At 45.7% G+C, this 72089-nt stretch overlaps 2 protein-coding genes across 2 annotated transcripts in view; one reads left to right on the top strand and one right to left on the bottom strand.

The window, feature by feature from the left end:
• Positions 1-15716: 15716 nt before the first annotated feature.
• On the top strand, positions 15717-44480 carry LOC120909341 (collagen alpha-1(I) chain-like). The gene is made up of 6 exons (XM_040321097.1): positions 15717-15822; positions 23220-23421; positions 31089-31187; positions 40176-40265; positions 40934-41008; positions 44103-44480. The coding sequence occupies exons 2-6, from the start codon at positions 23238-23240 to the stop codon at positions 44129-44131; spliced, it is 477 nt and encodes a 158-aa protein (XP_040177031.1). The 5' UTR covers positions 15717-15822; positions 23220-23237; the 3' UTR covers positions 44132-44480.
• A 22069-nt stretch (positions 44481-66549) lies between these two features.
• The window catches only part of LOC120910729 (gastrula zinc finger protein XlCGF26.1-like), an 11418-nt gene continuing 5878 nt past the window's right edge, over positions 66550-72089 (bottom strand). The window contains exons 3-6 of the mRNA XM_040322468.1: positions 71468-71565; positions 69465-69576; positions 69065-69160; positions 66550-68098 (exon numbers count right to left, since the gene is read on the bottom strand). Of these exons, the coding sequence (XP_040178402.1) occupies positions 66612-68098; positions 69065-69160; positions 69465-69576; positions 71468-71565 (1793 nt within the window). The 3' untranslated portion in view covers positions 66550-66611. The remainder of the gene's footprint in view (positions 68099-69064; positions 69161-69464; positions 69577-71467; positions 71566-72089) is intronic.

Consider the following 72089-nt stretch of genomic DNA (forward strand, 5'->3'; position numbering starts at 1 on the left):
GCATTTGCTGCAGATTTGTCGGCTGCACATCCATGATGCCAATCTCCCATTCCACCACATCACAAAGATGTTCTATTGGATGAGATCTGGTGACTGTGGAGGCCATTGGAATACAGTGACCTCATTGTCCATGTTCAAAAAAACATTGGTGAGATGATTTAAACTGTGTGACATGGTGCATTATCCTGCTGGAAGGAGCCATCAGAAGATGGGGACACTGTAGTCATAAAGGGATGGACATGGTCAGCAACTATATTCAGGTAGCCGTGGCGTTTAAATGATGTTCAATTGGTACTAAGGTGCCCAAAGTGTGGCAAGAAAATATCCCCCACACTATTATACCACCAGCCTGAACCGTTGATACAAGGCAGGATGGATCCATGCCTTCAAATTCTGACCCTACCATCTGAATGTCGCAGCTGAAAATGGAGACTCATCAGACCATGCAACGTTTTTCCCATCTTCTACTGTCCCATTTTGGTGAGCCTGTGCGAATATTGTAGCCTCAGCTTCCTGTTCTTAGCTGACAGGAGTGGCACCTGGTGTGGTCTTCTGCTGCTGTAGCCCATTTGCCTCCAGGTTTGATGTGTTGTGCGTTCAGAGATGGTATTCTTCATACCTTGGTTGTACCAAGTGGTTATTTGAGTTACTGTTGCCTTCATCTGAAACCAGTCTGCCCATTCTCCTCTGACCCGTGACATCAACAAGGCATTTTTCTCCACACAACTGCCGCTTACTGGACATTTTCTCTTTTTTGGACCATTCTTTGTAAATCCTAGAGGTGGTTATGCATGAAAATCCCAGGAGATCAGCAGTTTTTGAAATACTCGGACCATGCCCGTCAGGCACCAACAACCATGCCATGTTTAAAGTCACGTAAATCCCCTTTCTTTCCCATTCTGATGCTCAGTTTGAACCATGTGTAGATGGCCTGATCATACTTAGCTCTGCGACATCAGTCCTACATCAATCCTACATTGGTCTGACATCCATCTGACTTTCATGAACAGGATACTACTTTGATCCGACTTTGTGATAGTCTGACTTGTCATTTGACCAATCAAAACAATCCCAGTGTGAGATAAATTCATTTTACTGCTGTTGTAATCACAATGTCGGATGTCAAAAGTCGGATGGTAAGGACAGGGATCCTACTTTGGTCCGACTTTAATGATATTCAATGGAGTGAAGTAGGATCAAAGTCGGACCAAAGTAGTACAGGGAGCATTTTCAAAGTCGGACTGACTTGTGTCGGGCCAGTTAAGACAGCTCCCATAGGGAAACATTGATTTTCAGACATGAGCTCTCAGGTCAGGTTCACACTGGTACAACAAACTCTCCGACATTAGGAGCTAATGTCACATGACATATGAAAATCAATGTTTCCCTATGGGAGCCGTCTTAACTTTGAGGCCGGGTTCACACTATACTACATGACAGCAGTACGACTTTCTCATCCTACTTTGCTCTGCGACATCAGTCCTACATTGGTCCTACATTGGTCCTACATCCATCCAACTTTCATGAACAGGATACTACTTTGATCCAACTTTGTGATAGTCTGACTTGTTCTTTGACCAATCAAAACATTCCCAGTGTGAGATAAAGTCCTTTTACTGCTGCTGTAATCACATGTTGGATGTCAAAAGTCGGATGGTAAGGACAAGGCTCCTACTTTGATCCGACTTCAATGATATTCAATAGGCTGAAGTAGGATCAAAGTCGGACCAAAGTAGTACAGGGAGCATTTTCAAAGTCGGACTGACTTGTGTCCGACCAGTTAAGATGGCTCTCATAGAGAAACATTGATTTCCACACGTCATGCGACATGAGCTCCCAATGTCAGAGCGTTTGTCGGACCAGTGTGAACCCAGCCTGAAAATGCTCCCTGTACTACTTTGGTCCGACTTTGATCCTACTTCAGCCCATTGAATATCACCGAAGTCGGATCAAAGTAGGATCCTTGTCCTAACCATCCGACTTGTGGCATCCGACATTGTGATTACAGCAGCAGCAAAAGGAATTTATCTCACTCTGGGATTGTTTTGATTTGTCAAAGAACAAGTCAGAGCATCACAATGTCGGATCAAAGTAGTATCCTGTTCATGAAAGTCGAATGGATGTCGGACCAATGTAGGACTGATGTCGCAGAGCAAAGTAGGATGAAAGTTGTATGACTGACTGTTGTGTCATACCAGTGTGAACCCGGCCTCAATGACAGAGCGTTTGTCGGACAAGTGTGAACCCGGCCTGACTGTCGTGTAGTATCAGTGTGAACCCAGCCTGAGTCTGTAATTGCTGCACTTGGTGGCATTGGATATAAGAATGGGAATGCAAGGTCAGAATATGGGTAAATGGGTTATCCCGGCCAATGGACAGGGGTTTTCTTGAATCCCTTGGCCTGCTGGAAGAACCTATATATTTGGGTGGAGTTAGGTGATCAGTGTTTTGTGCCACCTGGATGGCTGTCTGAGTGGACGTGTGTTGTATTGCCCCATGCTGTAAGGGCTTACCTTGAGTGGAGTCCATTTTGCAGGTTTGTATGCTCACCCTTACAAATACACACAGCCCACAGTAATAAGGTAAGACACTACCTGGGCTGTGAGTCTGTGCACGGGGGCTTGATAGGGATTTGCCAAGGATAGCCGAAGTATAGCCGTGGTCCAGGATTCCAGAGAGAGTCAGGTAACTACTGACGGAAAGTTCAGGGTTGCAGACAGGAACCAAAGACAAGTCCGGGGCACAAGCCGTGGGTCAAGGGCTGGAGAAGGCAGGGAAAGTCCGAAAGTACAGGCCGGGGTCAAAGGGCAGGAGACAGCAGCATTCCAGGGTACGTAAGCCAAAAGGGTCAGAAGCCGGGGTCAGTCTTGTAGCTGAAGACAACCACAGGAACACAGGAACCTTTGGCACAGACAGGACATTCACAGCACAATGAACTGACAAATCCCTCAGAGTGAGGCAGTGCTTTATACCCTGGTTGATTGGGTAACCTGCCTCAGCTGGACCAGGATAGGCAGGTGCAGATTACAGGGAGATCCAAAGACAGGCAATCAGCACATAGCTCAGAACCAGGCTTTGATGGACAGAAAGCAGAATATCAACTTGAGAAGTGGCTCAGAGGCAAAGACCTGAAGCAGCAATGGAGAAGTGCTGGGTTCAATCCCACCCAGAGCCACTTGGGGCGTGACCACGCCTCGCTGTCTGTTTGGCACGGTAGCGATCGTGACACATGCTGCTAGGCCAGAGTTTGGGCCTATCCCGGGCACATCTGTCTGCTAGACTGTCTGAGGGCCTATCCAGAAGCAAGAGGGCAGTGCAGGGTTGGGATTGCGGCTTGCAGTCCAACCAGAAGTGACATTTTGCCGGCCGGAGAACCTGTCATGGCCGGAGGTAGAGGGGAAGCTGTCGCCACTAATGATCCACCTTTTTACCAAGGCCCACAGTGAGTAGCTGAAGCAAGTACCTGAACAGTATTCTCACCAACCGGGGACGGTGAAGAATCAGGAAACTTCAGTGGGTATCAAGCCAGGAACCCAGCCAGCAGAGGTGATGCTTGCAGATCAGCCTTGTGTGTCAAGCCAGGGACCGAGCAGGCCAGCGGGGTAATGCTTGAGAAGTATCTTGAGTGCCAAGCAAGGGACCCAGCAGGGAAGTGGGGGTGACGCTTGAGGAAGATACTACAGTGAAGATTGGAGGACCTCAAGGGATTCAGTGACAGGGAATCATCTAGTCTAGTGAGAGAGAGACTGGGAGCTCAGGGGGTTAAAGAACTACAAGAAGTGATTGTAGTAGAAGTGAAGGAACTCTTATGCCGCGTACACACGATCATGTTTCGGGTTGTAAAAAACAACGTTTTTCAGGCTCTTGAAAAAACAACGTTTTTTAAATTGGTCATTAAAACGGCCTTGCCTATACACGATCGTGAAAAAAAAATGCTCTAGCAAAGCGCGGTGACATACAACACGTACAACACGTACAACGGCACTATAAAGGGGAAGTTCCATTCGGATGACGCCACCCTTTGGGCTGCTTTAGCTGATTTTGTGTTAGTAAAAGACGATTCGCGCTTTTCTGTCTGTTACAGCATGATGAATGTGTTTACTCCATTACGAACGGTAGTTTTACCTGAACGAGTGCTGACGTCTCATAACATGCTTCTTAGCATGCGCTGGTTTTTCACGTCATTAAAGCCCACACACAACCATTTTTTACAACCCGAAAAACGACAACGTTAAAAACGTTGTTAAAAAATAGAGCATGTTCGAATTTCGCTCAAGCTTGGCTTGCATACACACAGTCACACATAAGTTCTCTGAGCTTTTGACCATCAAGAACGCGGTGACGTACAACACTACGACAAGCCGAGAAAATTAAGTACAATGCTTCCGAGCATACGTCAAATTGTTTCCGAATTTTGCACGTCGGAATTGCTACACACGATCGGAATTTCCAATTGGAATTTTTTCCGCCTGAAAATTTGAGAACCAGCTCTCAAACTTTTGTTGGCGGAGATTCCGACAGGAAAAGTCCGATGGGGCCTACAAACGGTCGGAATTTCTGATCAAAAGCTCACATCGGACTTTTCTTGTCGGAAATTACGGCCGGTTGTACGGGGCATTACTTCAGAGTCCTCATCAGAGCTCACCCTTACACAAAAGTTCCCCCTACATCAGGGTTCTTATGAAAGTCTTCCCTTACATTAGGGTCCCCATCCAAATCCCCTTTTGCAGCAGAGTCTCCTTAAGTGCCCTTTTACATCAGGGTCCCCATCAGTCCCTCATTACATCAGAAACAAGACCATAGGCAGCCACTGCCGACCTTAACCCTCAATCTGTGCACACTGAGGTTATATCACTGACCCCAGCTGTGGCCCAGATAAAATCTTGTAGCGGGCCCAGTGTAGAACACAAGCCGTAGTTTGGAGACCTCTGGCTTAGAGCACTTTTGGTAAACTTACCTGATATACAGTAGAAGGCCTTATGTGCTGTCCCTGACATCACCGAATGACCATACATAACCTTCAGTGTATGCAAAGCTCCCAACTGTCCCTGATTAAGAGGGACTGTCCCTCATTCGGAATAAAGGGCCCTTATTCCTCCTCATTTGCCCCTCATTTTGGTCTGATCTATATAATTGTATATAAATGCACTACTTTATCTATCAAAAAGTATTTTACAATGCTAAAACTTTCATCCAATTTCGAAATTGCTGCATTTGTAAATTCCAGAAGCAATAGTAGTGGTAAAAAAGCACTTGTGGGTTTAACTAATCATTTTTTTGTACAATTCTCCTTTACCCATTAGCCCACCTGGCTTTTTCGGGCACTTTTTGTTTAAATCGGTACTTTATGCTAGAATATTACTTAGAATATTACACAATTTTCAGCAGAGGCCCTAGGAAATAAAACGGTGATTGTGAAATTTTTTATGTCATGCGGTATTTGCACAGCAGTTTTGCAAATGCAATTTCTTGGGGAAAAAAATACACGTTAAAGAATGGAAAAAAAAAAACACAATAGTTACCCCAATTTTTTGATTAATGTGAAAGTTGATGTTACGCTGAGTAACTAGATACCTAACATGGTATGCTTTAAAATGGTGTACGCTACTGGAGCTGCGGTGGCTCAATGCGATTGGCACTGCGCTGACAAGCCATTCACCTCTGCAGCTAGGGGTTCGGATCCCGGTCTCGGCTACATGTGAATTGAGTTTGGTGGTCTCAGCCCGGCTCCCGGTGGGTGTGCTATGCGAGGTAAGCCTGCGCTTAGTACGCCCACCCCCCTCCTACAAAAACCACCACACTTACATGCACTCGAAATTGGGTTAACATGCACGCACTTTGACCACGCGGTCTCTAAAAAGAGAGGCGAATGACTAACGGGGCTGGTTGAGCGGGCTAGATCCTCTCACTCCCTTTGAAGCCACGTTGGGCTTCAAAGCAGAGCAGGTAGGGCGGGCTATGTGGGAGGACCCCCTCACACACCCACCATTGCCACCCGGGGCATGGAGAAAGGTGTCAGATTGCCTCTGGGGGAGGCCTGCCTACTCCCAACTCCTGCAGTCCGGCTCCTCTCTCGAGTACACGCACAAAATACACTTTAAAAAAAAAAAGTACGCTAGTGAATGGTGACAAATTACGCTACTTAAAAATCTCAGTAGGTGATGCTTAAACACCTTTACAGGTTACCTGTTTAGAGTTACAGAGGAGGTCCAGCACTAGAATTATTGCTCGTGCTCTAACGTTCATGGAGATAACTTTGTGCTTTGAATAGCTTTTACATTTGCATGCGTGATTAGTGTATGCGTTCATTTCTGCGAGCTAGCATTGAGGGATGGGGTGCTTTAAAAAAAAAAAAAATGTATTATTTATTTTACTTTTATTTTTACACAGTCACATTATTTGTATCACTTTTATTCCTATTACAACGAATGTAAACATCCCTTGTGATAGAAATTAGGATGACAGGTCCTCTTTATGGAGAGATCTGGGGTCAAAAAGACCTTAAATCTCTTTCTTAACTTTAAAAGCAAAAGATCAAAGAAAACATTTCTTCAGTGTTGTCACTGAAAAGATATAATAAAATATCTACAAAAATGTGATGGGTGTACTCACTTTTGCGAGATACTGTATATACACCAGGGCTCAAGTCCTGCGGGAACGCGTGGGAACGGAGTTCCTGCACTTTTTTCACAGCAGGAACGCAGTTCCCTTTGCAAGACTAGAGCAGCAGAGCCGCCCGAGCCAATCCTTCACTAAGCGGCGATGCCCAGCTCGAGTCACTGTCAGGGGCAAGCGAACCTTAGTAATCCTTTATGTTACTGGCCGCTTCCTGTATATGGATTCATCGGGTAGTGTGCGGGTATTCCGCCACTTCCTCGATGCCGCAATGTCTCCTGGGAGCTTTTGTCATTGTTCCCAGGAGACATTGCGGAGGTCTGCCGCGAGTTATCGCAGGATTTAGAAAGAACTTGATTTAAAAAAAAATATGCGGTTTAGTAATTATGCATATAAGCGTATCATTTTTTTTTTTTTTTGGTGGGGGAGTGGATCTTGGGTGGGAGTTCCCACACTTTTTTCCCCAGGACTTGACCCCTGATATACACAGTGGGCCATATTCTCAAAAAATCTCTGCCTGCTTCGCTTAGGGCACTTACACTCCGCTGTCCCAACTTACTGGAGCAGGTGTTGTATTCCCCAACCACTTGCTCCATAAGTTGGGACAGCGGAGTGTAAGTGTCCCGGCGTAGCCTGGCGGATCTCCAAGGGGGCGTCTTCCATTCAAATGAAGCGCGCCCCCGATGCGAAAGAACTGGGCATGCGCCGGGCTGCAAAAAGCCCAGTGCGCATGCTCCAGTTCTCGGCGGAAAACGTTAATGACGCCGACGTGTGCGTCATTGACGTAAAGTCGTATTCAAGAACGACTTACGTAAACGACGTACCCGATGAAAAAACACGACGGGGACCCGACACCATCCGTAACATGGCCTACGCGAGACTTGCGGAAACTTACCCCTCATATAGCAGGGGTAAGTTTCCGCTTACGCAAACGACGTTAGCGACGGTTACGCGACGCGAACTCGTTCGGGAATCGGCGTAGAAGGATCATTTGCATATGCAAATGACTCCTTCACGTAAATGCCATCTAGCGGCGGCCGGCGTCATTGCATTTAAGATCCGCCAGTGTGGGCCTAATGATGGCGGAGATGGCGGAGTAGAAGCAAGTTGACTCCAGAGCTCCTCTAAGCCCCCGCTTACCTCCGGATTTCAGTGAACATTTGAGTGATGCCCTATGGCCGGAAAAGGTGTACCTTACCCGCTTGGTTGGAGGGTGTAGTGGCGTGGTGGCTCCAGGGGTCCTAGCCTAAGAGGTGGACCGGGGATGAAGCAGGAGGAGAGACCCTCCAGACCCTCCAGAGTGCGCGTGCAGGCTGACATCCAGCAGTTCTTTCCCCAGACACGGGCGGCGGTGAATCGGATTCGCTCAGCTGAGTCACGTGGGAGTAAGGAAGCGTGCGCACCGCCAGCGTCCTCGCCCACCCGCAGAGAGACGGCAGACCAAAGTGAGTCCCCCCCGGCCGGTGGTGCTACGGATAACGGAGCAGAAAGAGCAAAAGGGAGAGACTCCAGTGGCGTGTGTTTGGGGGAGAGGAGACAGCCTGAGATGGAGGCACAGCAGGGTCTGCAAGAGGGAGAACTGAGGTCTCTGAAAGAGGTGCTACAGACCTTACCAACGCGAGCTGATATACTGGCGCTCCCCACTCGCGCAGAGATGGAGGCGTTGGTGACACGAATGGAGGAGTCCCACCGGAGAGAGATGGAGTCGGTCCACGGGGAGATACAACATCTGACAGATAAGTTAACACATGTTGTTACTGAGGGGGGAATGTTGGAAAAGCGAGTAGCTAAATTAGAACAAATACAGAATACACATTCCCTTCAAGTCGATCTACTCCAGTTAAAGATAGAAGAGATGGAGGACAGAAGCAGACGTAAAAATTTGAGGTTCAGGGGGGTCCCCGAGACAGTGGGGTCTGAGTCGTTGCAGCAGTGCATAGTAGCAATATGTCAACAATTGGTGGGCCAGGGCCTCTCTCAACCCCTGGAATTTGAACGGCTACATAGAGCACTGGGCCCCCCCTCACTGAACCCCAATAAGCCAAGAGACGTGATTGGTTGCTTCTTGAACTTTTCACATAAAGAACTTGTGAGCCGGAAAGCTTGGGACGCAGGAGGGGTGGTGTATGAAGGGACTAGGATACAAATACTGCCAGACCTCTCCCGTGCTACTTTACAAAGGAGAGCCATGCTGCGTTTGGTTTTAGATAAGGTTAAACAAGCAGGTGGAACTTATCGTTGGGGGTACCCCATAGCAGTCATTATTAAAAAGAACGCACAGTCATTTCATTTACAACAGCCTATGGAGTTACCTGAGTTGTTTAGGTTTATGGAGATGGAGGAGATGGAGGTCCCAAACTGGCTACAACATCTGCCAAACCGAGCCTATAATAAAACAAACTTCACTGGGCCTAAGAGTCCAGAGAGAATAGAAAGGGACCAGAGAAGAGCCGTGCCTACACAGGATATTCATAGGACATAAGGTCCCTACACTATATAATGCGATGGACTTGTGACCACTAGAGGAAAGATGGACTATTACTGTTTTATTTTGATGGACTAAAGTCAGAGGAATGATGGGTTAAAACTTTGTCATGTTATCCCTTTGCCTTTTGGGGTCCAAACCCTTTTTTTTTTTTTTTTTTTTGTCTAAGCTGATAGGTCATAAGTTCAAGGTCTTCCTCACGGTATCCTGGTGGCACCCGAGCCATAGAGCCATACAGGGAGGGGTGGGTTTTTTCCACTCCCATTGGACCACTGGCCCCCCGCGTGTCCCCCCCTCCCCTTTTTCTTTCTTTTTTTTCTTTTTTAGGGGTTTTTTTGTTTTCCCGTAGGTTAGCCTCTTTCTTGGGGGTTTTGTGGGGGTTTGGGCCTCTGCGGGGCCCCCCCACATGGCCCCCAGTAGTTCCACTGGTCTGTGGATGTCTGTGGACGGGGACAGCTTGAAGGAGCCCATGGGTGAGACCGATGGGCTCCGGGGCTGGTTCTAGGCCACAGCGGGTAGCTCCCCCCCCCCCCCGTGCCTCCCTCGGAGGGGGAATTAGTGACACTATCACATAGGAAACACTGTTTTTCTTTTTTTTTTTTCTCTTTTTTTTTTTTTTTTTTTCTAGCTTTAGCTTTTGCGGATTAATGCTATGTTATAAGGCTTCACTTTTTTTTAGATGTGCTTATTGGGGAGCTCAGACCATACTAGGAGCTGAGTCTTCATTTATTAATAAGTCTCCCCCAAGGTATTTTTTTTTTTTTTTTGGGAGACCTTAAAGATGGGTGGTTTTTCTTTTTTTTTTATAAGGTGATGATGTCCCTAGAGGATATACAATATTAAGAGTGATATGGAAGGAATATCACAAGTCTGTTACTACCAGAGTTTATGTGATACTCTGTTTTCTTTTTTTTATTATAATTGTATTATATTTGCACTATAATTATCCTGGTCCCCTCGAACGAGGAGACGAGAATACAACACAGTAGACCCTAGAGGTCAAACACGTATAACATAAGTAATATTTAAGTTAATCACGAAGTGGGTGTGTAAACACTGAGAAGGAGGAGAGGAGGGACGGGAACCTTCTGAAATAGTTTGGGAACACTGTATAGTGCTCTGAATAATGATCTGTAGATGAGAGGGGGGTGGGCAAGTGGGCAGGATGTGGGAGGTCTTCACCGCTACCGAGGGGGGTGTACCCCCCCCACTTCCCCATACCCCCTTCTCCCCCGGTGGATCTGGGGGGGGGGATGGGGGGCGGGGGGTGGGGGGGAAGAGGTGGCGAGAAGCGGAATATTGGGAGCTCAAGGAGGAGAGGAGAGTTGACCTGGGGAGGGGAGGGGGGGCGGGGGGGACGGGAAGGTTTAGGATGGGGGCTCTGGGGGCTCTGGGGGCCCGGGAAAGGAGGGAGGGTAATGGGGCAGGAAGGAAATTGGGACGTTTCTATAGGGTATCAGTAAAACGGAGGGGCGGGGACGGAGTAGCTGGGAGTATAAAGTTTCACACGTCTGTATATATTATTTTGGGGATTTGTTCTCTTTTTTTTTCTCTTTATATTCACACTACTGTTAAGTGGGAACAATTAGATAAATAGATACAGTACTCTGCCTAATTGGTCCAATCCCCGGAATAGGAAATATCCACTGACCAATTGGGGGTGGGGGTCATAAGTGGGTTCTTTCTCTAGGTGAGACATAAGGGGGGGAGGTGGGAGGGAAGGGGAAGGGGGAAGTAGAGGGGGGTGAGTAGGTGTGGGATCCAGCCTAGAATACAAGGTTTTTTTTTTGTTTTTGTTTTTTTTTTTTTTTTGTGACCATTTCTCTCTCTGACCTTTACCTACCCCGCGCCACTAGAGCATTGAATTTTCTTGTCCACTGGGTGCCCAGATGGAGGGAATAAAAATTACATCTTTAAATGTCAGGGGACTTAACACCCCTGAGAAACGTAGGATGTTAGTGCGGGACATGAGGTCTATAGGAACAGACATCGGTTATATACAGGAGACGCACTTTAGAGCAGGTGGGCTCCCTATGCTACAAAATAAGTACTACCCATATGTGTATCATGCGGAAAACCAAGAAGCAAAATCTAAAGGGGTTTCCATCCTGATATCAAATAGGATCCCATGGATACTAGAAAAAATATATCAAGATCCAAAAGGGAGATATCTTTTTCTAAAGGGGTCAATAAGAGGGATTAAGGTGACTTTAGCTACAGTGTATTTACCAAACGTACAACAGGATGTATTCCTGAGGAAAACCCTGAGGGCCCTGATGGCAGTCTCGGAAGGTAAATTAATACTGGGAGGTGATTTTAATATCCCACTAAATCCAAAGATTGATTGCTCCCGGGGGACTTCATCTGTTGCAGATGGAATCAGACGGGGTGTGCTGGGTGGATTCTATGAGGCTCAATTAGTAGATGTATGGAGAACGCTACATGGAGAGGAGAGGGACTACACTTTCTACTCCAACCCACATCAGTTGTACTCTAGGATTGACCTGTTCATGGTTCCCCAGTATCTGATTCCATCTGTAACAGAGGTCTCCATAGGAAATATAACGTGGTCCGACCACGCGCCGGTGAGTTTATGTATCTCGTTGGCAGGGACGGAGCTGGCCCAGGAAAGAAGGTGGCGTCTCAACGAGAGCCTACTACAGAATGAAGAAGTGAGAGAGGAAGTTGCCCGGGATATTACAGATTACTTCCAACTGAATGATATCCCTGGGAGCAATCCTGGGATGGTCTGGCAAGCCCACAAGGCAGTAATCAGAGGGACACTGATGAGACTTGGAGCAAAAATAAAAAAGAAACGTGACCAACAGGTAAAGAATTTATTAGCAGAAATTCAAACACTAGAACTCCAGCATAAAAAGACAATGACCCCTGAAATAGGTAGAGAATTGAGCCATTTGCGGAGGCAGATCACAGAATTACTACGATACAAGGCAAAGGCAATTATACAAAGGGGCAAAAAAACAAACTATGAATTCGGGGACAAGTGTAGCAAACTGTTAGCGGGGAAGCTGAAAGAAAAGAGCCAAGCAACGTATATCCCACAAATTAAGGGACAGGAGGGGCAATTAAAGCGGAAACCTAAGGAGATAGCAGAGGAATTTGGTAGATACTATTCCAACTTGTACAATCTGGCTCAGACATCGGTGACCCAAACAGAGATAGATGAGTATCTTTTAACAGCGGATCTAGTTAGATTGCCTCCTATCGCCCAGGCCAGCCTAGATATTCCCATCTCAGTAGAGGAACTAGAGTCAACACTAAAAACTATGAAAGATGGGAAAGCTCCGGGGCCGGATGGGTATACGATTAGATATTACAAGGAGTTTTTACCATATCTGAGTAAGCAAATGACAAGGGTTTACAATGATATGGGCCATTCTGCCGCTTTTCCGCCGGAGGCTTTATTAGCTCATATTACAGTGATCCCTAAGGAGGGGAAGGACCCGGCGGAGTGCGGCAGTTACAGGCCGATCTCGTTATTAAACTCTGACCTGAAATTGTTCACAAAGATATTAGCTAGTAGGTTGAAAGTGTGGCTTCCGGATTTGATAGATAGGGACCAGGTAGGATTTATCCCTACGAGAGAGGCAAGAGATGGTACAATAAGGGCCCTGAATCTGGTTCAGAGGGCATCTGAGGGGGGCATCCCTGCCGTGTTCCTAAATACTGATGCCGAGAAGGCTTTTGACAGAGTTAGTTGGAGGTTTCTGTTCTCGGTGCTGCGTCACGTGGGCCTAGGAGAAAATATGTTGGGATGGATTAGAAGTGTGTACACTGACCCACGTGCCTCGGTGAGAGTAAATGGGATATACTCTAAAATATTTACAACTTCGAATGGAACACGGCAGGGATGCCCCCTGTCACCATTACTCTTTGTCCTGTCCTTGGAACCTCTCTTAAACAGAATCCGGCAAAATCCAGACATTCAGGGCATTCAGATAGGGGAGGGGAGTCATAAGGTAATAGCGTTTGCGGATGACCTGCTGTTTTCCATTGCAAATCCACATGTTTCTCTACCCATTTTGGTTAGAGAGATTGTAAGATTCGGAGAACTATCTAATTTAAAAGTAAATCAGACTAAATCTGAAGCATTAATTGTAGCAGTACCAACACAGATGCGGAATATAATACAACAAAACTTCAGATTTAAATGGAAAACGGCGCTAAAATTTTTAGGTACTCTAATTCCAGCAAACATAAAAGAAACGTTTAAAATAAATTTCCCACCCCTCCTTAACTCAGTCAGAAAGCTTATGGAGAAATGGAAGCATGGAATATACTCATGGTTTGGCAGAAACAATATAGTGAAAATGAGTATACTACCAAAAATAACGTATTTGTTTCAGACTCTACCGATTAAAATACCCTTGACCTTTCTCCGGCAACTGGACACGACTTTAATGAGTTTTGTCTGGAACGGGAAAAGGCCAAGGATAAAAAAAGAGGTGTTGAAACTTCCAAAGAGCTGGGGAGGGATGGCAATACCGGATATAGCCAAATATTATCAAGCAGCCCACCTGACGAGGTTGATAGATTGGTGTAGAAATAGACAATATAAAAGGTGGGTTGAGGTAGAACAGCAGAACTCCCCAGTGGCACTAGGTAGGGCACCCTGGTGTTATAAATCACTACCAAGTAAGTTAAAGAAACACCCCTTAATAGGAGCGACCCTGTCCGTCACTGCTAAAATATGCAAAAACTCTAAAGTTTCATCTAAATACTCACCCCTATACCCGGTACTGGGGAACCCAAGATTTACACCGGGGATGACCGGGGCAATATATAATAACTTGAAAGGGAGGGGTAAAATCCAGGTATCACATTTCTTGAAAACAGATAGGTGGCCATCAATCGCCGATCTGATGAGGGTAGGGGGAGAGTATGAGTTAAGTTTCTGGCAAGCGCTCCAAACTAGACATTTCCTAAGCACTTTGGGACACCCTTCTAATTTCCAGCGGCAACTGACAAAATTTGAAAAATATTGCGATGAGGAAGAACCAATACAGCGAGTGGGATCTAAAATGTATAAAATATTAAATGCTCCCCGGGAAGATTTTGTCCTTCCAGGAATCACTAAATGGGAAAGAGACTTGGGGATAACCTTCTCACAGACCCAACGGAAACAAATAGTATCTCTGGCTTTATATTCATCTGTATCAACACGGATACAGGAATGTAACTATAAATTACTGTCGCAGTGGTACTACACTCCAGTAAAGTTGCATAAACTTTCTAATGAGAACTCAGAGAATTGCTGGAGATGTGGGCTGGAACAGGGGACTCTGCGACATTTATTTTGGGACTGCGTAAAGGTGAAGGATTACTGGAAGGAGGTGCGCAGAATAGGACAAAAACTTACGAAATTTCAGATTCCAGATGACCCAGCCTTCTTTCTCCTCCATAGCTCACAGATTCCAGTAGGGGAATACCAAAAGTCGGTGTTACGACACCTGATAAATACAGCAAAAATGGGAATAAGTCTCCAGTGGAGAGACAGTAGATCTCCCTCCGTAGCAAGATGGCTCAATAGGGTCAGGGAAATTGGAGCTATGGAGGACTTAATGCTTTCATCTAGGAATAGAAGGGAACAGTACGTAGAAACATGGGCAAGTTGGAATAAGTTTATGCATACAGAAGAGGGGAAGAGACTATTAGAAGAGGGATGAGAGGCGAGGGAGCCCAAGTGATCAGAAGCTAGTTGATGGTAAGGAAGATTGGATGCTGGCGAGGATATGTGCGGTGGGAGGTGGGGAAAGAGAGAGGAATCTGGAATCTGGGTCTTTTATTTTTTCTTTGTGTTTTTTTTTTTTTTTTTTTTCTTTTTCTTTTTTTTTTTTGTCGTTTTTTTTGTTTTTGTGTTCGGGGCTGTGTTGGAGTTGTGTATTTTGGGGGATCCCCACATAAGGGGTTAGACAAGTAAGGTGATACCGATAACAAGGAAACAGATGGGAGAAGGAGCTTGACGTACATACATTTTGAATTAGGGGAGCAGACAAAGTAGGGTAAATTGACAATGAATGTATTTAAGAATAGGGAGGAAAATGAATTGGCTATAATTATGCCTTTGGGCTTGGGTTTGTTTGTTTGTTTTCTGAAGAGACATTATGTTTAGAATAATGTAATGTATGGCTGTAATCAATTGTATGATAATCTCCTGTGACCTTGTTATAAAAGAAAAAAGGAAAATAAAAAGAATAAATATGAAAAAAAAAAAAAGATCCGCCAGTGTAAGTGACTTACAGATGGCGGATCTTAAGTGTATCTATGCAAAAATGATTCTGAGAATCAGGAGCATAGATACACTGGCCTAAAAAGGGAGTTACGATGGAGTATCTGACTTACTCCATCGTAACTTCTCTGAGAATATGGCCCAGTATATTTGTCAGTGACAGTGTAGCCAAGCCATGCTTGTGACATCATAGAACTAATATAGCCACGTGGCCATATTAGGTTGTGACCGAACCCATAAAGATTTGACCATCTTAAAAAAAAATTGTTGCATTCTCGGAAAATGAAGACGGAATTTTAATTATTAGAGCTTATCTCCTTGTAAATATTTTTATTTGTACATATTTGCTAACCATTGTTTGTTTAATTTAGATTATGCAAGTAAGCAGATAGATTATTAGTATATATAGAGGCACATTGGAGTCTTTTCATTACACCTGATTCAGATAACTCCATTGTAATTGCGTGAGACGGTAAGTAAAATCATCCTATCGTATACTATTTGAATTATATATATATGAGTCAATACCTGCTACATAGAATAATTTCAGCAGTCACAACTGTTAAACATCACAGTAGGTTCACTACTGTCAATTCTTAAAAATGAAATCCTTCTTAGCACTTTTTTTAACCGTTGTTACATCTTAGTGCTGATGAGTTCCAAAAACTTCTTTGTAGCCACTTTCTGTCTACATGTAGCATGGCTGATAGGCATGTCTCAGGACTGTTTTTTTATGGTGACAACAGTGGAACATGCTTCATTGGAGGCCCAAGTGACAGTTGGAAGGCAGAGTATTGTCACACTAGCCATTGTTTCTTCTTTTTAAGAGCAATCTACTGGCGGGAATGGTACCAGCTAATTGGAGAAAGGCCAATGTAGCACCAATATTTAAAATAGGGCCAAGATATATCCTGGGGAACTACAGACCAGTTAGCCTAACATCAATAGTTTGCAAGCTGTTGGAGGGGATGACAAGGGATTTTATACAAGATTTTAGTAATAAAAACTGAATTATTAGCAGTAATCAGAATGGATTAATAAAGAATCGTTCTTGCCAAACCAATCTATTAACCTTCAATGAGGAGGTTAGCTGCCATTTAGATAAAGGAAGGGCTGTAGACGTGGTGTATCTGGATCATGCAAAGGCAGTTGATACAGTTCCCCAAAAATGTTTACTGTACAAAATAAGGTATGTCGGCATTGAAAACTGGCTACAGGGGTGAGTCCAGAGGGTGGTGGTAAATGGGGAGTACTCAGAATGGTCAGGGGTGGGTAGTGGGGTCCCATAGGGTTCTGTCCTGGGACCAATCCTATTTACCGTATTTATCGGCGTATACCGCACACTTTTTTCCCCTTAAAATAAGGGGAAAATCATGGGTGCGCGATATACGCCGATACCCGCTTCCCGCGCTCAGTTTGAATGCCTGCGCCGACATATACCGAGCGAAGTACACTCGGGTACATTCGGCCAGGCACGGTTTCGCTCGTATTCAAGCTCTGTGACGTTTATGCGTGAGAAGCCGAGCGTGGCCGAATATACCCGAGTGTACTGCGCTCAGTATATGTCGGCGGAGGCGTTCAAACTGAGTGCGGGAAGCGGGGATTCGACACGGAGACAGCGCGGGAGAAGCCGGGAGGACACCACTGAGGCCGCAGATGGACGCCGGACCGGACGAGGCCGCCGATGGACGCCGGGCAAGACACCAAAACTGTAAGTAGTAAAAAAAATGTTTTACAGGATTTCGGGTCTACATTAGGGGTGCGCGCTATACGCCGGAGCGCGCAATACCTGATAAAAACGGTAATTTATTCATAAACAACCTAGAGGATGGGATAAACAGCTCAATTTCAGTGTTTGCAAAGGATACTAAGATAAGCAGGGCAATAACTTCTACGCAGGATGTGGAAACCTTGCAAGAAGATCCAAACAAATGAATAGGGTGGGCAACTACATGGCAAATGAGGTTTAGTGTTGAAAATTTTAAAATAATGCTTTTGGGCACCAATAATATGAATGCAATCTACTCACTAGGGGGAGAAGGATGGAAAGGGACCTAGGGGTCCTAGTAGATGACAGGCTCAGCAATGGCATGCAATGCCAAGCTGCTGCAAACAAAGGCAATAGAATATTGGCATGCATTAAAACGGGGATTCATTCCAGAGATAGATTGGTAATTCTAGCACTATACAATACTCTGGTTCGCCCGCAGCTGGAGTATGCCGTCCATTTCTGGGCACCAGTCCCCAGGAGAGATGTGCTGGAACTGGAGAGGGCCCAAAGAAGGGCAACAAAGCTAATAAAGGGACTGGAGGATCTCAGTCATGAGGAAAGACTGCAACTTATTCTCTCTGGAGAAGAGATGCTTGAGAGGGGATATGATTTCAATGTACAAATACCGTACTGGTGACCCCGCAATAGGGATAGACAAAATAGGTTATCGGTAGGTGTCTCTGTCAGGTGCCACATCCAAAAGATTTAGACAGAAAGAAAGTATATCCCCCGACTGGACTTTTAAGGCACTCAAGTTTGAATGTTTACAATACTGCATATGAGTCTAAGTCAAACAGTAACCACAATTATTGACACAATTTCTTGGCAAACCACCCAACGTTTCGGAGAGTCAAGTCTCCTTCTTCAGGGGTATATAGAAGAATCAGTCATGTGTATATTTAATAAAATTCTCTTATGCATAACATTCCATATAATATTAAAAACAAGAAGAAAATAACAGAGTTGTGTCCTGGATATGCTGGTCTATGGTAGTCTACAACTGATCACTAATGGTGGCCTAAACAGCCCAGGAAAAATTGTCACCTAGTAATGCTGAAGCCGAAGATGTGCGGCACCCTTCAACATGAGGTGATCAACGCTGGTAAATCTAAGATGGATGTGATGTACTGAGGAGCCAATGGCCACTTGTAGACAAACGTGTGGGGATACACTCTGGCGTCCAAGTGTACTGCTGGATGTCTGCTTGGACGTTCGTCTACAAGTGGCCATTGGCTCCTCAGTACATGACATCCATCTTAGATTTACCAGCGTTGATCACCTCATGTTGAAGGGTGCCGCACATCTTCGGCTTCAGCATTACTAGGTGAAAATTTTTCCGGGCTGTTTAGGCCACCATTAGTGATCAGTTGTAGACTACTTTAGACCAGCATATCCAGGACACAACTCTGTTCGTTTTTTCTTGTTTTTAATATTCTATGGAATGTTATGCATAAGAGAGTTTTATTAAAGCGGGAGTTCACCCATTTGTGTTTTTTTTCCTGTTTTCCCCATAGCTGGATGCTCGTTTTATATAGGGGAATCGGCTATTTGTTTTAAAATATGATCCGTACTTACCCGTTTTCGAGATGCATCTTCTCCGTCGCTTCCGGGTATGGGTCTTCGGGAGCGGGCGTTCCTTCTTGATTGACAGTCTTCCGAGAGGCTTCCGACGGTCACATCCATCGCGTCACTAGTAGCCGAAAGAAGCCGAACGTCGGTGCTCTATACTGCGCCTGCGCACCGACGTTCGGCTCCTTTCGGAAAATCGTGACGTGATGGATGCGACCGTCGGAAGCCTCTCGGAAGACTGTCAATCAAGAAGGAACGCCCAGTCCCGCAGCCCATACCCGGAAGCGACGGAGAAGATGCATCTCGTAAACGGGTAAGTACGGATCATATTTTAAAACAAATAGCCGATTCCCCTAGACAAAACGAGCATCCAGCTATGGGGAAAATGTGTTCTCCATGGGTGAATCTCCGCTTTAAATGTACACATGACTGATTCTTCCATATAAGCAAACCATTAAAGGAGCCCCCAGCTTTCCATCTTAAAGACTATTCCTTTGGTGATACACAATACTAGCTGTTATCATAGCAGCCGTATAGAGGTTCACAAACCTCATATACATCAAAGTGTATATAAACCCCAACAATTAAATTATCCACATTTTGTCATGTTACAACCAAAAACGTAGATGTATTTTATTGGGATTTTATGTGATAGACCAACACAAAGTGGCACATAATTGTGAAGTGGAAGGAAAATGATAAATGGTTTTCATTTTTTTTTACAAATGTTAAAAGTGTGGCATGCATTTGTATTCAGCCCCCAGCTGCAAATCTTTTTGGGGATGTTTCAGCTTCGACCAGCTTTTCACATCTAGAGAGTGAAATTTTTGCCCATTCCTCTTTGCAAAATAGCTCAAGCTCTGTCAGATTGGATAGAAAGGGCCAGATCCACATACAATTAGATTGGCGCAGCGTATGTGAGATGCGCTACGCCGCTGTAACTTACTTTTTAATTCTTTGAATCCACAAAGAATTTGCGCCGTAAGCTACGGCGGCGTAGTGTATCTCTCGGCGCGTAATTCAAATCGGCGAGTAGGGGGCGTGTTTCATTTAAATGAAGCGCGTCCCCGCGCCAAATGAACTGCGCATGCGCCGTCGCTAAATTTCCCGCCGTGCATTGCGCTAAATGACGTCGCAACAACGTCATTTTTTTAACTTAGACGTGAATTACGTCCATCCCTATTCACGGACGACTTGCGCAAAGAAGAAAAAATTCAAATTTCGATGCGGGAACAACAGCCATACTTAACATGGCAAGTCTAACTATACGCCGCAAAATACCAGCTTTAACTATACGCCGGAAAAAGCCGACTAGAGACGACGTAAGAGAATGCGACGGCCGTGCGTACGTTCGTGGATTGTCGGAAATAGCTAATTTGCATATCCGACGCGGAAAACGGCACAAACTCCACCCAGCGGACGCCGAAGTATTGCATCTACGATCCGAAGGCGTACGAAGCCGTTCGCCTGTCGGATCTTACCCAAATGGCATCGTATCTTGGTTTGAGGATTCAAACTAAAGATACGACGCGGGAAATTTGAAAGTATGCCGGCGTATCAGTAGATACGCCGGCGTACTCTCTCTGTGGATCTGGCCCATAGTGTCTGCAAACAGCAATTCTCAATTGGATTTAGGTCTGGACTTTGACTGGGCTATTCTAACACATGAATATGCTTTGATCTAAACCATTCCCTTGTAGCTCTGGCTGTATGTTTAAGGTAATTGTCCTGCTGAAATGTGTCTTTTGAAGACTCTAACAGGTTTTCTTCTAAGATTGCCTTGTATTTGGCTCCATCAATTTTCCCATCAACTCTGACCAGCTCCCTTGTCCCTGCTGAAAAAAATCATCCCCACATGATGCTGCCACCAGCATGTTTCACGGTGGGGATGGTGTGTTCAGGGTGATGTGCAGTGTTAGTTTTCCACCACACATAGCGTTTTGTTTTTAGGCCAAAAAGTTCAATTTTGGTCTCATCTGACCAGAGCACCTTCTTCCATAAGTTTGCTGTGTCCCCCACATGGCTTCTCGCAAACTGCAAACTGGCTTTATTTCAACCATGGCTTTCTTCTTGCCACTCTTCCATAAAGGACAGATTTGTGGAGTGCACGACTAATAGTTGTCCTGTGGACAGATTCTCCCACCTGAGCTGTGAATCTCTGCAGCTCCTCCAGAGTTACCATGGGCCTCTTGGCTGCTTCTCTGATTAATGGTCTCCTTGCCCAGCCTGTCAGTTTAGGTGGACGGCCATGTCTATGTATATTTGCCGTTGTGCCATACTCTTTCCATTTTCGGATGATAGATTGAACAGTGCTCTGTCAGATGTTCAAAACTTGTGATATTTTTTTATAACCTAATCCTGCTTTAAACTTCTCCACAACTTTATCCCTGATCTGTCTGGTGTGTTCCTTGGCCTTTATGATGCTGTTTGTTCACTAAGGTTCTCTAACAAACCTCTGAGAGCTTCACAGAACACCTGTATTTATACTGAGATCAAATTACACACAGGTGGACTCTATTTACTAATTAGGTCACTTCTGGAAGAAATTTGTTCCTCTAGATTTTAGTTAGGGGCATCAGAGTAAAGGGGGCTGAACACAAATGCAGGCCACACTTTTCACATATTTATTTGGAAAATTTCAAGGGGTGTAAATACTTTTTCATGGCACTGTAAAAAAAAAAAACATTCTACCTCACTTAGTGGTAAGATCCATGTATTTGAGGTGCCCCTCCTCCTGAAAACATTGTGCACAACGGAAACATTTGTTTTGCTTCAATCTGGGTTTGTTTGTTAAGTTATAAATTTGTTTTTTTTAATTTTCGAAAGACGACTATATATATTCTATTCTATTCTTTTCTATTCTATTATATTCTGTTATTTTCTATTATAGTCTGTTTTATCCTATTTTATTAATTTCTATTATATTCCCTTATTTTCTATTCTATTTTATTATTTTATTTTATATTCTATTCTGTTGTATTCTATTCAATTCAGCAGTTCAAGTAGGAATCATCATCTTATTTTACTTTTACACCTTGATGTATGTATTGCAATATGTTTCCATTTTGAATTCAAATACATTTTTTTATTTAAATTAATTTTCAAATTTGGATAATTTTATTTTTTATAATTTATTTCAGATTCATTAAAGTTTACTACTATTGTGATTCGGAAATTTGGATACATTCGAATCTCTGAATAACGAAAATGTTGTTTGAATATTCAAATCATAATGAAATTAATCGCACATGTCTAATCAGGGATGCAATTGCCTACCCTAGATGTCCTAGAGTAGACCTAGATGTACTAGAGTACCCCTAGATGTACTAGATTAGTTCTAGATTTTCTAGAGTAGCCCCCAGATGCCATAGAGTAGCCCTACTTGTCCTAGGCTAGCCCTAGATATCCTAGAGTAGCCCTAAATGTCCAAGATGTCCCAGAGTAGCCCTAGATGTCCTAGATTAGTCCTAGAGGTTCTAGAGTAGCCCTAGATGTCCTAGGGTAGCCCTAAATGTCCTTAATTAGCCCTACATGTCCTAGATTAGTCCTAGATGTCCTAGAGTAGCCCTAGATGTCCTAGAGTAGCCCTAAATGTTCTAGAGTAGCCCTAGATATCCTAGAGTAACCCTAAATGTCCTAGATGTCCTAGAGTAGCCCTAGATGTCCTAGATTAGTCCTAGATGTCCTAGAGCAGTGGTCATCAACCCTGTCCTGCAGGGCCCACTAACAGGCCAGGTTTTATGTATTACCTTGGGGAGATGCAGTCTAGAATACTGCAATCACTGAGGAGCAAATGATATCAGCTGTGATGTATTTCAGTTATCCTGCAAACCTGGCCTGTTAGTGGGCCCTGCAGGACAGGGTTGATGACCACTGTCCTAGAGTAGCCCTAGATGTCCTAGAGTAGTCCTAAATGTCCTAGAGTAGCCCTAGATATCCTAGAGTAGCCCTAAATTTCATAGATGTCCTACAGTAGCCCTAGATGTCCTAGATTAGTTCTAGATGTTCTAGAGTAGTCCTAGATGTTCTAGGGTAGCCCAAAATGTCCTAGAGTAGCCCTAGATGTCCTATATGTCCTAGAGTAGTCCTAGATGTCCTAGAGTAACCTTAGATGCATTAGAGTAGCCCTAGATGTCTTAAATTAGTCCTTGATTTTCTAGCGTAGCCCTAGATGTTCTTGAGTAGCCCTAGATTAATCCTACATGTCCTAGGGTAGCCCTAAATGTCCTAGAGTAGTCCTACATTTCCTGGAGTAGACCTAGGTGTTAGAGTAGCCCTAAATGTCCAAGATGTCCCAGAGTAGCCCTAGATGTCCTAGAGTTGTCCTGGAGTAGTCCTAGATGTTGTATTATAGCCCTATATGTCCTGGAGTAGCCTTAGATGTTCCAGGGTAGCCTTAGATGTTCCAGGGTAGCCTTATATGTTCTAGAGTAGCCCTAGATGTTCTAGAGTAGTCCTAAATGTCCTAGAGTAGCACACAAACGTATCTGCAGTTCTTATTATAGCAAATGTTTCTTTCACTCCTACAGACCAGCTGTATTTGGAATATGTCACTTGTGAATGTTCTTGGTGTGCTTTTGCTCCACATTGCATTAGTGACTCCAGGAACACAGATATGCCAAAATCCAGATGAGAATGCCTACTCAATCATCACATGTGGAGCTCCCGGGAAGAATGGCCTACCTGGCATGAATGGGGCAGATGGAACGAAGGGGGAAAAGGGTGAACCAGGTAAAAGGAAACACAATTTTAAAATCATTAAATACGTTATGCTTAGAGTTAAAGATCTGTATCCCAAAACTAATCCTCCACCAGGTAGATTCTAAAGGACTGGAAGATCACCTAACTTCTTTCATGTCTTGGAGACTCCACAGAAAAATAGTTCCCACTCTTCCTGTTCTATACTCCACAATAACATTTTGTTTTTGAGTAAATAACCCTTTGAATATATTTAGGGGAATTTTGGGGTGTTCTGATTCAAAACAACTTCATGATGTTCTGATGTGACATGTTCAGTACACACCAAGAACATTCACAAGTGACATATTCCAAAATGCAGCTCTCCTGTCCTTGATTTAGAAATACCTTTAAATAGTTGGTTTTGTCTAAATAACCCTTTGGAGATATTTGGGGTGTACTGAAAGCTGATCACAACAGTGTATGGCCAGATTTAGGAGGCATGCACTTGACAATAGCCAAATTGGCCAAGGTAGTTTCTATGGGCCCAGGGGTGGAAGAGGTCCCATTAAGGGGGCTTTTGAGAATCACACAAATTCAATACTGTATGATTAAGAAATGCAGAGCTTGTTGTTCACATTGATCCTGTACCCACTGTGATATTTCCAATCAAGAAGAGCTAATGTCAGATGTATAGAAGGAGACTTCAGAATTGTTGTCGCTGTTCGCAGATCCCCCTTTCAGGCTATGCAGCAAGAACAATTTGTTTAATTCTGACATGTCCGCTGCCGGATTTCTGTCTGATGGTTGTACACACCATCAAACAGAAATCAAACAGAAATCCGCGCGGACACGATACGCGGTGACGTGGCCGCGCCGTGACGATGACGCGGCGACGTGCGTGGCCCTGGAAGGTCAACGCTTCCACGCATGCGTCGAATCACGCATGCGAGGGCTTTCGGCCGAGCGGACATGTCCGGTGAGTCTGTACAGACGACCGAACATGTCCGACGGACAGGCTTCCAGCGGACATGTTTCTTAGCATGCTAAGAAACATTTGTCCGCTGGAAACCTGTCCGATCCGCCGGAAAATTGTCCGGTCGGACGTACAGACGACCGAACATGTCCGCTGAAACTGGTCTGCGGACCAGATCCAGCGGACATGTTCGGTCGTGTGTACGGGGCCTCACACAGTCTTACTCAGGATACAAATCCCAGAGTGTCTCCTTAGTTAAAAACTAAAAAGATAGCTATTTGAAGTTCTGCAAAAAACATAATGACAGAAAGGAGGTCACAGGGGGGAGGGGAGGGGGGGGTAATCATAGTTTTGCTATGGGGTCTCATAATCTGTAGTACTCCTGCTTAACATAATCAATGTCCACTCTAAGGCCCCATACACACCATAGAATCTATCCGCAGATAAATCCCATCAAATGGGTTTCTGCGGATAGATTCTATGGTGTGTACACTCCGTCGGATATTTATCCGCGGAGAAATCTCCCCTGGGATGGATTTCCAGCAGATGGATATTTGCTGACATGCACAACAAATCCATCTGCTGGAATCCATTCCAACGGATGGATCCGCTCGTCTGTACAGACTTACCGGATCCATCCGTCCAAAGGGATTCCCCGCACGCGTCGTAATGATTTGACGCATGCGTGGAATTCCTTATATGACAGCGTCGCGCCCGTCGCCGCGTCATAATAGCGGCGACGGCGCGACACGTCATCGGCAGAGGATTTCAGCGCGGATTTCAATGCGATGGTGTGTACACGCCATCGCATAGAAATCTTCTGAAATCCTCAAGAGGATTTATCCGCGGATACGGTCCGCTGGACCGTATCTGTGGATAAATCCTCTCGTGTGTATGGGGCCTCACTCTTTAAATTCTTGCAGTGTCTATGCGGCCTCTCCTCTTCCTCAAGGTCAGGCCTGTGGGCAGAGCCTTGGCATTATCACCTACAATACCGATACTGGGTTGTTAATTCTGTATTGTATGTGGTGGGAGCGAGCATGTGGCTGCTGCCTGAAGTGCCTCAGAGAGGAGGATGTAGGAGACCGGTAGCATGGATTGAGGCAGCCTGTTGCTGCCAGGAGTAAGGTAAGTATTACACTGTTCTGTGCACCCCTATACAAAACAATAATTTTACCTTTGCAGTGCGAAGGGGACCGATTAGAAAGGTGGATTTTTTTTAATTCCTGGAGTCAGGCTTTAAATATATTTCATGGGGTTTGGAACTTATGTTTCTGCCAGACAGTCCAGTAAAAATCACCAGGCAGGATAAGTGGCCAGAATACTGCTATGACTAGGTTTGCTGTGATAGTGAGAAATCTTTTCAGGTCTTAGTGACCTGAATAAAATAAATGCCGGCTATGGGAGGGGGGAGGAGGACAGAGGAGAGACAGGAGAGCTGCGGATGATGGAGGCACTTAAACTGACTACGATGTCAGGTCTCAGCAGCCATGATAAACCGTGGTCAGTTTACAGGGGGGGCAGAATCAGACAGGATGAGGCAGGTTTATTAGGTGATACAGGGGACCAAATTACACAGCACAAGCACTGTGCTGTATAGCATGCTTTAAAGCAGTGGTTCTCAACCTTCTAGCACCGTGACCCCTTGATAAAATTTCCCAAGTTGTGGGGACCCCTAATGGTAAAATTATTTGCGTGGCAGGACAAGTAATTTGCGCCCCTAACCCACAGACATATAGCGCTCCCCGAGTCCCTTCCACTCATACAGTGTTAAAACCCCTTATGGTACGTTTTAGGATGTTCCACTCTTTCTCTTTGTTCTCCTTTCTTTCCCTTGTATCTCTTCCTTCACTAACTCCTTGGTGGGAGGCCACAGGAACATACCAGCTGGGCGGCCACAGGCTCCAAGGACAGCCCTGCTGGGGGGCCGCAAAAGGCTGGTAGAGCGGTGCGGGCTTCAGGAACAGCCCAGGATTTGGTGACCCCTGGCAAATCATCATTTGACCCCCGAGGGGGTACTGACCCCCAGGTTGAGAACCACTGCACTAGTGTCATCCACTCGTTTTGTGATTAAACATCTAACAGGGATTGGTCCCATGGAAAATGATGATCCCGATTGTTTAAAATCCTGATTATCCTATTCAAAATAAATTTTTTGCCAAGGTTGTCTCTATTACGGTTTTATATTCCTGTACTACTGTATTGTTCCCCCCACCCCAGATTTTGTTACCTGAAATACACTTAAAATGGGCCCATCACAATAACCACAGAAAATGAATTCTTCAAGATTTGGTATTAAATGTACCCATCTGCACGCACTTTTTTAAATGAAAACATGAGATTAGATTGGCGTAAACAATCTGGTTACAAAATTCTAGTTTTATGTATAATTTTTAAGTATATTTGTAGAAGGGGAAGCCATGTTTAATAACTGCTTTGTGAGCATTCAGCCCTGGGCGCATTCAGCCCTGGGCACATACTGCCCTAAATGTACATACCGTTAGGTGCTCTGCATTTGACAGGCTGCTGGCAGCAGGGATGGAAGGTGTGCCTGTGCCCTCCAGCCACAGCTAATTGCTGAAGTCTCCTACACTGGGGCTAAACACCCAGGCCCAGATCCACGTACCTCGGCGCATCTTTAAGTCCGGCGTAGCGTAGCTCAGATACACTACGCCGCCGTAACTTACAGCGTATTTTCCGTATCCACAAAGATTTTGCGCCGTAAGTTACGGCGGCGTAGTGTAACTGTGTCGGCGTAAGGGCGCGCAATTCAAATGGATAAGATGTGGGAGTGTTGTATGGTAATTCCTATTGACCCCACGTAAATTACGTTTTTTTTTAACGGCGCATGCGCCGTCCATGGGGGAATCCTAGTGTGCATGCTCGAAATCACGCCGCAAATAGTCAATGCTTTCGACATGAACGTAATTTACGCAAAGCCCTATTCGCGAACGTTTTACGCAAACGACTGAAAATTCGACGCTGGCCTGAAGTCCATACCTAACATTGCATACGCCTCAGACCCAGGGGTAACATTACGCCGAAAAAAACCCTTACGGAAACGACGTAAAAAAAATGCGCCGGCCGGACGTACGTACGTTTGTGGATCGCCGTATCTAGCACATTTGCATACTCTACGCGGAAATCAACAGAAGCGTCACCTAGCGGCCAGCGTAAATATGCACCTAAGATCCGACGGCGTACTAAGACGTACGTCAGTCGGATCTAGCCCACATTCAGTCGTATCTTGTTTTGTGGACACAGAACAAAGATACAACTGGGCATCGTAGAAATTACGCGGCGTATCAATAGATACGCCAGCGTAATTTCTTTGTGGATCTGGGCCCCAGTGAGCATGAGGCCTAAGAAAGAAGCAAAGTAATTGCCAATAAGGGCATCCTCTGGTGGCCAACCTAAAAAATTCCATATTGAAAACAAAAGCAAACATATTAAAAGTGGAAGTTTTAATGTGAAATTCAGATTTAAAAAATGAGTTAATGGTAAACATGAATATAACGCAAACTATTCATTAAAATTTCCCTTTATAGAGGAGTTTCTGCTGTTTCACAGCACAGACCTTAGGAAACCAAGACAGACAGCCAGTAGAATAAGTCCTACTATGACGTTAAGTGGATACACATGAAACATAGCCGTATTAGAAAGGTTTTCTTGTCTGGGGAATTATCTGGCTGGCCCACCTCTTCAATCCATATGCAATCTTCCCAGATTTAAATGTATCACGCCTTCCAATAATTATAAGCCATAAAATCTATGTTTGCACAGAATTCGCGTTTGAGCTACAATCCTATTCGCCAGATGACCTCAACCGATCACTACACAGAGGAAACCTCCTGTTAGCACAAAACCATAGACTAGTCCATTTGACCCTTCTAACAGTCATGATACATTGGAACCACCATTTATTAGACTGTACTTTTTTCTTCCCCCCTACTGCGTACCCATACTGTACTTGTGTCCCCCCCCCCCCCCCAATACTGCATCCAAACACAAATAGCATTTTCCATAAAGTGTTGGCCCCTAATAAAGTCTTAAACACTGTCATGATTCTGTGGGTTATAAACTATCCTTTACACACAATTTGGTTTGACCAAGCAACAAGCTCTCCCCTACCCCTTTCGCCTAAAAAGTGCTCCCAGCTGCCGTTAAGAAAATGTGCAATATTCAGAGCAGGCACTACTGCAGCTCAATATTCAGAGCTGGCACTACTGCAGCTTGATATTCAGAGCAGGCACTACTGCAAGCTCAATATTCAGAGCCGGCACTACTGCAGCTCGATATTCAGAGCAGGCACTACTGCAGCTCGATATTCAGAGCTGGCACTACTGCAGCTCGATATTCAGAGCCGGCACTACTGCAGCTCAACACCAGATAAAGGGAAACAAAGAGCACAGAATTTAAAACAATTTAAAACAGCCTAAGGCCCCATACACACCATAGAATCCATCCGCAGATAAATCCCAGCAAATGGGTTTCAGCGGATAGATCCTATGGTGTGTACACGCCAGCGGATATTTATCCGCGGATAAATCTCCCCTGGGATGGATTTCCAGCAGATGAATATTTGCTGACATGCTCAACAAATCCATCTGCTGAAGTCCATCCCAACGGATGGATCCGCTCGTCTGTACAGACTCACCGGATCCATCCGTCCAAAGGGATTCCCCGCACGCGTCGTAATGATTTGACGCATGCGTGGAATTCCTTATATGACAGCGTCGCGCCCGTCGCCGCGTCATAATCGCGGCGACGGCGCGACACGTCATCGCCAGAGGATTTCCGCGCGGATTTCAATGCGATGGTGAGTACACTCCATCGCATAGAAATCTGCGGAAATCTTTATCCGTGGAAACGGTCCGCTGGACCATATCCGCGGATAAATTCTCTCGTGTGTATGGGGCCTAAGTGTTAACTTACTTTATAATGTGACAGCCAACATCACTCAATGGATGAATGCCCGACTCTTTAAAATAGGGATGGCAGCACCCTACTTACCCTTCTCCCAAGAGCGCCAAACTTGAAATATATATAAAAAGCCAATACTGTTTTTAGATTTGGAAGAACAGCGAATTGTTAAATCCCTTCAGTTTTTTTTTGCGGTTTCTCACTGGTTGATTTCAGTTCCTGTCTCATAGACACAACAGGAAGTAAAGAAAAATCTCTCCCAAATGAGAAACTCCTGTTGTAACAGCAACAAGTTTCCCTAATGGAAGATTTCTACCTCTTTAGTCCCTGCTACAATGGTTACTAGGACAAAAAGAGAGGATGAATCTCCCCAGTGGGGAAACCGACCACAATAAAAGCCTGCAAAACGAAACAAAAACTTTTTGGCTTTAGATACACTTGAAAGCAAGTAAAAAAGGCATTAAGCAAATAAAGCCAGTCCAGTACGGAGTATCTAAGCGGAACAGGATCTTTATTTTATTTAGGGTAACAAACGCTTTATATACTGTTGTTAAAGAAGATTTCCAGGCATGGTATATTTTTACATAGTTACGTTAGGCTTGGACCAGTGTAACTATTGTGACTAGAGATGGACCAAACACTCACCTGCTAGGTTTGCAGCAGAACTCCCGAACAGGGGAAAAGTTCTGACCCGAACGGCGAACCCCATTAAAATCTATGGGAGCTGAAACAGGAAGAATCAAACGTGCCTATTTTGAAGGCTTATAAGTAATTAGCCATAAAAGGGTTATGGGGATCTGGGTACTGCCCTGGGAGACATGTATTAACCACTTCCCACCGGGATCGCGTGCATGCCGTCATGGACGTCTTCCTGTTTCAGTGGTTATATCGGGATGATGCCTGCACCTACAGACCTCATCTAGGTATTGATCTATTTAGCCAGCGAAATGCAGGCTATTTAGAAAGCTTGGAGTCCGAGTTCCCCCCACTTCATACCCCAAAAAAAGTCCAGGAGAGCCCAGAAAGCTGGAAGAGCTGAGTCTGAAGGATCCTAACAAAAACAGTGGAACTGCTGAAGAGAAAATAAGGTGACTTGACATTTTTGTTACCTTTGTTGATAGTGAAAATCCCCTGCATGAGCAACTGTTGTGTCAACTTTATTTTCATTCTGTTTAATAAAAGTGGGCCGGCGACAGTGGTGAGTGGTGATACCAGGATGACGCCTGTAGCTACAGGCGTCATCCCGGTACTTTTTTCCCCCCCGTTAACTATGCTTTTATTATGTAAAAGTAAACTTAGCCACTAGATTGCTTTTACATGCAGTGAGAGGGGGGTCTTCCCCCCTTCGGGTGGTTTACCATATAGATGACCAAGGACTAGAACGTCCCTGATCTTCTCTATGATATAAGAAACCTGGAAGGGAAGGGGCTTTTTTCACTTCCAGTTTTGCCAAGATGTAAACAAACCATTTTTGGCTTGTGAAAGCATCTGATCCATAGGCGTGCGCACAGGGTGTGCCGGTGTGCCCAGGCACACCCTAATCACCCCATGCACATTAGTGTTATCACTCTGTGTAGCAGCAGGAACATGGAAAAGATCTCCTTCTTACTGGACTTGCTATAAGAGAAGTGTTTACGCTCTTCTCTTTCACTATGCCGGCAGGGAGATCAATGTGCCGGGGTCATATATATGTAGACACATACACACGCATGTGTTTTTGAGCTTAAGGGTGCACACCCTAATGCAATAGGCTGCGCACACCTATGATCTGATCATACTTGTATTAGTTATCTCGGTAACTACATATGTATTCCATGAATAGGTCTGCCTGGACCACAAGGAAATACTGGAGAAACTGGACCAAGAGGAGAGCAGGGACCACCAGGACCACAGGGAATAAAAGGAGACGGAGGAGCTTCAGGTAAACTTTGAACTGTAGAAGAACCACAATTTCCTGCCAATTCAGGGTTTACCAACATGACTGGCAAGCTTGAAGACAGGAGAATCTTGTGAAATATTTGCCACTACCAAACTGTAACCAATGAGATTAAATCTGTATCTTTATTAAAGCCTGAAGTTTAGTATATATTTTTGAGGATACCCAGTAGTTATGTGTATTGTTGATTATTGGTCATCATTGATAAGGTCACCCCTGGGGTCTTTCCATCTACAAGTAGGTTCACATCTTTAGAATGGCAGCACTCTACAAGTGATAGAAGCTCTCTAAGGTACTATGCTGTACAGGGAATTGCAGAAGTCAAATATGAATTAGATTCAGGAACTTGTGTTGAGAACCTTATAAGTACGTACATAAGTTTAGCATGGATCTAAGATATGTCAAGGAATTCAATAGGAATCTATAATTGTTTTGATCAATTTAATTTTAACTTTTCTGTTGGTTTTACAATTTCTAGTACTAATGTTTTTTATCTACTTTTTCACTGTGGGGAAAACAATTATTTGATCCCCTGAAGATTTGTTAAAGGAGTTGTAAAGAAAAAAAATGTTCACCTTAATGCAATCTATGCATTAAGGTGAAAAAACATCTGATGATGCCGGCCCCCCCGAGCCCCCGTTTTACTTACCTGACCCCTTGAAAGTCTCACGCTTGGTCCCGAGATCCTCTTCGCCGCTCAGCCTGGCAGCTGATTGGCTAGAGCGGATGGATTGGCTAGAGCTGCTGTCAATCACATCCAGTGACGTGGCGCGCCGAGGGGTCCCTCGGCGGCTGTCTCTGGTCCTCTGAGCTCGCATTATGTGTAGTCCTTGCGGGCACGCTCCCATGATACAGCATGATACCATAGCCGCTCACTGTATCACTTGGCCCCACCCCTCGGCGCGCCGCGTCACTGGATGTGATTGACAGCAGCGCCAGCCAATGGCTGCGCTGCTTTCAATCCATCCGCTCTAGCCAATTAGCGGCCAGGCTGAGCAGCGAAGAGGATGTCGGGGCTGAGCGCGGGACTTCCGAGGGGTCAGGTAAGTATAACAAGGGGCGGGGGGGGGGGCGGTATGTTCGGAAGTTTTTTCACCTTAATGCATAGAATGCATTAAGGTGAAAAAACTTTTCCTTTACAACCCCTTTAAGGTTTTTTGGCTGTCGCTTGGCAACTCGAAACAACTTGGCAACTTGGCAACTCGAATCTCCCGCCATAAATTTTCTATAGCATTAACATCTGAAGACTGACTAGGCCACTCCATGACCTTAATGTGCCTTATCTTGAGCCACTCCTTTGTTGTCTTGGCGGTATGTTTTGGGTCATTGTCATCCTGAAAGACCAATTCACGACCAATCTTCAGTGTTCTGGTTGAGGGAAGAGGGTTCTCACCCAAGATTTTACAATACATGGCCCCGTCTGTTGGCCCCCTCAATGTGGAAAAGTCAGCCTGTAGCTTTAGCAGAGAAACAGCCCCAAAGCATCATGTTTCCATCTCTGTGCTTGATTGTAGGGATGGTGTTCTTAGAGTCATAGTCAGCATTTTTCTACCTCCAACCACAGCGAGTCAAGTTAATGCCAAAGGGGGTAATCCACAAAGATCCGGCGTAACTTAATTTTTCCCATTTAAGTTACACTGCCTTAAAATTTCTACCTAAGTGCCCGATCCACAAAGCACTTACCTAGAAATTTTTGGCTGTGTAACTTAAATTCCGCCGGCGCAAGGCGTTCCTCTTTTCATGGGGGCGATTCCCATTTAAATTAGGCGCGCTCCCGCGCCGGCCATACTGCGCATGCTCGTGACGTCATTTTCCCGACATGCATAGCGCGAAAGTACGTTACGCCGAGCTTTGTGGATTGCGACAGGTCAATAAAGTTGCGTCGGGAAAAAAAAAGATCCGGCGCGAAAAAAAAAATTCAAAACAAAAAATAAATCGCGTCGCTGGATAGAAGGGTCTACTTTTACATGGTGTAAACAGTTTACACTTTGTAAAAGCAGCCCTAATATTGCGTTTGCAAACTAAAACTTACGGAGAAAAAACGAAGCTGAAAAGCTTTGTGGATCTCCGTAAGTGCTAATTTGCATACCCGAGGCGGCATTTCGACACGAAATGCCCCCAGCGGCGGATGCGGTACTGCATCCTAAGATCCGGCAGTGTAAGTCCCTTACACATGCCGGATCTTCTGCCTAACTATGGAAAACTGATTCTGTGGATCAGTTCCATAGTTAGAAACAGGGATACGACGGCGTAACAGCAGTTACGCCGGCGTATCCCTTTTGAGGATCTGGCCCAAAGAGCTCAATTTTGGTCTCATCTTTGGTCAGCACTTTCAATCCTGCTTTGAATCATTTAGATGTTCATTGACGTGACTGTACATGTGCCTTCTTTAGGAGGGGGACTTGCTATTTTTGAAAGGAAGAAAAATGTTGACTATGACCACAAGAACAGCATCCCTGCAGTCGAGCATGGAGGTGAATCATTATGCTTTGGTGCTGTTTCTATGTTAAGGGTACAGACTGACTTTGCCAATTGAGGGGCAAAGAGACGGGGCCATGTATTGTAAAATCTTGGATGAGAACCTTCTACCCTCAGCCAGAACACTGAAGATGGGTCGTGGATGGGTTTTTCAGCATGACAATGACCTAAAACATTCTGCCAAGGCAACAAAGAAGTGGCTCAAGAAGAAGAACATTAAGGTCATGGAGTGGCCTAGCCAGTCTCCAGACCTTAATCCTTCAGAAAATGTATGGAGGGAGCTGAAGCTTTGAGTTTCCAAGCGACAGCCAAGAAACCTTAAGGATTTAGAGAAGATCTGTAAAGAATAGTGGACCAAAATCCTCCTGTGATGTATGCAAACCTGGTCACCAACTACAAGAAACGTCTGACCTCTGGGCTTGCCAACAAGGGTTTCTCCACCAAGTACTAAGTCATGTTTTGATGGGGATAAAGGGCCAGATTCACCAAAGAGATATGACGGCGTTTCTCCTGATACGCCGTCGTATCTCTGTTTCTATCTATGCGACTGATTCATAGAATCAGTTACGCATAGATAGCCAGAAGATCCGACAGGTGTAATTGTTTTACACTGTTGGATCTTAGGATGCAGTACCGCGGCCGCCGCTGGGGGGAGTTTGCATTGTAAACCAGCGTCGGGTATGCAAATTAGGAGTTACGGCGATCCACGAAGATTTTTCCCGTCGTTATGGCGTCGCAAGTGTTAGATTTCCATCGCAAAGATAGTGCAACTTTAACATGGTGTAAAAGTACTCCACCATGTTAAAGTATGCCTGTCTTTCCCGCATCGCTTTTGAATTTTTTTAAAATCTTTTATTTTTCCCGGCGTAAATCTTTTTTCACGTTGCGATTCACAAAACGTCTGCGCGTCGTAATTTCGCGCAAAGCACGTCGGGAAATTTGCGACGCAAGCATGCTCAGTACGTCCGGCGCGGGAGCGCGCCTAATTTAAATGGTACCCGCCCCATTTGAATTGGACCGCCTTGCGCCGGACCTGTTTACGATACACCGCCGCAAATTTCCAGGTAAGTGCTTTGTGGATCGGGCACTAAATCGGAAAAATTGTAAACCGGTAACGTTACGCTGCGCACGCTGTACGTGAATCTGGCCCCAAATACCTATTTTACTCACTGAACTGCAACTTAATTTTCAGCATTTGTTTTATGCGTTTTGTCTTAATTTTTGGTTTATATTCTGTCTCTATCATTTCATGGGGAAAAAATAGCAAATAAAGAAAAAATAATATAGCGTATACAATTGCGACAGAAGTCATATTGTAATTGAATGTGATTAAGAATTTTCAATCTGCAGCTCTGTAATTTTCTGAAAATGCAATGCAATATGGCTACCTGGAGGGGTTCTGTACACAGAATATACAGAATACCCCCCAGAAATATAATTTCCTGCTTATGTGATTGGTTCACCAATTTTCCCAGAAGTCTGCACTGAGATACAAGTCAGATTTCAGGAATCCCCTGCAACTAAAATAAGATTCAGCCTAGGTTCACACTGCTGCGAATTCAAAATCGCGGTAAAATGCGCGATTTTACCGCGATTTCGCGGCCGCGATTTGACGCGATTTTGCTGCGATTTCGGCCGCAATTTAATGTAAATCGCGGCCCGAAATCGCAAAAAGTAGTACAGAAACTACTTTTTGAAATCGCAAATGCGGCGTCGCACTCATTAGGACAGTGCCATTGCCGCCGATTTGAGATGCGATTTGACATGTCAAATCGCATCTCAAATCGTTCCAAATCGTACCCAGTGTGAACCAGGGCTTTTGGTGAGATACTCCCAATAAGAAATCACTTCTAAAGGGCTCAGCAGCTTTCCTCATTAGTGCACAGCTGATTGATAATTATGAAACCACTCCTATTAGACTCACTTTCCCACAGGGATTTTTTCAGAATAAAAAAAGGTAGGAATCTGCAACAAAGTTTGTTAAAATTCTTGTAATGTACATAGATCACCCAGAGGGGAATGTTTTCTTCTCAAAATTAGTGAAGTTACGCTTTTATATACACCTATGATAAAAATTATAGACCCTTGATATTTTTGTAAGTGGGCAAAGTTACACAATTTGCAGGGATCAAATAATTATGTTCCCCACTGTGATATCATAAAATCTTTGATATATACATAAACATTGTGACAATATAGTGTAGCGCTAGGTATGAAAATACATAATAGCGAAATTATATACGTTCAATGTGCATCAAATAGATAATGGAACAACAAACACAAAGAATATAGAGTGATAATGAACCACTATTACAAAGTAAATATGAGTCCGCTCAAGGCCAAAGTGAATGGAGAAAATCCACAAACAATAGGCACCAAAATCCAAGAAGGGGACACAGGGGGAAAGTCCACTGAAGGTGTGATTCAAAATGTGCAGTCACAATGAATTGTTGAGATACCCGCGGTTAATTCAAAAACTTCCAAGGAGAAATTAATGTTAAGGTACTCTTACCAAATAAGGTGGACACACATACTATACAGTAGTGTGTCCGATAGGCTCTCAATCCTCAATTCCTTAAAGGGGTTGTAAAGGTAAACATTTTTTTTTACCTTAATGCATTCTATGCATTAAGGAGAAAAAACATCCGACAATACCAGCCACCCCCCCCCCCCCCCGTTATACTTACCTGACCCCTCGAAAGTCCGGCGCTCGCCCCCGACATCCTTTACGCTGTTCAGCCTGGCTATTGATTGGTTACAGTAGATGAATTTAAAGCAGCGCAGCCATTGGCTCGCGCTGCTGTCAATCACATCCAATGGCGTGGCGTGCCGGGGGGTGGGGGTGGGGCCGAGTGATACAGTGAGCGGCTATGGCCGCCAGCTGTATCACTTGAGCGCGCCCACAAGAACTCAACACCATGCGAGCACGCTCGCATGAAGGTGTTGAGTCCTTGTGGGGGGAGCATAGACAACCGCAGAGGGACCCCAGAACACCAGGCTCAGGGCCACTCTGTGCAAAACGAGCTGCACAGTGGAGGTAATACCGCCCGCAATGTGCAGAGGCGCATTGCGGGCGGTATTGCCGCGGTTTCCCATTGTTTTAAATAGGAAGGAGCGGTGAAGGAGCGGTATATTTAGCGCTGTACCGCCTGAAAAACTCCTCAGTGTAAAAGGGGTGTAACCGGGAACTTTGTCCAAAGTGTCAGTGCTTTCATTAATAATTTTTATGACTTCAAATAAAAAAAAAGTTTCACCATGAATTTCAAATCGTCTTTAAATTCGCAGGGAACCACGTGTCCTGTTCTGATTGTCCTGTTCTGATCTGTGTTGTGGTTGTTGAGCTAGCATGGTCAGAGAGCTTCCTGAGTTTGTTTCCATGAGGAGAGTGATTATAGGTTCACTGTGGGTATACCAGACCAGACCAAAATGTTGGCAGTTGGGCCTTAGTTGGTTAGCTTTCCTTTGGGGGGAGGTCTAGTGGACAGACTTTATGCATTTTTTGGGCTATTGACATCCTCTCTACCATGGGATGCTGGACTCTAGGACACCCCTTCTGTGAGTATTGGGTCTCTCATCTCTTCTCTCAAGCCATTTCTCTCAACTATTCTGAACTTTTTTAACTTTAGCTGAGTGTTGCCACTTTCAAAAGATGGCTGAAGTAAATATTTCTGCTTCTATGGATCCAGTAAACTATTGTAAGGCATTCCTGGTGTGGATACTTTCTCCTAACCTCTATATGGGAACATCTCCTAGATATTATGCTTGTGCTTACAGGGCAAAGCAAGGTCTATCTGTGTAAGGCCTGAAGTAGGGGAGCGCTTATTTCTGGCTCAGGTGATACCCGTAGCCCAATGGAGTCCTCTAGCATTGGGCTCCCCATGGTTCCCATCAATTCACCTGTAAGGAGGACACCCTGAGGTCAACACAGCTTAGCATAACCAGAACCCTATGGCCCTCCTCTAACCCAATACTGGCTTACTAGCCAGGGCCGTCTTTACCGCAGGGCAAATGGGGCAGGTGCCCTGGGCCCTGTCACTGTTGGGGGCCCAAAGCAACCCTCTTTAAAAACCCTCTTTTTTTTTAAGGGGTCCGGAGGCCCCCCGGGGCCCGGAGGCCCCCAGGGCCCCAGATGGCAACCCCCCAATTTTTTATTTATTTTTAAATTTTTAAATAAAAAAAACATTTTTTTTTAATATATTTTTATTTTATTTTTTATTAAAGGGCCATTTTTTTTTTTAGAGGTCTGGGGGTCCCCAGGGGCCCGTAGTTCCCCAGGGCCCCGGATGACAACCCCCCCTTTTTTTATAAAAAAATATTTTTTTTATATTTCTTTATTTCTTTTATATATATATATATATATATATATATATATATATATATATATATATATAATATTATATTATATATAATATAAATGTTATTATTATTATTATTATTATTATTATTATTATTATAATTAAAGGACCCAGAGGTCCCCAGGGCCCCCGGATGGCAACCCCCCTTTTTTTATAAAAAAACATTTTTTTTAAATTTGTATTTCTTTTTTTTCTTTTTTTATATATATATATATATATATATATATATATATATATATATATATATATTTATTAAAGGGCTCAGAGGTCCCCAGGGCCCCATGTGGTAAACACCCTTTTATTTTTTTATAAATGTTTATATATTTTTTTTTTTATTGAAGGGCCCAGAGGTCCCGGATGGCAACCCCCTTTTTTTTGTAATTTATTTTTATTAAAAAACAATTATTAAAGGGCCCAGAGGTCCCCAGGGCCCCAGATTGCAACCCCCTTTTTAAAATATATTTTTTATATATATTTTTTATTTCTTTTTTTCTTTTTATTAAAGGGCCCAGAGGATGGCTACACCCCTTTTTTTATATATATTTTTGTTTATTTCTTTTTTCTTTATTTCTTTTTTTGTAAAGGGCCCCCTCGCTTCTAAATTCGCGGCAGCCCCCCCCCTGCTTCTCAATTTCAGGCGGCAGCACCCCCCCATCCCGGTTCTCTGCTCCAGGAGGCCCATGCCTGAAGCTGTGTAAGTGGCCCCATAATTCCTGATGGCGGCCCTGCCGCCCGTTAAGCCCCTGTGCTGCCCACAAATCAGGCTGAAAATCATCAGCGGCACGCAGCCAGTGACAGTACTGCTTACCTTCCCAGTGTTTTAAAATGTACAGCACCCCTGGCTTCCCTTTAGACGTGCACTTCTCCCTTCCTGCCACTGGGTGCTGCTTGTATATAAAAGTGAATTAGAATGTGATTTTATAACATCCCCAGTTTGCTCTTCCCAAGGCTGACTTCTTCATGTCCTGCTCCTCAAGGTATGTCACTGTTTGCTAATCTATATTGTAAATAGAAGTTTTCTGTAGAGTGTGCCCAAAGTCTTTATAATATTTGATGATTCACTGCAGGTCTGGTCAGTGTTTTAAAAAGTTCCTCTATTTTACACATGGCATGGCATGGGGTCACAGCACCGTCTGTCCATTCTGCTTTAGCACCATGGGACCCCATGCCATGCCATGTGTAAAATAGAGGAACTCTTTAAATCACAGACAAGACCTGCAGTCCAGGCTGAGTAAGGCCTCAGAGCACATGGCATTACTGTCTGTATTTAACTGCTTGATGTGCTTATTTTGGGTCTGGCTGGTTCACATGTATGTGTTTTGGCGGCCCACATTTGCGCAGGCATAGCAGCCCATTCATTTGAATGGGCCGCCATGCCTGCGTTTCCTGCAAAGAAAAGCGCATGCCTCATGTATTAGGCTGCGCACACGGCACGCCTATGCCCATCAAGCACTGAAATACAACACTGTCTGTCCATTCTGCTGTCTGCTGTGACTTATCTGCAGTTCCCGCACTGTCAAACTTGCTGCATTTTTAGACATTTAGGTCACGCTTTTAAAAACACAGTGCGTTTGTGTGTGCAAGAACTGCAGGTAAGTAGCATGGTGCAAAAGCAGAATGGATTTCAAGGCAACTGTATTTTTAAAATGCTGAATGCACCTTTTTTCTGCAGGAAACAAAGGCATGGCGGCCCATTCAAATCAATGGGCTGCTGTACCTGCACAAATGAGGACCGCCAAAACACATACATGTGAACCAGCCAGGCACAAAATAAGCTGGAGGGGGGCCCAAAAAAAATGTTTGCCCAGGGCCCAAACCATATTAAAGACGGCCCTGTTACTAGCAATGGACTTGCTGAAGCCACAAATGCCCAGGGCAGATCCAATAGAAGCTAAGTGCTGCCATTGGTGCTCGTGTAGAATCAGCAATCAGACCACACAAGATAAGCTGTGGCAGATGCATGAATAATAGAGCAACAAGAAACTGCTTTTAAAACTTAGGGTCTACTATTAGCAGATAGTAGTATGCTAAATTTTAGTTCAGCAATTCTTTCGCATTTTGAGTTTAAGTTACATATAAAAAGTGTGTTCTTTTTTAAAAGAATATACTGTACTATAAATATATTGACTTTACCAACCAGGACCATCAGGACCACCAGGCAGTGCTGGGCCATCTGGACCAAGTGGACCTCCAGGAACTAAAGGAGATAGAGGAGACAGCCAAGCTTTTGGTAAGAACCCTAATTTTTCTCACTCTCACAAGCCATTTATGTTCTGTGAAGTTTGGGTATTAAGTTGTTTCTTAAGTAATAACAGATATACAGTATTTTATAAAGTCCTATGAGCTTCCAAAGCACTAAAAAATATTGTGCAAAGCAGTGCTACATCTTGAATTTTTGTACAGTAGGACCACTCTGGTCCATCCTTTCTGAAGGTCTTTCTGAAGGACTCATAGACTGTCATTAAGATTAGCCATTGACATTTGATGGTGGTTGATCCAGCTGGCAGAAAGACTTCCTTCCTCTAAATTTCTCCAAATTGTTTAACAGTCATCTCCCAATATGTCCTTTTTTACCGTAGACAATTCCTTAACAGAGATTTGTAAAGCACTGCTATGGCTGTGTTGCCTATTGTGGAATACTACCCTGGGACAACTACAAAATGTTCTCCATATACAGAGTTGCATTATTCCTTTGAATTATGCTTTTGGTAAAATGTACACAATTTGCCTTTTTCTTGTACTGCAGGTCACGCTTGGCTTTTGGATCTTACAAATCAGATCCAAGAGGAATAAACCATTTGCATGTTATGCACATTGCCATGCATATTGGCACAAATAAATAAATGTTGCCATGAAGACTTAACCATGTACAGTATCATTTCTTTCCTCTTTTCGCAGAAATTGAAGCTTTTAAAAAGCAAATTAGTAGCTTGGATCAACAAGTGAAAAATCTCCAAACCAGACTAGCACACGGTTAGTTGGACAATTTTTGTTGGAATGTTTTTTTTATTTCTTCTGTATAAAGCATTTAGGTTGCTCATGTGGCATGTGGTAATGTGTTTGTTGTTATGAATGTATGACGACTGGTGTAAGTGTAAAAGAAAACAAGTCATTTAAAACCGAATGCTTATTAGACATGTGCACACTGAAATATTTTGTTTCGTAATTTCGTTTTCGTCCGAAAAATAAATTTATTTAGTAACTCCCGAAATTCGTTTTTATCTATTTCGTTTTTCGTTAAGAAAATGCATTTGTCCGAAAATCCAAATTAATTAAGGTTGAATCTGTCATTGAAGGCTTATGGTGTAATGTTCTAAGAAAAAAAAAAAGATTTGACGGGGCAACGAAACTGTACGATGCCGCATCGAATGTTCCGCCTACAAGCTATAGAAGAATTCTAATGTTGTATGACTAATAATAATTATATTCATTAATTATTATTACTAATCAACCAACATTAGAATTCTTCTATAGCCTATGGGCAGAGCATTTCACCATTAATGTCCGCTTGCTGCGATCGTTTGTTTTTAGCTACTTCGTCGAATCTTCATGTCTCTCTATGTCGAATCTTCATGTCTCTCTATGTCGAATCTTCATGTCTCTCTATGTCGAATCTTTTCTCCCTATGTCGAATCTTTTCTCTCTATGTTAACTCTTCTTCATGTCTCTATAATGTCGAATCTTTTCTCTCTATGTCAAATCTTTGCTCTTTATGTAGAATAATATTGGACTAATAGAGTTAAGGTTAGGCACATTCGACCGCAACGAAAACGAAAATAAAGCATTTGTTTATGTCCGATCTTTCGTTTTTCATTTCTGTGCTTTCGTTATCGTTTGTTAAAAGCATGGGTCCTCAAACTACAAATGCACATGTCTAATGCTTATAAGTTATGTCTAACCGCTCCAGGAGCGCCCACACACATTGTACTCCAGACGGGCGGTTCCTTCAGGCAGGCCTCTTCTAGGTACAGTGAAAGAATAGGAATAATGGACTTTAAAGGCACGTATAAAAGTAACATATTTTAATACTCTACATTAAAAAATCACAGCATGTTACAGACAAAATATCATAAAAACAAGTAAGTAGGACTCAATGTGGTTCCCCTGGAGGATATGATGATCTATACTTCATGTGTGACAATTGTGGCAGTGAGCGCCCTCCCATCCCCCCCATATCCAAGAACGAGAGAGGAGGGGAGGGCCCCAGTGTGCATCGCAGTTTCCGGGAATGACGCAAACAAGATGCACTTCCAGCACAATCGCAACCCTGGGTAGATGCATCCTTCTGTTGTTAAAGTGGAGGTTCACCCGGAAATACTATTTTTTACCCTTAGATTCCTGCTCATTTTGTCTAGGGGAATCGGCTAGTTGTTTTAAAATCGAAGCTGTATTTACCGTTGTAGAGAGCGATCTTCTCCGCCGCTTCCGGGTATGGGCTGCGGGACTGGGCGTTCCTATTTTGATTGACAGTCTTCCGACAGGCTTCCGACGGTCGCATCCATCACGTCACGATTTTCCGAAAGTAGCCGAACGTCGGTGCGCAGGCGCAGTATAGAGCCGCACCGACGTTCGGCTTCTTTCGGCTACTCGTGACGCGATGGATGCGACCGTCGGAAGCCTGTCGGAAGACTGTCAATCAAAATAGGAACGCCCAGTCCCGAAGACCATACCCGGAAGCGGCGGAGAAGATCGCTCTCTAAAACGGTAAGTACAGCTTCGATTTTAAAACAACTAGCCTCTTCCCCTAGACAAAATGAGCATCAATCTAAGGGTAAAAAATTTTTTATGGGTGAACTCCCACTTTAATATAAATAATATTGGCAGATGTATGTCACAGATTAACCAATCTGAATTAATTACAAAGGTATGTGCTTCCATCCTTTAATTAGTGTTCATTAAATAAAAATGTTGGGACTTCAGAGTTTGAGTGTCTCCATCCCTAAATCATATAGAAGAGAGAGGGACTGAACTGGAGTTTTCTGTATGTTGAATGTTTTACGACTTAATAAATGTCAAGAGAGCCACTTGAAAAAATGTAGAGAAACATCTTCATTCAACATTGCTGAACAAGTTGAGCTGGTTTTACATAATAAAGTATAGCAGATGTTACTTCCTTTCTGTATACTCTGTTATAAATCATTAGGGTTGTCCCGATACCGATACCAGTATCGGTATCGGGACCGATACCGAGTATTTGCGGGAGTACTTGTACTCCCGCAAATACCCCCGATGCCTAAATAGAATACTTGCCGTCGCCTTTACCGCCGCCGCCGTATATCGCAAATCCGCCGCTGCCACGTTAATCACCGTGCGGCGAACATTACAGGCACCTTTCGTTTGAATAGCTGTTTTGCCCACCGCGCTGTGTATAGACACTCCCCCTTGGACGGATCTGTCCAATCCTGAGCAAGGGGGAGTGTCCTTTACATGCCGTGGCAGGGAAAACGGCTATTCAATTGAAAGCTGCCTGTATTGTTCGCCGCAAGTGATTAACGCAGCGGCGGCATCATCATTAGGTATGGGGGACATGGCTGCATATGTTTGGGGACATGGCTGCATATGTTTGGGGACATGGCTGCATATATGGGGGACATGGCTGCATATATGTGGGGGACATGGCTGCATATATGTGGGGGACATGGCTGCATATATGTGGGGGACATGGCTGCATATATGTGGGGGACATGGCTACATATGTTTGGGGACATGGCTGCATATGTGGGGGGACATGGCTGCATATGTTTGGGGACATGGCTGCATATGTTTGGGGACATGGCTGCATATGTTTGGGGACATGGCTGCATATGTTTGGGGACATGGCTGCATATGTGGGGGACATGGCTGCATATGGGGGGGACATGGCTGCATTTGTGGGGGGGACATGGCTGCATTTGGGGACACATTTAAAAAAAAGTATCGGTATTCGGTATCGGCGAGTACATAAAAAAAAGTATCGGTACTTGTACTCGGTCCTAAAAAAGTGGTATCGGGACAACCGTATAAATCATGGTTTATGAATAAAGTGTTATTGAATACAAAAATTGCTTGTCCTTTTTTCCTTTTTTAGTGGAAAAGAAAAAATGGTGGAAAGGATAAATAGATGTGGTGGCGATATCTAAGCTTCCGATGGTGATTGGTCGAATTACAATGGCTTCCCCTCGAAATTTTGCTGAAATTCAAGCAGTACTTATCGCTCACAATCAGTATGGCAATCTCACAATTCTGGGTATAAATGGGATACAAAGCGAAGATACTTTCCACCATCCATTCAGATCATCTACAACTTCAACTGGGACTGCGAGGAACCCAGTAATAAAATAGAAGATTTTGTAGAAATATTTAGTGGAAATTACCTAAATTCAATTAAAATTAACCCAAACTAACCACAATCTTTGTCATGTAAAAACCTAAATTGAATCATTCAAAATAAAAATTCTAACAAAAACAAGAAGTTTCTTGGTTATAAAATACAAACTGTCCTTTGCATCACAGGCAAAGCTTATGTATCTGTTTTTAATAAATAATGAAGATTTGTGGAATCTTATCACTGTCATGGTAGTTTAGAATGTTAGTGATCCATGTTGGTAATCTATGATATGAGGATGCCAGTGTTCCTATAAGGCTGCATGGCATGTATTCAACATAAGGCTTGCCCACCATTTTTTGGCAACCATATCAATCTGGGTATGTAACCTCCAGCCTCAGAAGGAAGGATGGGCTGTAAGGCCCCATACACACGATAGAATTTATCCGCGAATACGGTCCAGCGGACCGTTTCCGCGGATAAATCCTCTCGAGGATTTCGGGGGATTTTCATGCGATGGAGTGTACACACCATCGCATTGAAATCCGCGCCGAAATCCTCTGGCGATGACATGTCGCGCCGTCGCCGCGATTATGACGCGGCGACGTGCGCGACGCTGTCATATAAGGAATTCCGCGCATGCGTCGAATCATTACGACGCATGCGGGGGATCCCTTCGGACGGATGGATCCGGTGAGTCTATACAGACCAGCGGATCCATCCGTTGGGATGGACTCCAGCAGATGGATTTGTTCTGCATGTCAGCGAATATTCCATCTGCTGGAATCCATCCCAGGGGAGAAATATCCGCGGAAACAGATCCGCTGGAGTGTACACACCATAGGATCTATCCGCTGGAACCCATTTGCTGGGATTTTTCAGCGGATGGATTCTATCGTGTGTACGGGGCCTTCGTTTTAGAACATAGAATATCTAAATTGGCTGGTAAGGGGTTCAAATCATATATTTTTCTGGTTTACGTCAATGTTGGCCATCTTAACGAAGATTATTGTAGGGTCAAGTTTGGTAGTCACTATTTTTTTGCCATTCTTCAAATATATTTTTCTGAAAAATATAAATGTAAATACCAATACTAATAAAATGGTAATTAACCACTTGCCACCAAATCACGTACATCTACGTGATTGACTGGAAGTGGTTATACCATGGTTATGGTTGCAACTGTCATCCGGCATACAATAATGGTGACCAGAGACCAAATTGTCTCTAATCACCTCTATGGTCTAGGACAGTGGTTCTCAACCCTGTCCTCAAGTACCCCCAACAGACCATGTTTGCAGGTTTTTCTTTATCTTGCACAGGTGATTTAAATCAGAGTCAATGGCTTGGTATTTTGTAGGGTTGTCCCGATACCACTTTTTTAGGACTGAGTACGAGTACCAATACTTTTTTTCAAGTACTCGCCGATACCGAATACCGATACTTTTTTTAAATGTGTCCCCAAATGCAGCCATGTCCCCCCACAAATGCAGCCATGTCCCCCCACAAATGCAGCCATGTCCCCCCACAAATGCAGCCATGTCCCCCCCATATCCAGCCATGTCCCCCCCATATCCAGCCATGTCCCCCCCATATGCAGCCATGTCCTCCCCATATCCAGCCATGTCCCCCCACATATGCAGCCATGTCTCCCCATATGCAGCAATGTCCTCCCCATATCCAGCCATGTCCCCCCATATCCAGCCATGTCCCCCCATATCCAGCCATGTCCCCCCATATGCAGCCATGTCCCCCCCATATGCAGCCATGTCCCCCCATATGCAGCCATGTCCCCCCCCATATGCAGCCATGTCCCCCCCATATGCAGCCATGTCCCCCCCTCCATATGCAGCCATGTCCCCCCCATATGCAGCCATGTCCCCCCATATGCAGCCATGTCTCTCCCCATATCCAGCCATGTCCCCCCCATATATGCAGCCATGTCCTCCCCATATCCAGCCATGTCCCCCCATATCCAGCCATGTCCCCCCATATCCAGCCATGTCCCCCCATATCCAGCCATGTCCCCCCATATGCAGCCATGTCCTCCCCATATGCAGCCATGTCCCCCCATATGCAGCCATGTCCCCCCCCATATGCAGCCATGTCCCCCCCATATGCAGCCATGTCCCCCCATATGCAGCCATGTCTCTCCCCATATCCAGCCATGTCCCCCCCATATATGCAGCCATGTCCTCCCCATATCCAGCCATGTCCCCCCCATATGCAGCCATGTCCCCCCATATGCAGCCATGTCCCCCCATATGCAGCCATGTCCCCCCATATCCAGCCATGTCCCCCCATATCCAGCCATGTCCCCCCATATCCAGCCATGACCCCCCCCATATCCAGCCATGTCCCCCCCATATGCAGCCATGTCCTCCCCATATCCAGCCATGTCCCCCCCCAAAAAAAGCAGCCATGTCCCCCTTACCTTACATGCTGCCGCATCCCCGCTGCCACATCCCCGCTTGGTTAATACGCGCGGGGAACATTAGAGCTTTGAATAGCTGTAGTCTTTCACGCCGCACTGCGTATAGACACTCCCCCTTGCTCGGGATTGGTCAGTTCACCCGAGCAAGGGGAGTGTCTATACGCCGCGCGGCGGGAAAGACTACAGCTATTCAAATGAATGCTGTAATTTTCCGCGCCCAAATTAACCAAGCAGGGATGCGGCGTAGCGGCGGGATGCGGCGGCGGCGGTGGGGGGGGGGGGTGGTAGTAGTATTCTATTTTGGTATCGGGGGTATTTGCGGGAGTACGAGTACTCCCGCAAATACTCGGAATCGGTCCCGATACCGATACTAGTATCGGTATCGGGACAAGCCTAGTATTTTGGACAGCTTTTTTATCTAAGAGAAAATGTGTCCCCAAATGCAGCCATGTCCCCCCACAAATGCAGCCATGTCCCCCCACAAATGCAGCCATGTCCCCCCCATATATGCAGCCATGTCCCCCCCATATCCAGCCATGTCCCCCCCATATCCAGCCATGTCCCCCCCATATGCAGCCATGTCCCCCCCATATGCAGCCATGTCCTCCCCATATCCAGCCATGTCTCCCCACATATGCAGCCATGTCTCCCCATATGCAGCAATGTCCTCCCCATATCCAGCCATGTCCCCCCATATCCAGCCATGACCCCCCCATATCCAGCCATGTCCCCCCCATATGCAGCCATGTCCTCCCCATATCCAGCCATGTCCCCCCCCAAAAAAGCAGCCATGTCCCCCTTACCTTACATGCTGCCGCATCCCCGCTGCCACATCCCCGCTTGGTTAATACGCGCGGGGAACATTAGAGCTTTGAATAGCTGTAGTCTTTCACGCCGCACTGCGTATAGACACTCCCCCTTGCTCGGGATTGGTCAGTTCACCCGAGCAAGGGGAGTGTCTATACGCCGCGCGGCGGGAAAGACTACAGCTATTCAAATGAATGCTGTAATTTTCCGCGCCCGAATTAACCAAGCAGGGATGCGGCGTAGCGGCGGGATGCGGCGGCGGCGGTGGGGGGGGTGGTAGTAGTATTCTATTTTGGTATCGGGGGTATTTGCGGGAGTACGAGTACTCCCGCAAATACTCGGAATCGGTCCCGATACCGATACTAGTATCGGTATCGGGACAAGCCTAGTATTTTGGACAGCTTTTTTATCTAAGAGAAATTCCCAAAACATGGCCTGTTGGAGGCACTCGAGGACAGGGTTGAGAACCACTGGTCTAGGTGACTGAAAGTGACAAGTATTTTCATCACTACCGGTTTCCCTGAATGTAAACAGCACCATTTTTAAATAGTAAAAGCATCTGATCAAACTGATCTTGGTGTGATCAGATGCTTTTAAGGGCAGAGGCGACATCTGGGGTCTAATAGACCCAAGATTTCTCCATAAAGAATACCTGTCACTGCCTATTGCTGTCATAATGGATGTTTACACTCCACTGTGAAAGTAATAAAAAATTCAAGAAACTGTATAAAAATAAAATAAACAATAAAATATATTTTAAAGTTTCCCATGTCCCCCATGCTCACGTGCAGAGGCATATGTAAACAGTGTTCGCACCACACATGTGAGGTATTGTCCTAAACATTAGAGCGAGAGCAATAATTCTAGTTGTAACCCTAAACTGGTAACCTTTACATTTTTTAAAGCGTCGCCTATGTAGATTTTCTAACAATCATAGCCTCTTGCCATTCCATGAGAAGGCGTAATTTGAAAGTGTATCTATTTACTCGACATAACATCTTTTAGATTTTACCAATAAATTGCATTATATATTGCGTTTATTCCATTAAAATTAATTATTTCACAAAAAATTGCATTTGAAAAACTGCTGCGTAAATACCATGTGACATAAAAACTTGCAACAACCACAATTTTATTCTGTGGGGCATCTGCTAAAATATGTATATATATTTCGAACACCGCGAAAGTTCGTACCCAAATAACGAACCCCATTAAAATCAATGGGACCTGAAAGTCAAAAAGTGACCATTTTGAAGGCTTATATGCAAGTAATTGGGCATACAATAGTTATAGGGGTCCGGGTCCAGCCGTGGGAGACATGTATCAATAAAAAAAATTTAAGTAGTAGACACGTTGTTCTATTTATTAGGATACAGCATATGTGCCGAATTGAGCGGTAATTACGCTCGGCACTTCCGCGTTCCACGCTGGAACGGACGCGGCACCGGGCGATGACGTCAGGTTGCGGTCACCGTAAGCGTTCCAGCGTAGAACGCAATACGGCGACGAGCGCTGTTTACAAGCAGGCTGGAACTGGAGCAATAGACTGGAACCAGGAACAAACAGGAACAGGTGACAGGCTTAGCAGGATGGAACTGGAGCAAAGGACCAGAACCAGGAACAAGCAGGATGTACACTAAGGAAGGTCAGGCAGGCCGGGTCGGGTATCAGGCCGGCAGCAGACGATAAGAGGAACAGGCAGAAGAGTAGTCAAAACAGGTCGAAGGGTCAGGTGCAGGCGGATAGCTGGGGTGGTCACAGGTAAGCCGGGTAGTCACGGGTACAGGTTTCAGATAAGGTAAAGGCACACGGAATGCTGTAGAGCAGACAGCAAAATTTGTGTGTAACAGGCTGGTTTAAATAACCCGCCTGGCCCTAGCGCAAGTGAGCGCGCACGCGAATGCACAATGGCACCCACGATTGTACGCCAGTGAGCCTGGAACGCCTGTTACTGGCAGGATCTTCTTGACACACACTCCACAGAAACACTATAATATACTGCATTATAATTGCACCAAACGTACAGTGACACACAGAACTATATGGCATTAAACTTGCAGTAAAGCACACAGAAGTAAATGGTGTTAAACTTGCAGTAACGCACACAGAACTATATGGCATTAAACTGGCAGTAACGCACAAAAAAATATATGGCGCTAAACTGGCAGTAACGCCCACAGAACTATATGGAACTAAACTGTCAGTAACGCACACAAAGATAACTAATAGCACTGAACAGAGTCCTGTTCTATGTCTCTCCATGCCAAAATCACACAAAAAATGGCTGCCATCGAAAAAATACTTATGTACTCTGGGGCGGGAATGAGCCATGATTGGATAAAGTCATGATGACAGTGTCCAATCATGACTCTGACAGTGCTCTGTACCCTGATTGGCTGAAGCTTTCACGGCTTGCAATGCACTGTTCAGTGCCGCAATGCATTGTGTTCGGTTAGGACGTTTGTCGAACGTCCGAACAACGAAAGTTTGGCCCAAACTTATGAATGTCTCTGTTGGGCAAAATGCTGTATCAGTACGTTGTTCCTTTAAAAGCCACCAGGGGTCTGCAGGGGACCCAATGCTCGTGGCCGGCAGGCGTGATCAGCGTCGGCCATGTGTGATCGCGGGCAAGAGAGCCAGCACCGGGATTTGAGTGTGTAAAGACACAAATCCCTGTTCTGTCAGGGGAGAGGAGACATATCTTGTGTTCCTAGTAAGTAGGAACAATGACATGTCTCCTCTCCCAGTCAGTCCTATCCCCATAGAGTTAGAAACACTAACTAGGGAACACATTTAACCCCTTGATCACCTCCTAGTGTTAACCCCTTCCCTACCAGTGACATTTACACAGTAATCAGTGCTTTATTTATAGCACTGATCTCTGTATAAATGTCAATGGTCCCAAAAATGTGTCAAAAACATCCCTTGTAATAGGAATCTATCATGACCGGTCCTTTTTATGGAGAGATGCAGGGTTAATAAGACCCCACATCTCTCCTCCAGGCTGAAAAGCATGAGATCGAAAAAAAAATTCGCTGATCTCATGCATACCAGCCACAACCACGGCTTTGTTTACAACCGCGGCCAGGACGTGACGTCATAACGTCACGCCCGGGCCTTCCGACGGTCATATGGTCGTCATCCGGCGGCGGCCGATTCTTTCTCTGGGTCCCCGATGGCATGGAAGAGCCCCGAGAAGCACCGGGTGGCGGCGAGATGGTGTACATAATCACTGGCAGAAAAGAATGATATCTGAATGATGCCTGCCAAGAGGTGAGATGCTGTCTGGAAGCACAGTTCTTTTTTCTTAATAAATCTGTGGGAAGAGACTGGGGAAAACCAACACAGACGGGGGGCATTCTTACAGCCTAGGAGACCAAATTACATCAGGTAGAGCTTCTAACCATTTCAGGAATTGACTGGGGTAAACTGTGCCAGTATCTACCGCGAAGGAACAGGCAAAGACATTTACCTGCCAAGTAGGTAATCGTCCAGGAGAAAATATATTCCTTTTTTTTATTAAGCAACAAAATTACAGCTCCATGATCAAAGAGTTTTTTTTTCTTATGAATTGTACCCTTCTTGTCCCCATTTAGCTTTTGGATATCTTAAGGGAGGAGCCAGAAGCGGTGACAAAATCTACCTTTCAAATGGCGTTAAAGCCACTTATGATGAAGCTGTAACCATTTGTAATGAAAACGGAGGTCAGCTTGCCTCACCCTATAATTCGGCAGAGAATAATGCCATTCTTACCGTCTGTAACCAATATGACACAGATGCAGTCCTTGGTATAAACAACAAAAAGACAGATGGAATTTTCCAATATCTCAACAACGTGGTCATTGCCTATGAAAACTGGGAGTCCGGAGAACCCAATAATTATATAGGAATAAAGTAGGACTGTGTAGTGATGCGTAATGGCAGAAAATGTAACAAAGATCTTGTTATTTGTGAGTTCTAAATCCCCAGAAATTCCATGATTCGACCCTGTAATTATGGAAAAGTATCTGCCTGTATTTCTCAGAAATGAGGATACCAATCATCCTGGCCAAATGTCCACATCCACAAAGTGTCCTCTGTGTTTCCAATAAGCATTAAAAACCCAGAACACTTCAATGTCCTCCTGACTTCTCCAACTTTATGTCATGGTCTTCTCCTCAGACTCCCAAAATGCAAGAGGCAGTGTTTCTATTGTCTAATGAGGCCCATTGGGGAATACCAAGAATGTAGAGCAATAGATGTTAAAACAGGGTCTTTGAAGATAAAAACATAGGGGCAGATCCACAAAGCACTTACGTATCTATGCGCCGTATCCCCAAAACGAGATACGCCTGAAAACTAGGTTTTTCCGCCCGACATAATTTTTCTACGCCGGCGCATCGTGGCCGCAAAAATACGCTGGACGCACCATTGTTTTGCTATGCAAATATGCAAATGAGGGAGATACGGCGATCCACGAAAGTACGTTTGTCCGGCGCAGGCTACACGCTCTGCGCATAAGCACAAAGTCCGGTCTAAAGTTACCCCTCATAAAAGCAGCTTTTACTTTGCACCAGACGTGTGCAGGTCAGCTTCAGCAGCAGCACCGTTAGGGACGAGCTGAGCACCCACACTTGCAGGACAACAATCTGTATGCCAACATGCCAGGGGCATCCATGGTCATAGCTATACTACTGGCTTTAGATGTGCGTAGAAGGAGGAGGGCACGGGAGAGGATCTACCGACCGCGCATAAACGTCTTTGGCATGGGTGACTCGGAGGTGTATCGCATCTTCAGATTCACCCCTACTGCCATCCTGAAATTAACCACAACCCTGAAAGATGACATCACCAGCCCAACACACCGCTCACATGCAGTGGAGCCACTGGTCAAGGTACTGGCAACACTCCATTTCCTTGCCAGTGGCTCTTTTCAGCGTACAAGTGGAGTTGTGGCTGGGATGGCACAGTCCTCCATTAGCAGATGTGTGCACCAGGTTGTCCCCGCAATCCTCTGACGCATGGCCAACCAAATCATCAGACCCACCCAGGAGGACCTGCGGGTGAAGACAATGCGTGATTTCTACAGAATTGCAGGATTCCCACGCACTGTGGGGGCCATTGATTGCACACATGTGCCACTACGGCCCCCCCCGTGAGACAGAGCACCTATACCGCAATCGGAAGCATTGGCATTCCATCAACGTACAGGTGATAGCCGATGCCCAATGCCTCATATGGCACGTCCGTGCTAAACACCCAGGATCCAGCCATGACAGCTACATATTCCGTCAAAGCCAAATCCCAATGGAATTTGAGCAGAACGTCTATGGGGACAGCTGGCTGGTTGGTGAGTGACATGGGTGTCAGGCATGACTGCCCCCCCCATGATGCAGACATCACGAGGGGCACATACATGACTAACATCCTCCTGTCTTTTCCCTTCCAGGTGACTCTGCATATGCATTTGGGCCCCATCTCATGACTCCATTCCGGAATCCTGAAACCACAGGAGAGAAAAGATACAATGATGCACACGCACGTACCCGTGGAGTGGTGGAACGCACATTTGGCCTCCTGAAGTCCCGTTTCCGATGCCTGGATAAGTCTGGGGGTACCCTGTTGTATTCCCCAAACTTTGTGTGCCAGATCATCGGTGCATGTTGCATGCTGCACAACTTCGCCGTGAGAAAGGGCCTAGAGATTGACATACGTGATGACCTGACCCCCGAACCAGACAACCCTAACCGAGGGTCCACCGTCTCTTGAGGGAAGAGCAGTCAGGAGATGCCTCGCAGTAGGCATGTTTGCACGTTAAACACACCCATTAATCATGGCATTAATCATGGCACAAGGAGAATGCACGCATGCACACCACTGTGGTCTCTAGCACACACACCCCACATCCTCATCAAATTGGATTAGCACAAGTCCACCATGCAAGACTTGTGAGCAGCAACGCCGCGCCAAGGCTCCAATTATGTCACTGTACATTCATACACCATTCACACGGACCTGGGGATCACTTCTCCCTGGTCCTGGGGATCCCTTCTCCACCACAACCGAGGGTGACACCCCTTTTCCGGCAGGAATGTCACCCCCACATTCAAACATCATTCACACTGTAGCCAGCCTGGTCTACAAAAAAATAAAACAAATCATAATCACAGTAAAATAACAAACAAAAATAAAACACTCATCACCTGAGTCACAAAAAAAAACTAACGGCGCTGGCGTGCCCCACGCCTGGGGCGGCCACGGCCACGGCTCCTCAGGGGAGACTCATGGGGGGGGAAATCAGGGGAAGGAGGAGCATCCCCTGGTCTCTGCCGGTGGCCTGCCCTCCAACGGCACGGCGATGCAGGTGAGGCCCACATTGAGGGCTGCCGTGTTGGCCTGGACAGCCTGGGTCAGGGCGCGCACCTCCTGACCCACGCCTGCTGTGGCGGTCTGCATATCATTGAGGCAGGTAATCACAACCAGGGAGTTGCAAACCATGTCCTGTACAGACTCCTTAATGGAGGCCAGGCTGTCCTCCATGAGGTCCAAAGTCTGGGTAACTTGACCCAGATGGCGGGTCTGACGGGCCTGGTCCCTCCTGAGATTTTCGGGCAGAACCTCTGCCACCCCCTTGTCTTCCGGGTCGCCTTCCTGCCTCCAGATGAGGCTTGGGGCCTAGAAGAAGGGGAGACCCTTGGGGGTGAAGCCCTGTTGGGGGAGGAGTGGGAGGGGCTAGCCCTGATGGAGGCCTGACTGGTGCCAGCATCAGGGCTAGACTCCTCCAAATGGAGTGTGACATCATTCCCTGACAGCACCTCCTCCTCCTCAACCACCTCATGAGGAGAGCTGTGGCCACTCCCCTCCTCAGAGGACTCCTGGCTTGCCTGGGGGTCTGCATCAGACTCATGTCCGGAGAATGGTGTGGACTGGCCAGATGGCCCAGCACCCTCCTGCACATCTGTGGATGACACAAAACATTCACAGGTTGGAGGATCCACACACTTGTCACATATTCCCCCCCCCCCCCCACACACATGCTACACACCAGATAGAAAAAAAAAAACACTTACCTGTCCTCAAGACCTCCTCAATGGAGTCAAATCCAGGCACTCCCTCCACTTGATGCCTGTGGAGGCACTGGGCAACTACACGCTCCTCATCAGTGAGCCTTATAGCAGTTGCTGGTCCCCCTCCAGTGCCCCTGGCATGAGCTGAAATCTTTGCCAGCTTACCTCTAACCACGCGGCGGAGATTATTAATCTTTTTCAAGATCTCATTGGGGGTCCTGGTCTCACCCACCCAATGCATTGATATCATCTGCAATAATTTGCAGGATCTCCCTCCTCCTGGTCGGGGTGGTATTCAGACTCTCAGGCCCATGGAGAAACCGATCATATTGGGTCATGGCCCTGGTAATGATGACCATCTCCCGCAGGGAGTAGTTCAGCTTCCCCTTCCTCACTGACATCTCTCGAAAAACACACGCTACAAAAAACACTCCGACACAAACCAACAAACACCAACAAACAATGGAACAAAAGCACCTTGCTTCAGGGGGGGAAACAAATGTATGTACTTTTGCAATGGATGGGCGTATGTCTGGGCCTATTTATGCCCTGGGCGTATCTCACTAATTACACCGGGCCTAGTTCCTATCTCACTGATTACGCCGGGCCGAGTTCTGAGCATGCGCAGAGAGGCGCCGACCATGGTCAGCGTCATGCGCATGCGCAGTCCGGCCGGCCCTTCATTTGCATGGGGTCACGGCTCATTTCAATGGAACACGCCCACGTCCTTCCCACTTTCAATTATGGTGGCTTACGCCTCGAAATTTACGTTGCGCCGGTGCCCTGTAAAATGCCCCTGAATGATCTGTATCTCTAATGGGTGAATGATTTTAGGAGCTTTAACCAGACATGTCCAGAATGAAGAGGCTGTGTGAGACTGCGTATAGCTAAAGACCACACACAAGACTTTCGCTCAAGACAGGACCACAGATGCATACAAACCTAGTCCAAGCATTAGAGGCCAACTAAAATGATAGTGATCATTGGCAAAACACAGATCAAATATGAAAAACCAAACCCCAGATGGCATTGTATGTCTGCCAGGAGGACTAAAGGCTGCTTTATTAAGCCGCTGGCTCTGATAGGCACTTCCGTACAGCCAACCTGCTGCTGTTATTCAGTTGGCCGGCGCTCTAGGTCCGGCCATCTGAATTAGACCAGCGGCAGTGGCAACAATAACATAGATTCATGCAATGCAATGAATCTATGTTATTAGTCAGTGGCAGTGCGGAGCCAGAGGGGGCGGCGCTCCAGCGCCCTCTATGGACGAACCTGCCACTGTAAGTGGGCAAACTTACAAAATCTGCAGGGGATCAAATAATTATTTTCCCCACTGTAATTCTATTTATCAGGAATGTAGCGTCTGTAGTAATTGAAGCCTTTCCGAGTCATCATTCTACATTTTGGTACATCCAACCAACAGAACTTTTGTCTTTTATGGAAGTTAAATACACAAAGGTATTCCCCTAAATTTTTACATAAATCTATAGTCATGTGACACACAAGGTCCTAAGGGCCAGATTCTCGTAGACTGGCTTAAAAATGCGGCGGCGTAACGTATCTCATTTACGTTACGCCGCCGCAAGTTTTACAGGCAAGTGCTTGATTCACAAAGCACTTGCCTGTAAAGTTGCGGCGGCGTAGCGTAAATCCCCCTGGGCAAAACCCGCCTAATTCAAATGATCCGGGTAGGGGGCGTCGATCATTTAAATTAGGCGCGTTCCCGCACCGAACGTACTGCGCATGCGCCGTTCCTAAAATTTCCCGACGTGCATTGCGCTAAATGACATCGCAAGGACGTCATTGGTTTCGACGTGAACATAAATGGCGTCCAGCCCTATTCACGAACGACTTACGCAAACGACGTAAATTTTTAAATTTCGACGCGGGAACGATGGCCATACTTAACATTGGCTGCGCCTCATATAGCAGGGGCAACTTTACGCAGCGCAAATCTTACGTAAACGTCGTAACTTCACTGCGTCGGTCGGGCGTACGTTCGGGAATTCGTGTATTTTGCTAATTTGCATACTCGATCGGGAAAACGACGTCGGTGACACCTAGCGGCGAAAAAAAAAATTGCATTTAAGATCCGACAGCGTAAGAGCCTTACGCCTGTCGGATCTAATGGTTATCTATGCGTAACTGATTCTATGAATCAGGCGCATAGATACGACGGGCGGACTCAGAGATACGAAGGCGTATCAGGCGATACGCCGGCGTATCTCTTTGGTGAATCTGGCCCATAGTCTTTTATAGTCTTCCCTGCAGAGGAGGAAGGTCATTCTTCAGGTGTCCATGTCACTACCTGGATGATATGGACACTTCCTATTCACTCAGAAGACTGCAGTGGCATGATGATATCACAAAGAGCTTAAGTATCGGCACAGGCTGCGGCGCTGAATTGGCAAGGGACATGATCATAAAAGTGGGAGAGAGAAGATAAAAACTGGACCACAGGTGAACTGGACCATCAGGGAACCCCCCCCCCCCCCTCCTCATCTCTTGCTCCCCATTCTTCTCTTCCCTCTCTGCTCTCCTCACACTCCCCTTGCCCTCTTTCACTGCTCCCTCTTCTCTTTTCTTGCTTTGACACCCCTACAAGGGCCATTGGATTTTTCTCTCTCCCTTTCGCCTGATACTTCCGCAATGTGCAATTCTCACTAGCTAGTGCAGTTTGGCTACCATTGGGTGGTATTGGAATATCTTCCTCCACTGGTGCACTAAGCCAAGTGCTTGGGCTTTTCAACCCTGTTAGGTAGATTCAGAAAGAGTTAGGCCGGCTTATCAGTAGATAAGCCGACCTAACTCACTCAGAATCTACGCCGCCGTATGTTTAAGCGTATGCTCAAACAGAGATACGCTTAAACAAAGCTAAGATAGGCCGGCTTGCGCCGTTCTATCTTAGCTTGCAATTTTTCGGATGGCCGATAGGTGGCGCTTCCATAGCGGCCGGCGTAGATTATGTAAATGAGCTTTTACGCCGATTCCCGAACGTACGCCAGCCCGCCGCAGTCGAATTACGTCGTTTCAGTAAGGCCTTAGGCGGCCTAAAATTATTCCACCTATGAAGTGGAATAACAATGTTAAAGTATGGCCGCCGTTCCCGCCGCGAGGTTCGAATATTTTACGTTGTTTGCGCAAGTCGTCCGCGAATCGGGAGTTACGTCGTTTACGTCCACGTCGAAATCAATAGGCCTGTACGGCGTACTTAGCCGCAATGCGCCCTGGGAAGTGTAGGCGCCCGGCGCATGCGCAGTGTAGAAAAACGTCAAAAAAACGTGAGGTCAAGCCTCATTTCCATACAACACGCCCCCCTCCAACCAATTTGAATTAGGCGTCCTTACGCCCGCTCGTTTTAGACTACGCCGCTGTAAATTAGCAGGTAAGTTGATTTAGAATCACTACTAGCCTAACTAATTTACGGCGGTGTAGCCTAAACAGGCTAGGCTACGCCGCCCTAAAGTTAGGCCAATGTACCTGAATCTACCTATGTATGTTCCAGCTCAATGTATTATTGCACTCTATTATTGTGCCTCAATTTTTGTATACGGTTCTTCGAAAATGTTGCTAAAAATCCACTAAAACCTTTTGTATAACAATAATTGGAAGGGTTGTCCAGATACTTTTGGCCCCACAGTGCAACTAGAAATGATATCCCACTATCTCATTGACACAGTAGGGCTCATGCATAATTTATTATTACAAAAACAAAAACCAGGACTAATAGGGGTTATAGCAATACCATCACAAAATCTCACAAAACAGTAGGATGCAGGACCATGCACAAAGGAGCTGAAGATCTAAATGAAAATGGTAGGTGTGGAGGATTTGGAGGCAGTGATTGGTTACAACAGCGTAGTAATGGCAGGTCAAGTAAATAGATATCATTAGGCATAAAAGAAATTTACAATAATAGTACCAGCAAGATGGCCTGACAAAAAATTTCAGAACAAAATGTTGCCATTATCTGGCAGGCTATCTTTACCTTAAAAGAACCCCATGATGTTGGGCCGGATTCAGAAAGCCTTAACGCCGATGTATCTTCTGATACGCCGCCGTATCTCTGCGCCTGATTCTTGATATTAGATACGCCTGAATTTTGGCTCCATCCGACCGACGTAAGTCTCCTACGCCGTCGTATCTTGGGCGCATATTTACGCTGGCCACAAGGGGCGCTTCCATTGTTTTACGCGTCGAATATGTAAATGAGCAAGATACGCCGATTCACGAACGTACTTCTGCCAGTCGCAGTAATCTACGCCGTTTACGTAAGGCGTACGTCCGGCGTAAAGTTAAGCCACATAAAGCAGGTGTAAGTCATGTTAGGGTATGGACCAGGGAACAGACGTCGTATTTTACGTCGTATACGTAAGTCGTACGTGAATGGGGCTGGGCGTAGGTTGCGTTCACGTCGTAGGCATTGAGCCGTCGTATCTTAGGGAGTATATGCGACGTGATTCTGAGCATGCGCGCGCATGCGCCGTTCGTTCGGCCCTTCATTTACATGGGGTCACGCTTCATTTTAATAGATCACGCCCACTACCTTCCTACTTTGAATTAGGCGGGCTTACGCCGGCCAATTTACGTTACGCCGGCGCAACAAAGAGAGCAAGTGCTTTGTGAATACTGGGGTGGATTCAGGTAGGGGCGTGCACTATTATGGAGGCACAGGGTACCGTTTTTACGCTGCGCCTCCGTAAATTACCTGCGCTACGCTTCATTCACGAAGCAGTAGCTCCGTAATTTGCGTGGGCGCTTCGTAAAAATGGCCGGCGTAAGCGTGCGTAATTTAAACGATCCCGTAGGGGGCGTGGATCTTTTAAATTAGGCGCGTTCCCGCGCCGAACGTAGTGCGCATGCTCCGTCTGGAAACTTTCCTGACGTGCATTGCGGCAAATGACGTCGCAAGGACGTCATTTGCTTTAACGTGAACGTAAATGGCGTCCAGCGACATTCACGATTCACTTACGCAAACAACGTAATTTTCAAACATCGCGACACGGGAACGACGGGTATACTTAGCATTGGTTGCCCCTGCTAATAGCAGGAGCAGCCTTACGCGGAACCCGACTAACGCAAACGACGTAAAATGCGTACGGCGGGTGCACGTAGGGTTGTGAATCGGCGTGAGTATGCAATTTGCATACTCTACGCTGACCACTACGGGAACGCCATCTAGCGGCCATCGTAAGAATGCAGCCTATGATACGACGGCATAAGAGCCTTATGCCAGTCATATCTTAGGCTGCAGTCGGCGTAACGAGCTTTCTGAATACAGAAAAGTCGTTACGCCAGCGCAACTAAGCAATTGCGCTGCGTATCTATGGATACGCAGACGCAATTTCTTACTGAATCCACCCCTTAAGCTGCAGTCGGCGTAACAAGCTTTCTGAATACAGAAAAGTCGTTATGCCGGCGCAACTAAGCAATTGCGCTGCGTATCTATGGATACGCAGACACAATTGCTTACTGAATCCACCCCACTGTTCTTGCCTCTCTATGTTACGTCGGCGTAGCGCATATGAGATGCGCTACGCCGCTCTAAAAATGCGCCGCTCTACGTGAATCTGGGCCGTTATCTTTGATACTTCTGTACTTATACTGACAGTTGCAGGTTGAAGTTCACCCATGGCAGTCAAAACGGAGTGTTGTTGGGGACTTTATCGAGACAGGGTTATAGATGAATTTATTAAATGATCGGTTGATAAAGTGCATTTTAACAGAATGGAGGTTTGATGACTGTGAGATACTGGCCCAGATTCAGGTAGAGCCGCGCAATATTTGCGTGGGCAAAGGGCAACGATTTTTGCTCTGCGCCCACGCAAATATTTCGATTTGCCCGCGATTCACGGAGCAGTAGCTCCGTAAATTGCGCGGGCGCTATGCTAATTTGCCCTGCGTAAGGGCGCCTAATGTAAATGATCCCGCCGGGGGCGGGAATCATTTAAATTAGGCGCGCTCCCGCGCCGAGCGAACAGCGCATGCTCCGTCGGGAAACTTTCCCGACGTGCATTGCGGCAAATGACGTCGCAAGGACGTCATTTGCTTCTAAGTGAACGTGAATGGCGTCCAGCGCCATTCACGAATCACTTGCGTAAACGACGTGAAATTCAAATTTCACGAGCGGGAAGGGTGGCTATACTTAAGGCCCCTTTCAGACGGACGGATAGAATGGTGCTTTTAGCTGCGGATTTTCTATTTTACTACCGCAGCTAAAAGCACATAATGTTTTCCTATGGCCCCATTCACACACAGCGTTTACGCACGATTACGTTACATGCGGTTTGGTGCGAATAGAAAAAATAGAATTGAATGCGTCCAGGTGCGATGTAGCGCAGCTATATGCACATAACCGCAGGTAATCGCAGTCTTTTTTGTCAACTGCGGATAGCAGCGTTTTAGAATTCAAGGGACCCAAACAAAAACAAAAAAAATAAAAATGGTTGCTATGGAAATGAATACCGCAGCTAAACGCAGCCGCAGTTAAACGCACGTAAACGCATGTAATCGCAATGTGCAAATGCAGTTAATCGCAGTGCCTGGAGCCTTGAATTTCACAAAACATTTGTAGTGCTTTTAACTGCGGCAAAACAGCCGTCCGTCTGAAAGGGGCCTTAGCATTGGCTGCGCCTACTATGAGTAGGAGCAGCCTTATGCTAAAGTCGCCGTACGGAAACTCCGTACCTTGCGTGCGCAGGGCACGCGCAACTTTTGTGAATCAGTGTTAGTATGCAATTTGCATACTATACACAGATCACAATGGCCGCGCCCCCTAGCGGCCAACGCAAGAATGCAGCCAAAGATATGAAGGCATAAGGAGGCTTATGTCTGTCATATCTTAGGCTGCAGTCCGCGTAGCGATGTTCCTGAATCAGGAGCACTCGTTACACCGGAGCAAGTAAGCACTTGCGCCACGCAACCTATGGTTGCGCGGGCGCAAGTGCTTCTTGAATCTGGGCCACTATGTGAAAGATATGATCAGGAAATGGGAGTAGCATCAGACAGGCAAAAGTGAGAGGTGGCTACCGATGAAAAGAGGAAAGCTTGTAAGAAAAGAAATGGCTGCACATCCAGGAATTCCGATTGCCTCTTATTGTTCAAAGTGATAACACCAAAGACACCAACACGAGGTCACGTAGACGCATTTCACACAAACATCTTGTGCTTAATCATTACTTAATGATTAAACACAAAGGGCCAGATTCTCAGTGGAGATACGACAGCGTATCTCCAGATACGCCGTCGTATCTCTGAGTTGCGCCGTCGTATCTATGCGCCTGATTCATAGAATCAGTTACGCATAGATTTCCCTTAGATCCGACAGGCGTAAGTCTCTTACGCCGTCGGATCGTAACTGCATATTTACGCTGGCCGCTAGGGGCGTATATGCTGATTTACGCGTCTAAATATGTAAATCAGCTAGATACGCAAATTTTTGAACGTACGCCTGGCCGATGCAGTACAGTTACGCCGTTTACGTTAGGCTTTTCCCGGCGTATAGATACCCCTGCTATATGGTGGCGTAAGTGCGGCGTACTAATGTTAAGTATGGCCGCCGTTCCCGCATCGAAATTTAAAAAAGCTACGTCGTTTGCGTAAGTCGTCCGTGAATGGGGCTGGACGTCATTTACGTTCACGTCGAAACTAATGACGTCCTTGCGGCGTATTAGGAGCAATGCACACTGGGAAATTCCACGGACGGCGCATTCGCCGTTCGGGAAAAAAACGTCAATCACGTCGGGTCACAGAACATTAACATAAAACACGCCCCCTGTCCCACATTTGAATTAGGCGGACTTACGCCGGCCGATTTACGCTACGCCGCCGCAACTTACGGAGCAAGTGCTTTGAGAATACAGCACTTGCCCGTCTAAGTTGCGAAGGCGTAACTTAAAGGGGTGGTTCCCCCTTAAAAACAACTTTTTCTTATTCCACTGCCCCCCCACATTCCATCACGATTAAGGCTCTTATTATTTTTTTCATGCTGTACATACCTTAGTACAGCATATTCACCCGTGCATCCGGGTTGCGAGTGGGCGTTCCTCACATGCTGGTGATTGACGTTTTGCCCAAAAACGAGCCCCCCCCCGTTGCGTAAGCCGCGTCACGGTTGGCGAAAGGAGCCGAACGGCGAGTCGGCGCTATACTGCGCATGCGCATCGCCGTTCGGCTCCTTTCGCCAATCGTGACGCGGCTTACGCGATGGGGGGGGAGCTCGTTTTTGGGCAAAACGTCAATCACCAGCATGTGAGGAACGCCCACTCCCGCGGGACTCGCAACCCGGATGCACGGGTGAATATGCTGTACTAAGGTATGTACAGCATGAAAAAAATAATAAGAGCCTTAATCGTGATGGAATGTGGGGGGGCAGTGGAATAAGAAAAAGTCGTTTTTAAGGGGGAACCACCGCTTTAAATCGGATACGTTACGCCGCCGCAAAGATACGCGGATCTACGTGAATCTACCCCAAGGTGTTTGTATGAAACGCGTCTACGTGACCTTGTGTTGGTGTCTTTGGTGTTATCACTTTGAACAATAAAAGGCAATCGGAATTCCTGGATGTGCAGCCATTTCTTTTTTTTAAAGTTTGCCATGGAGGCGGGCCGGAGCTGGCACTCTACGAGATATTCCACCTCAGGTTATCATCATACACCTGGAGCAGCGGCTTTTTTTCTTTGTAAAAGAGAAAAGCTTCTTATGGAGAGGAGCAAATGTTCTATTTAAATATACATTCCCAATAGTTTAGGAGGCCTCATTGGGTAAGAACTTTCAGTCAAAATTGTAATGAAGTTTTGAGGACCAATGAAGTCTTGTTGTGAAATACCTAAGGCGGACTTCGCCCTCTATATCAAGTCCCCCCTTTTCCACCCCTCCTCCCCACGAATCAGGCAGTGCTTTTTTGTTTGCAAACAGCGTGACCCCGCCCCTAAATGCACATCGTTCGCTTAGACGATTGACATGCATAGCGATCGCTGGGCCTCCTGGGATATGCACGTCACATATCTCAGAGGGCCTTTGGTCATTAATTCAATAAGTAGGGAGGGTTAAGCATAGCGGCGCGTCATCACGAGGCCCCATCGGCTGAACCTGGAAGACCAGCAGGCTTCTTGGTGACGTCACATATAACATGGTGGCGCGGGACCCAGCAGTGTCTGTTGACAGAAGGATGTCAGCGGGACAACACTGGATCCAGTGGTTGGGTGAATATCTGAAGTGTGCCTACAACACCACCACGTAAGTGAGGGCAGAATCAAAAAAATGGGGGGCAAGTTGAAGGTGCTCTTTAACCACTTAAGCCCCAGACCAATATGCTGCTAAATGCCCAAAGGCGTTCTTACAATTCGGCACTGCGTCGCTTTAACAGACAATTGCGCGCTCGTGCGACGTGGCTCCCAAACAAAATTGGCGTCCTTTTTTCCCCACAAATAGAGCTTTCTTTGGTGGTATTTGATCACCTCTGCGGTTTTTATTTTTTGCGCTATAAACAAAAATAGAGCGACAATTTTGAAAAAAATGCAATATTTTTTACTTTTTGCTATAATAAATATCCCCCAAAAACATATATAAACTTTTTTTAGGCCGATACGTATTCTTCTACCTATTTTTGGTAAAAAAAATCACAATAAGCGTTTATCGATTGGTTTGCGCAAAATTTATAGCGTTTACAAAATAGGGGATTGTTTTTATTGCATTTTTATAAATTATTTTTTTTTTTACTTCTAATGGCGGCGATCAGCGATTTTTTTCGTGACTGCGACATTATGGCGGACACTTCGGACAATTTTGACACATTTTTGGGACCATTGTCATTTTCACAGCAAAAAATGCATTTAAATTGCATTCTTTATTGTTAAAATGACAGTTGCAGTTTGGGAGTTAACCACAGGGGGCGCTGAACGTTTTAGGCTTCACCTAGTGTGTGTTTACAACTGTAGGGGGGTGTGGCTGTAGGTCTGATGTCATCGATTGTGTCTCCCTATAAAAGGGATGACACGATCGATGCGCCGCCACAGTGAAGCACGGGGAAGCCGTGTTTACATACGGCTCTCCCCGTTCTTCAGCTCCGGGGAGCGATCGCGACGGAGCGGCTATAAACGAATAGCCGCGCCGTCGTCCCGGATCGCTCCCCGAGGGAATCCGCCCGCCGCAGGGGGGTCCGGATCGGACCCCCCACCCGCGTCTAGGCAGGGACGTATATATACGTCCTTCTGCCTGTCCGTGCCATTTTGCGGACGTATATAGTCGTGCGGCGGGCGTTAAGTGGTTAAGGTGGTAGTAAACTTTTTTTGCTTTTTTGTGTGTACTTGCACTATTGTCAACTGTGTCTGCTGCTTCGTTCCTCTGCTATCGGCATGAATCACTTCTGACATGTTTTCCTGACACCAAGAGATACATAATGACAGGGAAGTGACTTCTAGCAGATTGAGAGACTCAGCTCTGTTCCTGTGTGCTGTGTGAAGGAATGTGTGTCCCTTTCCTCCAATCAGCGCTCAGAGCTCTCCTCACTGAGCTCTGCAGAGTGCAACGTCAGCTCCCCCCCCCCCCTTTTTTATGAACTCTCAAACAAGCTTATAACTTCATCACTTTGAACGTCTGTAGAGAACAGAAACAGGTACAACTTATGTCGGAGAATTTGTTTCATCTCTGTGTATCACCTGAGGCCAATCACTTCACTGGGTAAATGTAATGCCGCGTACACATGGTCGTTTTTCGGCATGAAAAAAAAACGTTGTTTTTCAACATGTCCAAAAAACAACGTTTTTCCAACTTCATCATCAAAAACGATGTTTCCCACACACCATCGTTTTTGAAAAATGATGAAAAAAGCGCGGTGACGTACAGCACGTACGACGGCACTCTAAAGGGGAAGTTCCATTCGCCTTTGGGCTGCTTTTAGCTGATTCCTTGTTAGTAAAAGACGATTTGCGCTTTTTTGTCTGTTACAGCGTGATGAATGTGCTTACTCCATTATGAATGGTAGTTTTACAATAACGAGCGCTCCCGTCTCATAACTTGCTTCTGGGCATGCGCGGGTTTAAAACGTAGTTTTAGCCCACACACGATCATTTTTTACAACACGAAAAACGACATTAAAAAATGCAGCATGTTCGGAATTTTTTTTTTACGTTTTTCAGAAGCCGAAAAACGATGTGAAGCCCACACACACTGGCCCGGATTCAAAGAGATTTGCCCCTTTTTTACGGAGGCACATGGCAGCGTTTTTGCCCTGCGCCCCCTGCAAATTATCTGCGCTGCGCGCGATTCACGTAGCAGTAGCTCCGTAAATTGCGTGTGCGCTCTTTAAAATTGCCCTGCGTAAGGGCGCCTAATGTAAATGATCCCGTAGGGGGCGGGAATCATTTAAATTAGACGCGCTCCCGCGCCGAGCGCATGCTCCGTCGGGAAACTTTCCCGACGTGCATTGCGGCAAATGATGTCGCAAGGACGTCATTTGCTTCCAAGTGAACGTGAATGGCGTCCAGTGCCATTCACGAATCACTTACGCAAACGACGTGAAATTCAAATTTCACAACGCGGGAACGGCGGGTATACTTTAGCATTGGCTGCCCCTACTATTAGAAGGGGCAGCCTTACGCTAAAGACGCCGTAACTCCGTAACTTGCGTACGCAGGGCCCGCGCAACATTGTGAATCGGTGTTAGTATGCAATTTGCACACTATACACTGAGCACAATGGGAGCGCCCCCTAGCGGTCATCGCAAGAATGCAGCCTAAAATCTGCGTGGCATAAGAGCCTTATGCCACGCAGATTTTAGGCTGCAGTCGGCGTTACGATGTTCCTGAATCAGGAGCATTCGTAACGCCGGAGCAAGTCAGCAATTGCGCTGCGTAACTATGGTTACGCAGGCGCAATTGCTCTCTGAATCCGGGCCACTGATTTTAAATGACGTTTTTGAAAACGTTGTTTTTTTTCATGCCGAAAAACGACCGTGTGTCCGCGGCATTAGGGTTTACAACCATTTTAAATGACTAGGTCCTTCTCTTGGTCATTGGAGGAACCAATGGCATTCCCCATGTGAGTTCTCTCATGAGTAGTGAGGTTGGATTTGTTGGCAAAGCGTTTCTCGCATACTGAACATGAAAAGGGCTTCTCCCCCGTGTGTCCTCTCTCGTGCGTAGTCAGATTGGATTTCTGCGCAAAGCATTTCCCGCACACAGAACACGAATATGGTTTTTCACCCGTGTGAGTTCGTTCATGCGTGGCCAGGTTGGATTTCTGTGCAAAGTGTTTCCCGCAGACCGAACAGGAGAAAGGTTTCTCCCCTGTATGAATCCTCTCGTGTGCGGCTAGAAAAGCCTTATGGGCGAAAAATTTCCCACAGTAAGAACAGGAACAAGTCTTCTCACCGGTGTGAATCGTTTCATGGCGGTCAAGGCGAGCTTTATCTGAAAAGCTTTCTCCACAGAGGGAGCAAGAATAGGGTTTGCGGCGCGTGTGGATTATCTCATGTCGTTGTAGGCGAGTCATGTCGGGAAAACTCTTCCCGCACCGAGAACATGAATATGGCTTTTCATGTATGTGGGTTCTCTCGTGCTTACTAACGTCGGCTTTTTGGGCAAAGCATCTTCCGCATACTGAACACGGGTAAGGCTTCTGGCCCGTGTGTATCCTTTCATGTCGGTCCAGGTTAGCTTTATCGGGAAAACCTTTGCCGCAGTGAGGACACGAGTGCGGCATCAGTCCTGTATGAGTCCTGACATGTTTGTTAAGGTCTGCTTTCAGAGCGAAGCATTTCCCACACTCGGTACATGAAAATGGTTTTTGGCCCGTATGGAGCATCTGATGTGCAACTAGAGAGGATTTTTCAGTAAAACATTTCCCACATTCGGGGCAGGTGTGTGGCTTCTCCCCTCTGTGGCTTCTTTCATGTCTGATGACCTGGTGTTGCTGAACGAAGCATTTCCCACACTCGGAACAGGAAAAGGGCTTCTCGCCCGTGTGGGTCCTCTGGTGTTTCACCAGACATGATTTCACCGCAAAACTCTTTCCACATTCCGAGCAGGAGTAGGACTTCTCTTGCGTGTGACATTTTTGGTGTCGAATAAGGGGGCGTTTCTCTGAAAAACATTTTCCACACTCAGGGCATGAATACGGCTTCACGCCCGTGTGGGTCCCTTGATGGGCTACAAGGTTTCTTTTTTCTGTGAAGGATTTTCTGCATTCAGGACACGAATAGGGCTTGACACCGGTGTGGGACCTTTGGTGTACAATCAGTTTGCCCCTATTTTTAAAATGTTTCCCACATTCAGAGCATGGAAAAACGTCAGCCTCTTTTTGAAGTATGTGGTGGGTGATAGGATTTGGTTGATTGGAAGAAATTCTACTGAGGAGGTTTGAGGAAATTGTGTTTTCTGAGGGAGAAGCGGCTGTGATGTCATAATCTTCAACTTCACTATCTAGGGAGGAGGCGGAACTCTCCTCTGAGTCATATTTCCGGTATCGTCCATCTAGAGGGAATAAGGTTGGTTCATTTTTTATTTTATTTTTGGTCATCAAACCTTTATTAACATTTTTTATCTGTCAATTATATTTACAGCCTATCCATGAACTTACGTCACCTCTTAACATACAAAGCCTTCTGTAAATGGACACCTAGGCCCCCCTGGTGACCAAGGTTGTTGCAGTGACTCTTTTTTGTGCATAGGGCCAGATTCTCGTAGATCGGCGTATCTTTGTTCCGGTGTAGCGTATCCTATTTACGCTATGCCTCCGCAACTTAGACGGGCAAGTGCTGTATTCTCAAAGCACTTGCTCCGTAAGTTGCGGCGGCGTAGCGTAAATAGGCCGGCGTAAGCCCGCCTAATTCAAATTTGGAATAGGGGGGAGTGTTTTATGTAAATGTTCTGTGACCCGACGTGATTGACGTTTTTCACAAAAGGCGCATGCGCCGTCCGTGGAATATCCCAGTGTGCATTGCTCCAAAGTACGCCGCAAGGACGTATTGGTTTCGATGTGAACGTAAATGACGTCCAGCCCCCTTCACGGACGACTTATGCAAACGACGTAAAATATTAAAAATTTGACGCAGGAACGACGTCCATACTTAATATTGGTACGCCGCATGTACGCCACCATATAGCAGGGGTAACTTTATGCTGGGAAAAGCCTAACGTAAACAGCATATCTGTACTGCGTCGGCCAGGCGTACGTTCGTGAATTCGTGTATCTAGCTGATTTACATATTTCTAGGCGTAAATCAGCGTACACGCCCCTAGCGGCCAGCCTAAATATGCAGTTAAGATCCGACGGTGTAAGAGACTTACGCCGGTCGGATCTAACACAAATCTATGCGTATCTGATTCTAAGAATCAGGCGCATAGATACGACGGCAGAACTCAGAGATACGACGGCGTATCTGGAGATACGCCGTCATATCTCCTTTGTGAATCTGGGCCTTAGTGTTTAGTCCTCACCTGTACTGATCTCCAATGGAATGTCCTCTTCTTTAATCTTCACACATCTTATTTCCACTTCCTCGTCTTTGACCTCTGTCTGCGTCTCTCTGGCGTCTGTAAAAAATAAGTATGAGAATGAAGCCCCCTGTACTGAGATGTATGAGAGACCCCCAGAGAGTGTGTGTGGGGGCGGGGGGGGGGGGACTGGTCACGTCTCTTTGCTGGTAACACACAATGACATGATGTGAGGAGGAGAGCCGGAGTCTAATAGAGGCTGATGTCTCCTGACTCCCCCACTGGGCACATACTGTCTCCCCATTACTGTCTACTGGCAGAGGAGGGGGAGAAGAAGAGACTGTTGAAGTGACTGAACAAGGAGAATCTGGGACTCTTCTCTGGATGTATGTTTATTCCTCACCGGTGCTGATCTCTGAAGGGATTTCATCCTCCTTACACGACTCATCATCCCTCCCATCGGTATCCTCTGCCTCCTCTTTTACTTCCACTTTAATGGTAACAATATCTGTACCCTGAATAACAAAAGAAATACCAATACTAAGTTAAATGTAAAATACACTATATTTTCAAAAGTATTGGGACATCAGCTTTTACACGCACATGAACTTTATTAGCTCCCCAGTCTTAGTCCATAGGGTTCAATATTGAGTTGTTCCACCCTTTGCAGCTATAACAGCTTCAACTCTTCTGGGAAGGCTGTCCACAAGGTTTAGGAGTGTGTCTATGCGAATGTTTGGCCATTCTTCCAGAAGCGCATTGGTGAGGTCAGACACAGATGTTGGAGAGAAGGACTGGCTCGCAGTCTACACTCTAATTCTTCCCAAAGGTGTTCTATCGGGTTGAGGTCAGGATTCTGCAGACCAGTCAAGTTCCTCCGCCCCCAAACTCGCTTAGCCATGTCTTTATGGACCTTGCTTTGTGCACTGGTCCAAATCATTTGGTGGAGGGGAGGTTATGGTGTGGGGTTATTTTTCAGGGGTTGGTCTTGGCCTCTTAGGGCCAGATTCACAAAGGGGATACGACGGTGTATCTCCTGATACGCCGTTGTATCCCTGTTTCTATCTATGCGACTGATTCATAGAATCAGTTACGCATAGATATCCATAAGATCCGACAGGTGTAATTGTTTTACACTGTCGGATCTTAGGATGCAGTACCGCGGGCGCCGCTGGGGGGAGTTTGCGTCGTAAACCAGCGTCGGGTATGCAAATTAGGAGTTACGGCGGATCCACGACAGATTTTCGCGTTCGCTACGTCGCCGCTAGTCTAGTTTCCCGTCGCAAATTTAGTCGTGGTTTTAGGTGCCCTAACTTTAGTCGGCAAACGTATTGCTGTATAAAGTATGGCCGTCGTTCCCGCGTCGAAATTTAAAAATGAACGTCGTTTGCGTAACACGTCCGGGAATACGGAAGTACGCTACGCGCGTCGCCGTTCGAAAAAATGACGTCACGGCGCACAAAGCAGGATGGGATTTGCGAAACTGAGCATGCGCAGTAGGTCCGGCGCGGGAGCGTGCCTAATTTAAATGGCACACGTCCATTTGAATTGGCCCGCCTTGCGCCGGAGGCCGCCGGCATAGTTTTCATCGCAAGTGCTCTGTGAATCAGGCACTTGCAATGAAAACTTGCGGCGGTGTAACGTATCTACGATACGTTACGCCGCCGCAGTTCTATGTGAATCTGGCCATAAGTTCCAGTGAAGGGAACTCTTAAGGCCTTGTACACACGATCAGTCCAAACCGATGAAAACGGACTGAAGTTCAGTTTCATCAGTCCAAACCTACCGTGTGTATGCCCCATCGGACTGTTGTCCTTCAGTCCAAAGTTTTAGAACTTGCTTTAAAATCGGACTGATGGACAAAACCGATGGTTAGTACGCAAAAGCATCGGTTTAAAACCCGCGCATGCTCAGAATCAAGTCGACGCATGCTTGGAAGCATTGAACTTCGTTTTTTTCAGCACGACGTTGTGTTTTACGTCACCGCGCTGAACTCGATCGGTTTTTAAACTGATGGTGTGTACGCACATCAGACCATCAGTCTGCTTTATCGGTGAACCGATGAAACTGAACTTCAGTCCGTTTTCATCAGTTTGGACTGATCATGTGTACAGGGCCTAAGGCGTCAGCATACCAAGACATTTTGGACAATTTCATGCTCCCAACTTTGTGGGAACAGTTTGGGGATGAATTCATATTCATTATGAACATTCCTTCCAGGATCTAAAAGTCTGGGTAATCAAAGCTATACTCAACACGGTTTGTGTAAATGCAGGCGTCTCAGTACTTTTGACAATATAGTGTATGTATATTAATTAAATTCTTTATTTTTTATACTCCTTAAGCTGCCATAAAAAGCAGGCACAGGATACAGTATTATTTAATAATGTCCATTGTTCCATCTACCTGATCCTCCTGAAGGATCTCCTGATGTTCCTGTGTGGAGTCCTGGGAATACAGAGGACGAGGACATCTCTCTGGGAGATTTCTGTCACTGGATCCATCTGTAGGAAACACACATACTAGATCTTGTAATTGAATAGGCCTGGTATGGATGTGTGTATAACAGCCCTGTATGGAAGTGGTTAAGACCCCTGATATCTCACCAAACCAACCCCCAACAGGGCTAAAAAAGAAAAAGAAAAAAAGAATTGTAAATAATGAAAAATCCATACGTCATCAGTGCTGCATATTAGTGCCACTGTCACATTACATTAAAAAAGTATCGGTATCGATGAGTACTTAAAAAACGTATCGGTACTTGTACTCAGTCTTAAAAAAGTGATATCGGTGCAACCCTACTTACAACCTCTTTAATTAGCTTCACTTTCTTAGGATATGAACTGTCAGTATTTTATTTTAAATTTGGCACACTCATTAGAACTACCTGAATTTGGCGCACGAGTCGCTGTCAGTACCAAAAGGTGACTCAAATGCTTTATGAATTTGGCACAATACATTACCAAGAGCAATTAACGCCAGAAAAGTGGAGCAACAGCTTTACTGTTTGTTTCTATGGCCCAGATTC

The sequence above is a fragment of the Rana temporaria genome, chromosome 8 (assembly GCF_905171775.1).
Source record: "Rana temporaria chromosome 8, aRanTem1.1, whole genome shotgun sequence".
In the NCBI taxonomy this organism is placed as follows: domain Eukaryota; kingdom Metazoa; phylum Chordata; class Amphibia; order Anura; family Ranidae; genus Rana; species Rana temporaria.

What these genes read in the sequence shown, in the direction of transcription:
- LOC120909341 (XM_040321097.1), top strand. Translation starts at nt 23,238, where the DNA reads ATGTCACTTGTGAATGTTCTTGGTGTGCTTTTGCTCCACATTGCATTA. An exon ending in AGGAGACGGAGGAGCTTCAG is followed by an intron (nt 31,188 to 40,175) that starts GTAAACTTTGAA and finishes TTTACCAACCAG; the next exon opens with GACCATCAGGACCACCAGGC. An exon ending in CCAAACCAGACTAGCACACG is followed by an intron (nt 41,009 to 44,102) that starts GTTAGTTGGACA and finishes TTCCTTTTTTAG; the next exon opens with TGGAAAAGAAAAAATGGTGG.